The sequence below is a fragment of the Cynocephalus volans genome, chromosome 16 (assembly GCF_027409185.1).
Source record: "Cynocephalus volans isolate mCynVol1 chromosome 16, mCynVol1.pri, whole genome shotgun sequence".
NCBI lineage: Eukaryota > Metazoa > Chordata > Mammalia > Dermoptera > Cynocephalidae > Cynocephalus > Cynocephalus volans.
This window is the reverse complement of record NC_084475.1, coordinates 23,969,526-24,038,334: the sequence shown is the minus strand read 5'-3', so window position 1 is coordinate 24,038,334 and position 68,809 is coordinate 23,969,526. Positions and strand designations below refer to the sequence as shown.

The window sequence follows — 68,809 nt, the reverse complement described above, 5'->3', positions numbered from 1 at the left end:
GGGCCTGCAGCACTGTGCCCACCTCCTCCTTGCCTTGCTGTAGCCCCAGGGAACACAGAGGCAGAGCCAGATGGGCAGGAGGGCTGGGAAGGGTTCATGTGAGCATGTGATGAGGGGACAGGGCTGGGCCACACAGAGGAGCCTCCAGAAGCAGGCAGACCACACCTTGTGGACTCAGATGTCCTGTCCTTCACATGTGGGGACACTAGGAGGGTATACAAACCCAGGTCTTGACACCACCACCTGGCTTCTGGTCCCTGGCAGGCTTGCTACAGGTCACATGGACCAACATGTTCCCACCTGGGCACCTCTCTGTGGATCCAGAGTCCACATCCTTGCTGGGCCTCACTGGGGAGCAGTGAATCAGGAATTGTCCATGGGTGGCCAGGACCCTATCAGATGCTAAGCACAGGAGCTGTCCCTGGAGACGCTGAGGCCATAAGGCCCAGCAGAGGGCACATCTCAGGTCACACGGGTGAGGACCAGCTTTATTCTGGGGGTGCCTGAAGCAGGGTGGCTGCATTCTGGCCACTCCTTTTAGGGGGCCCCATCCTCTGGCAGGTGCTAAAGGGACACGATGCCACAGGAGTCCACAGCCAGCACCACCCCAATCCCCACCAGGTCTGTGGACACTGACCAGGGCCTCCTGTGCCAGACCTGGTGCCCTGGAGTGCCGATGTGGGACACGCCATGGGCCCAGCCCTCTGTCGCCTCCTGATGGCGCAAGCTCAGCAGGGAAGAGGGCACCGAGCTGGGGTCCTGCAGTCCGCGGCTGACCCCGAGCATCTGAGCCCAGGGCAGGAAGATGGCAGGGAGTGACCCAGAGGGGCTGGGGCCTCAGCAGCGCTGCGGGAAGCCCCTTCCTATGCCGCGGGGGCGGTCGGGAGGGCGGCTCTCCCCTCCTGCGGGGGACAGGGGCTGCCATCAGCGGGGGCCCGGGCGGCCTCCGGCATGTCGCGGGTGGGGCGCCCTCCTCCCGGGCTGGGCACCGGCTGCTGCCACCCTACGGGCACAGACACCGCGGCTCCTGCGTGGACTCCGGGCGGCTGCGCGACCTGCACAGCGCTGCGGGAGGACACGGAGGCGCTCGGGGGACGTCATGTCACAGCGCAGGCCACCGTGGCAGTGCTACCGGCCTCTTCCTGCCCCGGAGCAGCCAAGAAGCACTTCGTCCTCCTGCAGGTGGTGACGGGGCAGCGGAAGGGGCGGACGCTGCCGGCATGGAAGACGCCCGGCTACCACAGCTCCTGCTTCCTGCCTGGTGGCGCTGCTGTGGGCGTCGCTGCTTCTGAGCAGCTGATGGAGCTCAGCAGCGCCCAGGCCTCCGAGTGGAGGGACCGTCAGTCATGCAGGACCCCGGGACACATGCCTCAGCTGCGACACCACGTCCTGGAAGCCTCTCTTTTCCTGATGACCTTGGCATTGACAGTGTGGTGAGTGGCCACACCTGCCACTGTTGTGAGACGCCCTCCTGCAAGAAATGCACTTACAGGCCACTTGTGCAGAAAAGGGCAGCTCATTCACCCCAACTGGCCAGCAACCATCTCTCAAGCAGCAACCAAGGGAGGACAGCCCTGAGCCTTGATCCTGTGGGGTTTTTAAACTCAAAAAAGTACATCCCATTGGCACACGGGTTTGTCCAGGTGCACAAAGCAAGCAGGGAGCTGGGTCACAGAGGCCAAGAATGAGCCATTCGAGCAGCCAAGCGTACAAGTTGTCATTGTGTATGTTACTGTTCCCACGTGACAGTTCCCTGTGCCTGGCTCCTGTTCCCATGTGACAGATCCCTGTGCCTGGCTCCTGTTTCTATGCAACGGCTGTTGTTTCTATGAGAAGGTCAATCGTTTCTCACGCGGAAGGGGGTTAGTCTGCAGGTCAGACAGGGCAAAATGCAGTCAGCGTACATTATGAGAGTGTGGGGAGCTCTATTTCACCACCCCGCCCCTTCAGTAGGGCCCTGCGGGGACAAAGCGGTCATCATCCATTCCAGGGGGTCCCAGATGTCAGTCAGTCAGTGCAGTGAGACATACATAGGCAGGTGAACAAGTCCTCTGCCGCAGAGTCCCTATGTAGTGACACGAGGCTGTGGCAGAAATGCAGGAGCCACCTCCCCCACCCCACCCCCAATGATGCTTCAATCGAGGTGTTGAAAGGCTCTGGAATGAAGTGAGTGGGGACACCTTAGACCCCAGCCCTGGTGGAGCTGCCAGATGATGCAGCCACTTGAGTGACCCATCTCAGCCTCATTCAAATTGCGGACCACAGGATCACAAGCAAACAATGTGGCTTTGGGGTGGCTTGTGACAGCGTAGATGAGCAGTATGGGCCATAGCCCCCTGTTGCACCACCTGGGGTTTGGATTCTGGCTGAGCTGGGGGCTCTAATGCATTGTCACCATCATCCTGCTCCCTAACCTGCGGACCTCCTTCTCTTTGTCACTGACACCAGTGAGCTCAGCTCTGCCTAGTGAGTGGCAGGCTGCAGGTGCCCCCATGATGGTCGCCCCATCCCCTCGCATCCCTCTCCCCCTGGGCTCATCCCTGCAACACCACGAATGGCACCAAACACAGGAGCCCATGAACGCAGCCAGGGGACAGTGCAGCTCTGCCTGTCCTGCACACGTGGGTAGGGACGAGGCACCTGTCCCGGGGCGTCTGAGGCAGGGGCAGGCGGTGACACGGAGGGTGAAGAGGAGCCATCAGGGACAAGGGGCGCACAAGGTAAGGAGGTGGTGACCTCACCATCTGTGCCCCTCACGGCAGCCAGCATTCTGCAGGCGTCGTGAGCGCTGCCTTCCCAGGGGACGACGCTGCGGCTACGCTGAGCAGGTTCTCTTGGGCTGATGACAATTCCCGACGGGAACAGCAGCGTCCTCCGTGGGCAGCCAGGTCGCCTCCGTCAGGAAGGCCTCTGGGTGCTTCAGCTCTAAGGAAGCTGGTGCCGAGTGCTGCAGGATCTGTGGGGACAGGTCTTGGCTGTCCCTCTCCAGCAGCGACAGCGTCTCTGCGGCCGTGTTCTCTAGGGCTCACCACGAGCTGGCCCCGAGTCCTGGATGTGCCTGTGACCGGCTCCGGGTGGTGTTGGGCATCTGTGGTCCTCACCCCGTGGCCATATCTCATGTCCCACAGACTCAGGGGAGCAGCTGCTGTCACCTGCACCCAGGCCTGTGCCCAGCCCTTCCCGCGGGGCCTTGGCACCATCTGGCCATCGAGACTGAGGTCGTGATGAGCCATCCCCTCCCCAAACCCTGGGGGCTGGGAGAGGGGTGGGACGAGGGTCAGCTAGGGATGGGGCAGAAGGACCAGAGTGGGGTCCTGGGTACGGTGGGGTCTGGAGTGGACGATGAGGCCTAGAGTGGATGATGGGGGTTTCTGGAGGGATAGTGGGAACTTAGTGGAATGGTGCACTGACATTACCTGGATCCACAGGTCGGGGCTGCGGAAGGGGTCTCAGGCTGTCCTTCCCATGAATGTTTTGTCACAAGACAGTGCACTGCTAGAAGGCCAGGTGTGTGCTATGAAAGCTGGTCCCAGAAGCTTCACAAACAGCGTGGTCAAGTCCAAGATGGCAAAGGGGATGGAGATGTGCAGTGAAGTCCCACCCCAGCTCTGCCATGCAGGAGCCTGTTAGTAATCTATATGAGACTCAGTTTGCCCATCTGTAACACGAGCATATTAGGAATACTAGGAAATGCCCCAAATACCCAGAGAAGAGACTGTGCAGTGCGTGCAGACTGAGAGTTGCCACATGCCAGCTGCTTCTGTGAGTGTCGGTTTCTCTCCAGCAGTGAAGTTTCTGTTTTCCTCCTCTAGTTTACAGCATGCTTAGCACCCCTGATGTGACATTTCAAAAGTGGATGAAGGCCTTCCTTCCAGGCACAGTGTGTTGTGTGAAAGAGACTGAGTCCTGGATAACACTCCCATTTGCTTGGGAATGGAGTAGTTGTCACGCAGTGTGAAGGTGGACCCTGTAGGTGGGAATTCACAGACAGGAGGGAGCAGGGGGCGGGCGGGGAAAGAGGGGGATGGGACCCTGAACGTCCAACAAATGTTGATTCGCAACACGTGCTGGGTGAGCAAACTAAGCCGTACAGCAAAAGCGATGATGGCGACGAGGACGACAAAAAGAAAAAACAAAATGAAACAAAACAAAAATCCAACCAAAAAACGAGCGAGCCCTATGCTGACCCCCGGGAACCCTCTCTCCGCCATGGCATGCGGTCATCCACTGATATTGGTGTACTGTGGAAACGGGGGGTCATCTGGCAAAAATGTCACTTCCGGGCTGACCCCTTGGCGCACTCAGGAGAGTGCAGCGCTGGGAGCGCAGCGACGCTCCCGCTGCGGGTTCGGATCCTATATAGGAATGGCTGGTGCACTCACTGGCTGAGTGCCGGTCACGAAAAAGACAAAAAAACAAACAAACGAACAAACAAAAAAAAATCCAAAAAACAAAAATGTCACTTTGCCAGCTGTGTTCAAGGCTCCAGTTTGACCAGATATCGTCAACCTCTTTCACACCAACTTGCACAAGAACGACAGACAGCCCTATGCTGTCACTGAATTGGTGGCTGAAGATAAAGTTGAAGGCCACAGGAAAACTTAGGAGGCCGTTTTGCTCCTTAAGAAAATTAAGGCATGGAACGATATCAGGAAAAGTCTATGCGTTTGGACTCAAAGTGCTTTCCAGAAGTTAGATGAATTGTATGGCACTTGGTGTAAAGCTGCCTCCCTGAAGAGGAACTATATAACCTTCCCACACACAAGATGATTAACCGAGCTTAGCAGAATTCCCTCCCTCCCTCCCTCCCTCCCTCCCTCCCTCGCAGAATTTTGAAATAGCCCAGAGATCCAAAGAGCCCACCGAGCACCACGCAAGAAGATTCATCGCAGCGTCCTGCATGAGAAGCCACTGAAAAACCTGTGAAAAATCATATTGATGCTAAACCCATATGCAAAGACAGCAGCACCAGATAAGGCAGCAGCAGCACTAGAGCCCAAATCAGATGAGAACGGGGTTGCAGGCAGAAGCCCGTGGTGGGGAAGAAACGAAAGAAAGCTGTTGGTGTTGAGAACAGAACAAAAGGCTGCAGCTACCAGGAAACCAGCAGCTGAAAAGACACCTTCCTTCCCTGGAAGAAAAGAAGCCTGCCACATAAACTGTCAAGTTTACTTCGCAAAAAGTCAAATCGTTTTGGACGGCTTATTTTGAATAAAGTCCTGACCAAAGAGGCAGTGAAAAGAAGAAAGCGGGAAAACAAAAGGTTTCGGGGTTAGAATGGTCAGAGGGGAATGGATTTCTGCCCCAACAAAGAGTTTCCTCCCCCACCCCCCTGCAGTTTAGAGGTACAGCTCGAGGGAGAGGGCGTGGAGGAGAGCCCTTCAACTAGAAAGCCTCAGGCTATGTCAAGAACCAGAGCTTTCTGCATTTGAATGAAGCCAGAGAAGGATGTGCTTTTCAATGGCGGAGTTCTCCTTTACATTCGGAACTTTTCTAACTGGCACAGGAGGCCTAGCGTTTGCCCCATGTCGACTTTCTGGACAGCACTTCCTCACTAGGCTTCTTTATTTGTGGCTTTTGATTTAAAGTGACAGACCTGTGACCCTGCCCTTCGCTGAACGCTTTAGAGGCCATTGTAAGGTTATTAATTGGTGTCGTTCCGATACTGCTGTGTGTCAGGAAACCGGAAGACCCAAGGAGAGGCAGAGATACCGTGGCGTGGAGGGGGCGCCCGCCGGTAGGTGGAGCAGTCAGAACACACAACATCAATGGATTTAGTTCGCCGTCTTCTAAGGGCGCGGTTCCTGGTGTCCCGAAACAATGACGACAGTCGTCTCACAGATGGGTGGTCACAGATCACCCCATAACACGGATAATAAAAATGGAAAAAGTTCCAAATCTTTGTGAGAATTACCAAAGTAGGACACAGAGGCCCAAACGCTGCAAGTGTTGTTGTCCGAGGCCAAAGAAATCAAAGTGACATCTGCTGCTGCTGCTGCTTGTGTCATAGTTGATTGCACATATCTGTGGGGTACACAGTTGAATATCAGAGCATCGCATATTGCACACAGGTATTGATATTCAACTGTGTACCCCACAGATATGTGCAATCAACTACATATGTGGTGCTCAAATCGGTATAACCGGCCTATTCGACATTATAGGATGTAATTGTTTTCCAAGGCCCTTTACTGATTCCTCCCTTACCGCCTTCCTTCCCTCCCACTTCCCCACCTCTGGTAACCTCAGTTCTGTTCTCTCCTTTCGAACATTCAACGTATTATTGTGATCACTGTATCATTTCTTCCTCTCTTCTCTTTTTATTGATTTGTTTGCTCTTTTAGCTCCTAGTTACGAGTGAGGGCATGCTGCTTCTCCTAGGAAGGGGGCTGTCAGTCCATTTACTGAGAAGTCAGTGCAATCTGTAGTAGCTCAGGCTCAGGCCTTTTAAGAAAGAGGCAGAGATAAGGACAAGAGCTAGCTGTAAAGGAGCAGAGTTCTTAGGTGGAATTAAAGTTTAGCAGGTATATATTCAAATTAGAGTGCAATTGCTTTAGGATATTTGATGGAATCGCCACGGTAACCACAGAAATAATAATAATAGTAATAACTACAGAAGCTACACAAAGGGCTGGCCTGTCAGCTCAGTTGGTTAGACCGTGTCGTTATAACTCAAAGGTCCAGGGTTCAGGTCCCCATGCTGGCTGAACACCCGCCAAAAAGAAACTAACCAACCAACAACAACAACAACAACAATGACAACACACACACACACACACACACACACACACACACACACACACACACACAAATGTTTTTTAAAAAACCATGAGAGAGAAAAAGCTAACAAAGGTAACCGTTCTCATTTCCTTCTGTGTACATTCTATACTTGTTACCTTTGTTAGCTTTACAGAAGGAAATGAGAACGGAATCCAAACATTTCACTCCACCCCACCGCCATTCAAGTACACAGAGAAGAAGACAGTCATGTAAAAAGTAAAGGCCTTGAAATGCTACAAGGCACGCAAGAAAACAAACTGATGAAATGATAGTAGGAAAGTTCATTCTCATTTCTTTCTATGTCAACGGATTCCACTCTCCAACCAAGCGACACAGAAAGGCAGGCTGGATAAAAACACACGCAACAGGCCTACGCTGTTACCAGAGATTCACTTCAGATCCAGAGTCACACAGACATCACAGACATGGAAACTCCTCTCCCCCAAATCCAGCCATTACAAACACCTAAAAAGCTCGCTCTCTCCCTTGTCTCTTCTCCCTTGAAAACCCTCATTCCTGAGGGGTTCTGCCCCTTCCCCGAGAAAAGAAATGGTCTACACAGAGGCCAAGGAGAATCCAAATCGACAAGCTTCCCTCAGTCTGTGACCGTGAGATCACATTTCTACATCACTGTCTGTTCTCCATCGAGCCTCAGCATACGAGTACACAGTTTTCCCTGGGCCTATCTGGAGGCTCCCGTGTGAGGTAAAACATTGACTCAGTAGATTCATTATGTTTTTCTCTCCCTAACCCATGAGAAAAGCTTGTCATGCCTTTCTGCCCCTAAACAGGCCACAAAACCTAGATGACCTTCCCCTGAAGTAGGTCACGAGAGCCTCATTCCACAGGGATACTTCTTTATACCGAAAGGAAGGGAAGTAAGACTCAAAGAAATGGAAAGAAATCTGAACAAACAGGCCTTGCCATATGACACCTCCAGCCAGCCCCCCCCCCCCCGAGTTCATTACCATGAGATGGCACCCTTAGATCCTATGCAGCAACATCAACTGCATTTTCAAGGTAGCATAGCATAAGTTGCCACACACCAGTTTGGGGTTTGGTGAGCTATTTTTTTCTTATAAGGAGAAAACAGCTTCCTATGGTAAAAGCTAATACACACACGTGTATATTGTTCGCCCTGTCAATATGAATTTGTCCGTCCCTGAGGTCAGGCACAGTGCGATTGCTGCCTTGAAAAGTGAGCAGGAGGTTTTGAGAAGTCAGAGAAAAGGGGGAAAAAGGAAAGAAAGAAAGACAGAAAGACAGAGGAAACTTAATTAAGCAGAGAGAGAGAGAGAGAGAGAGAGAGAGAGAAAAGAAAGAAAGAGAAGTAAAGAAAAGTGAGCGGGAGGACCGGCCCGTGGCTCACTCAGGACAGTGTGGTGCTGAAAACACCAAGTCAGGGCTTAAGATCCCCTTGACGGTCATCTTTAAAAATAAAAATAATAGTAATAATAATAATAATAAAGAAAATTTAAAAATGAAGTGAGCAGGGTATGATTTTTTTTTTTTTTTTTTTTGTCTTTTTCGTGACCGGCACTCAGCCAGTGAGTGCACCGGCCATTCCTATATAGGATCCGAACCCGCGGCGGGAGCGTCGCCGCGCTGCTAGCGCAGCACGCTACCGAGTGCGCCACGGGCTCGGCCCCAGGGTATGATTTTAAAGGCTAACATTCTCCCTGCCTTTCATTTGTCACGACAGATCCTATGATCATTTACAAATTATGTTGACTTCCCCTTTGGACTGAAGATTGTAGAAAACTATAAACTTTAGTATACAGAGTTTTGTAACAAATGCTTGCTAATAACATTCTAAGTAAAGCAGCTTCTAAGGGGCTATTAAGCAGCTCCTAAGGGGCTATCGAAATGTAAAGCAGCTTCTAAGGGGCTATTAAGCAGCTTCTAAAGAAACCTTACAAAAGGCAGGCGGGCCCAAGTACAGTGAACATTCCAAGAAGGGGAAAGCCCCCACCCGGTTCCAAGAACTGGCTAGTTCTTTATCTCCCCAAGGAAGATATACGATTGAGAGATGTACTGTTTCTTATCGGGGGTACCAGCCTGCTAAAGCCCACCTGTAAATCTAAAGGTGCCACAGATCTATCGGGGTGCCAGCCTGCTAAAGTCTGCCCATAAATCCAAGGGAGCCACAGATAACAAACAATTCATCCTGTCATAAAGGTTTGTTCAGGAAAAACTGTATTGTATTGTTAGCTCGTTGCAGCTTTTGTCCTGAAGACGAAGCGACCCCAGCATGTTGGAATTATTAAACCTCACGTTTATTGCAATGGTCTCTATCTCGTGGTCTTTGTAAGGTGAGCCATCCCGACGTGTGGGATTTGTGCATGGTGCACGGCTTTTACAGGACTACTTGAGGGGTATGAGAGGAAGAAGTTTGCTGAACACCGGGAACTTCCTTCCTTACTTCTGTCACAAAGACGGTTTTTAGGTTTGTTCTACACTGGAGTGAAGAGACATCGCCCCAAATTTGCGACGGGAAGCATTTTTGTACATCCAATTCAGCGACGTGAATCACATTCACTTTATGGTCGCGTTTGCTCTGGCAGCCATTCCCCCCTTAACCCCCTCATTTTGCCACAAACCCACTCTTCTTTCGCAGGTGCCTTCTTCAAGTCTGCCCAGCTACCTCATTTGGGGGGGAGGGGGAGGAGGTACATGCAACCACTCGACCAGGCTGCTGCCACAAGCATGTGGAAGGGGGATGAAGATCTCTCATGGGAACCAGACGGGAGAGTGAGTGAGTACACATCCTGAAACTTGAAGACGGATAATGTAAAACTGTACATACATGTCTTAAACTAAGATACAGAAGGGAAACAACCCTGCACCTAGAGCAGAGCATCAACAGCAGAGAGTGCTGAGATCATCATCCAGGGCGGGTGTGTTAAAAAAAAAAAAAAAATTTTCCTGCTAGGCCTGGGTGTCCTTATCGCTTCGATCCTGTGTTGGAACTATGAATAACTCTAACTCGCCAAGAAAATCTGTTTAGTATCTCCCTTTGAGGCGGCCAAAACTTCCCCTCCCCTCTCCCCCTTCGCCTGCCCCAGGCCGTGACAACATACAGCTCGGACAGAAGCAGAGCATTTTGCATTTGAATGAAGCGATAGAATGAGGTGCCTTGGAACTGATCGACTGGACTTGGGCAAGTCGATTTGGGAACCAAGGCAGGCTAGGGTTTTCGTTTTACAGGGCGAGCTAAACCCCTATCTTATAGGAAGTCATGCACGGGAGAAACATGATTTGGTATTTCCTTGTACGCCTTGTGATTTTGATGTTGTTGAAAATTAGACATTTGAATCTAAGAACATGGCAGCTTTGGAAATCAGATTCTGAAATGACAGGATGAATCTCATCGGGTGTTTTATGTATTTAGCAGAGCGTTCAGCTGTGGTGTTTATTTTCCAGTCAAGGGACGACATCTCCCACTGGAACATCTCAGCTTCTGCAGTGGAGCAAATTCCTGTGACCATTCAGTTCTTTAGATTTTCTGCTTGAAAAATCCTATAAATGGTCCTTTACTCGTGGCTCTCCTTAATGACTGAGTGAACAATTAGTATCTATATGCTTGACTAAACCTCTTCCTAAGCTATCTATCATGGTTCATATTTTGGGTTTGATTTCTTTGTTGCTGTTGTTTTATTTCTTTGTTTGTTTGTTCAATCATAATATTTAAAAGGGAAATCCTCTGGGTGGCCTAACAGTCATTCAGAAGTCAGCATCTCAGCGTGAGGATTATAGATGAAATACAGAGAACCTGTACTGCTTTTATTGTTAGTCCAAATACAATGCACGGCGTTACTAGAAGTTGCAGATCAGGTATGAGTGTTTGGGAGCGGTAGATGACAGACACTAAAGCAACCCCCTCCATCACGTAACCAACCGGTCCGTGGTGTAATTCTTTGGCTTGGATCAGGCTCGAGGGGTTGTCCTTGCCTGTGTTCTTTCCTAATTCTACTTGTAACACTGAGGCCCCAGTGTGGAGAGTGAGGGGTCGGTAAGCTGACTATGCACCCTCTGATGTTCCACGCCATTTTAGGAGAATCTCACATGTGTTGAGATTTCACAAACGGAAAAAAAAGAGTTGTAAAATAACCGGCTGTATGAAAAGCTGGAGTATGTGATGGTGGCATAGAGTTTGCATTTCCCCTCTCGCAATATTCACAATGGAGTGTTCTATTACACGGTAAGAGAAACATACAGGTATTTTTACTTGTTGCGTATATTTTACCTCAAATTGAATTCTAAATATAGGGTAATAAATAAAATCTGTGCACACCTTTCAAGAAATGAATGAATGAATGAATGAATGAATGGGCATGTGCTGTGTCTAGAATTTCTAAATTGCCTCAGTCCTATAGGTGGTTGTTTTTAACGTCCAATCCTAGACTTTCCAAGTTTGGACCCCAAAGAAAGAAAAAGTGATACACACACACACACAGGATGTTAAAAGAAAATAACGAGGGTCTTTTAAAGAGGGGGATGAGGAAATAATACAGCAGGAGAGAGGGGTCACATGAGTAGCGAGAGCTTCATGCACGGAAGGTCCCAGGTGCAAAGCCTCGTCGTGATTCCATCTGGTTCATGCTACTGTCATTCCCTATCTCAGGGTGTGGGTCGTCCATGCAAGTGTGTAACTCCTGGCTGCCTGGAATGCAACTTTACATTCATGTAAGTCATGTCATCTCGTCCCGTAACCAAGAAAGAGGGAAGTCAGAGGAATGCATGCCAAGAAAGAACAGAAAGTCTTTAAAAACTCCTTTAGAGCCCTTGCAGTTTTAGGTCCCAATATGGCTTCTGTCCTGCTCACTCCAAGATCATCTCCAGAACAATCCTCCATGCACACAAGCTCACGACAGAATGCTAAGCCAGAAAAGAATCAAGAGCTTTCATAGCAGGCCTATATGGGACACCTCCTGAGAAGCTTCCTCATGCCTCATTTGAATTCTTTCATCGTTGTCTTTAAGGGCCAAAACTATCATGCCACCCAAGCCTGGCCTGTCACTCCAAAGGGCCTACCTATTTCCCTATATGTGTCATGAGAAGGTCAGGTCATATCATCATGGCTAAGGTTTTTATGAGCAAAATAGGCAAGAAAGGCACCATCTTAGTTTTCTGCCACGGTCAGACCTTCCTTTTTGTGTCCCCCTTTGAAAGGGCTGAATGGGAAGCAAAGCTAAACTAAAAAGAATTTGGATAGGAAAAGTCAAAAAAGGAAGGTATCTCTCTCTGTCTCTCTTTCTCTCTGTCTGTCTCTCTCTCTATCCAGCAGTCTCCCACATGGCAACCAAAGTTCATCTGAGAAGTTAAAACTGGAGGAAAAATTGGAAGGGGGGGGTCAGGGCATGGCAGCAGCCGGCTGGCACAGGGAGGATAAAGTTTGTAATGTGTCCATGACGGGATGTCCCTAATTATCTGAGTAGGAAATCATCCCTGGAACTACTCCTTTGCTTTGTTTTCATTTGTGTGTCTGTTTGTTTTGGAGGCTGGCCGGCGAGAGGATCCGAACCCTTGGACCTTGGTGTTATAACACTGCGCTGTAACCAACTGAACCAAGTAGCCAGCCATGTGTGGAACTATTCCGCGTACACGATGAAATTTCTTCACAAAAATTAAACAATGAAAATGAGGCTGCAGCCGAATGAAGTCTCCAAGTGGCTCATTTATTTGTCACAGCCAAGCAAGGAAAGCCATTTACTGATGGTGACTTTATTCAATCGTGTTCCAAGGCAACGGGTGAAGGAGTATGTCCAGAGAAAAGAAATGGAAGGCTTTCAGCCTTTGGATGACATGGGCTGTTGTAAGAGTTAAGAATGTTGAGAGCAATGTCAATATTGCATTCCAAGTAGCAGGGTGATGTCCATTTTATTAATCTTTCCAAAAAAACCAACCTTTTTTTTTTTTTTTAAGATGGCCGGTAAGGGAATCTTAACCCTTGGCTTGGTGTTGTCAGCACCACACTCAGCCAGTGAGCGTACCGGCCATCCCTATATAGGATCCGAACCCATGGCCTTGGTGTTATCAGCACTGCACTCTCCCAAGTGAGCCACAGGCCGGCCCTCAAAAAACCAACCTTTCTGTTTCATTGACCTTTCATATCATTCTGGGGGTTTCTATTCTATTTCGTTTTCTTCAACTCTGATCTTAATTATTTCTTTCCATCTGCTAACTTTGGGTACGGATTGTTCTTGTTTTTCTAGTTCTTTAAGGAGAAGTATTAGGTGGTCTACTTGCCATCTTTCCATTCTTCTGAAGTAAGCATTTTGTGCGATCAATTTCCCCCTTGGTGCTGCTTTTGCAGCATCCCATCCCACAGGTTTCGGTAGGATGCGTCAGTATTCTCATTAGTTTCTATAAATTTTTTGATCTCCTGTTTAATTTCTTCTCGGACCCCTATGTCGTTAGGTAGAATGTTTAATTTCCTTGTGTTTGCATAGCTTCCAGAGTTTCATTTGCTATTAACTCCTAATTTTAACCCACTGTGATCTGAGAAAATTCATGGAATAATTCCCATTTCTTTGAATTTGCTGAGAGCCGACTTGTGACAGAACACGTGGTCTATCCCGGAGAACATTCCATGTGCCGATGAGAGGAGAGGACCAAATATCCTGACGTTGTCAGATGGAACGTTCTGTAGATATCTGCCAAGTCCGATCGGTCTAAAGTAGCACCTAGATCTCTTGTTGGTCTATTGATTTTTTCACCTAGATGACGATCTGTCCAATGTTGGGAGTGGGATGAATCGGACCCCAAAGGTACAGGTGATCAGAGGAAAAACATTCTATCAAACTAAAAAGCTTCTTCTGCACAGGAAAAGAAACAGGGACCAGAGCTAAACTGTCCCGGCCTGCGGGACAGATAAGAACGTGGGCTCGAGGAGGACTACCTGTAGCTGGCGAAAAGGGGGAGGGACAGGAGACACGCAGAATGGAGGCAAGACAAGATTCTGATCAAGCCTCAAAATTTTATTGTTAGGCAATTGCTTATATACATAGTGAAGAAGGAGCGGGCTGTCACAGAGTGTGGCAACTTATGATAGGCGGAAAGGCAGGGGGGTGATAGTGGCGTGGTATGAGAAGAGGAGGTGGGGAGGAGTGTTGGCTTGGCGAGCGCGGGCTTTTCTGAGGAGGAGGAGAAAGGCTTACATAAAATGGCTGTTATTTGTTAAAAATGGCGGCTATTGTTAAATATGGCTCCCGACACTAAACCACAACCAACAGAGTGGGAGAAAATATTTGCAACATACACATCTGACAAAGGATTCCTATCCAGAATATACAAGAAACTCACAGCAAGAAAACAGATGGCCCAAGTAAAAAATGTGCAAAGGAGCAGAACAGGCATCTCTCAAGGGAAGAGATACAAACGGCCAGCAGACACACGCAAGAAAGGGCACAACATCCATACCCCTCAGCGTCCGGGAAGTGCAAATCGAAACCACTCTGAGATAACATCTCACTCCAGTTCGTGAGGCTGATATCCAGAAAATGGAGAACATCAATGCCGGCAAGGCAGCAGAGAAACAGGAAGTCTCATAGACCGTCGGCGGGACCGCAGGGTGGTGCAGCCTTTATGGAAAACGGCACGGAGTTTCCTCAAACGATTTCTGATAGGCCTACCATACGACCTGGCTATTCCACGGCCGTGAATATAGCTGGGGGAATGGAAATCATCACATCGAAGGGTTACCTGTGCTCTCATGTTTATCGCAGGACTATTTACAATAGAAAAAGGCAGGCACAGAAAGAGAAGCACCACACGTTTTCACTCACTTATCCGTGGTAGCTAAAAACAACCAACCAAACAAAGTAATAAACAGTGGGGGCGGGGGAGAACGCGAAACAATCACAACAATTCCTTGAACTCTTTAAGACAAGCCAACAGATAGGACATAGAAGGGGGAGGGGTAGAGGGAGGGAGGGGGCGGAACCAGTAAAGGGACACGGAAAACAACTACACCGTATATCGATAGATAATATTTTTTAAAAATTAAATAAGTAAAATGAAAAGCAGGGTGGATGAGTCGAAATCCTTCCCCCCAGCTCTCATTTCGATGAATCCAACAAAACAGACATCACCGACACCCCGCTAAGTAGTCATTTTTCGGGGACGAGGGCGACTACGAGTACAGAACGAGCCTCCACACACAGTCCACAAGGAACAACAACCGCAGCAGGCCAGTATATCTTCAAGGTGGAGACAAGTAACGCCATAGAACCCGAGGAGAAATCCTTCCCTGTGTGTGTCAGAACCAATGGTGGTAAAAATCTGCCATCAGTGTGGACGGCAGGGAACCATCACTTTGAACGCCAGCCAATGAAGTGACGCCAAAGGACATCCATTCTTCTCATTCTCAGACCCACATCACAAAAGCGACACTCATGGCATTATTCCATTTTGAATTTCATGTGTTAAAACCTTGTGGAAGTTTATGATGTCGTCGTTATTGTCGTGGTTGTTGTTGCTGTCGTTGCTTTATTTTTACAATTTTAGTAGTAGTAGTAGTAGCAGTAGCAGTAGCAGCAGCAGCAGCAGCAGCATTAATTTTTACCTGTTTAACTGTTAACCTATTTATTTTGCATTTTACTAGATTCTTAATCTTGACAAAGTGTAAAATGCATAAAATATTTACTATGTGGCCCTTCCTTCCTTCCTTCCTTCCTTCCTTCCTACCTAGGGGGGTGGGGGTGGGCGGTTTGAGGAAGAAGTTTGTGAGTCCCTGAAATAAAGTATTACCATTGTCTCCATTTTACAGTGAAGGAAATGACGGTAGAGGCTCAGCAACCCGACCGAGGTCTCCTAGTTAAAGTGCGGTCAGAGGGGCATGATTCGGACATGAGATGACATGAGACCACCTGTGGGAGCGCCTTCCTTTATGGGTGTTTCCAGTATGACTGTGGGCTGACTGAGAGGAGAGGAGAGGCGAGGCGAGGCCTGGCGAGGAGTGGAGAGAAGCGGAGGGGAGGGGAGGGGAGCGGAGGGGAGGGAGGGAACGTTGTGGGGCTCCTAACGACAGCGAGGGCAGACAATGGCCACCGCCTGGGGCGAATGCTTCCTTTCTGAAAACTTTATTCCTTCTGCAACAGGGCGTGGCTCCTCAGGCACCGGCCTCCTTTCCGCCCTCATCTACTCAACCCTCGGCCGGTGATAGTACTTTTTAGGTCACGTCCAGTCTGGCCGTTATCACCAGCAATGGGACATTTTCAGGTCACGGCTAGTTCTATTGCCAGCACATCAGGGGGTAAGGGGGAGTCTGGCTAATGCGACCTAACAGGATTCTTGATGAAGGCCGGCCAGGGTGATCAGATATCGGAAAACCTCATGGGCCATCCAGGAGCGTGATCAGATAGGAAGGCTCGCGGTGGAAGTGGATGTCTCAGTATGCTGATTCAGCAGGGTTCCCTGCTCAATCAGGATCCTACAAGGTCCTCCGCGACAGGATCCGGGCATGACCGGCGCCCTCATACACACACTCCGCACAAAATGGCCACCGACCTCTCCCTTACGAGAAACCTCGTGGTTTCTGAGGAACAGAAACTCCTCCACACCAGCACCAAACCCCTCCCTGCTTCCACGCCGGCCTTCCCGACAGTCTATATAAGCCCTCCCACCTCCAGCCCCAGTGCTGTCCTCCATTGTGAGCGCACCCCCCAGATTGTTTTCCTTCCATAAAGCGTGGTAGGTACCCGGCATTTCGGCTCACTTTCTCGCAGTCCCCAGATGGGCCTAACCCGGATCAAGGTTCAGGAGGCTGAGCCAAGTTGGGCCCAGCCAAGTTGGGCCCAGCCAAGAATCTCTGTCAGTTGTTAACCCTGTTCCATTCCGTTCTGTTCCGTTCTGTCGTGTCCTGTCGTGTCCTGTCCTGTCCTGCCGTGCCGTGTTCCGTTCCAGGGCATGGCATGGCGTGGCGTGGCATGGTGTGGCATGTGTGTTTTGGTTTGGTGGGGGTGGGGGTGGGGCGGGGTGTTGGGGTGAGTGGCAGGCCCAGCTGGCCGGTACAGGGATCCGAATCCATGACGTCAGGGTTATGAGGCTGTGCTCTATCTAACCAACTGAATAACTGGCCAGGTCCGTGCACCGTCTGTAACTGTCCACAGCACCGATGCAGGCAGAAACACAACCAAGCCCGGAAAGCATCCCAGTCAGCGAAAGAAGCGTGGCAGGCGTCCCAGCATCTGAGGCCTCACACTGCACGATTACTGCATTTCTATGAAACGATCTGTGGTCGTCAGATCCCAGGGAAGGGAAGCTGGTGGGTGGCTGCCAGGGGACCCTGTCCACCAACAGTAGCGGCAGAGCATCGGTCGCCACGGTCATTCTCGTTCTCGTTCACCCTCGTACTGGTAAAGAGGCAGAACCCTGTGCTCTGGCTTTCAGTTTCGGTTTTGTCTTTGGCGTTTTGCTTTTCGCTGTCAGTCTGCAGTCTCAAAGGAGAGACAGGAGGTCAGGAAGTCCCGGCAATGAGCAGCAGGAACCCTTCCCCCTGCCGAATTACCTATGCTTCCCCAGAACGGAGCTCAGGTGTCTCCACCCCTCCCAGTGCGCGGGTGTGTCCATCTCCATGTCTGTGAAACCCACCCATCCATCTGCACACTTGACGTTTATCTCGTATCATCTCAATGGACACCGTCACCATGATTCACGGAACCCCCAATACCAATACCACCCGCCCGATCGACACAGGTTCCAGATGCGAGTGTTCGCTTTTTCATTTTATGGACATCTGTCAGGTTTATTTGATGTCTGTACACATCCCATCCGAGAGAAACTGCCCTCCGTTCCCACCAGAAAGAAACATGCACCAAGTCAAGGTGTACACAGAGGGTGGGGAGAGGGGCCCCCGACGACCCTCAGCCCCAACCAGGAGAGGGCCAGACCAGAGCGTCCGGGGATCTGGAGCACTCCAGCAAGCGTGCGTCAGTTCGGTCCTGGCGGCACAGCGGCTACCCCTTCCTTGGGAGCAGGGACGCGCGTTCAGCCTCACCCTCTCTGGTGGACGATGGTCAGGGTGACGATGATGGCAAAGTGCCCTGGGGAAGAAAGATCACAGGAGAGGAAATTTTCAGATTCAGGGTTTCAGACAGAGGCTACAGCGTGGGTCCGGGACCATCGGGTATCCGGCAGAATGGGAGAAACTGGGAGAGCCGTGATAGGGTGGCCCCCCACTTTCATAACATACACAATTCGCTTCTGTGAAACTGCTCACCGTGTGACAAGGTAGATCAATGAAGTTCAAATACCTTAGTTTGAATCACTTAGAAGATGGTGTTGTTTGAAAATCCCCCTCGGCTCTTCAGCGCCTCCCATGCCCCCCCCACCGCCCAGAAGGAAGTTAAAAGATACATATCAGCCCGCCCTTAGAGAAGTTTGAATTTTCTTTTCTATGCCCCACCCCTCCAAGCTGCCCCCAAGCAATTGACTGGCTCGTTCCAGTTTCCGTCACCAGGTCACGCTAGGCCTCCCCAAACCCCCTCCTCATGCCAGGAGGGTACGCATGTACACGTGTGAGTATACGATAACTATAAGTGTGTGACTATTTGATAGTTTTAAACGTGTGACCAGTGTAAAAGCGTACCTTTAAATGAGACCCCTAAAGTTTGGGTCAGGGCTATTCTCTTCCAACACTTTCTTGGAGGAACAGTCACCGGGCAGGCCAATAACAACCCCCTTACAAATTCTCTCTCGGGCATTCCGGTTCTCATTCTGTGTGGCAGCCTCACAACAGAGCCAAGTGGAATCGTGACCTGAACAAAACTAGAAAAGGGAGGAGTCGAGTGAGCATTGCACCATTCAAGAAAATCTTTTCATGGAAGCAGTGTCGCCCCATCTCAGGCACATCCACTGAATGTCGATCCATAACACGTGCCGGGCAAGCAAACTAAGGTGTACAGCAAAAGCGGTGACAACGACGACGACAAGTAAAAACAAAACAAAACAAAACAAAACAAAACAATAACAACAACAATAATAAAAAAGAAAGAAACCAAAAAACGGGTGAGCCCTCTGCAGGCCCCTGGGGGCCCCAGCTCCACAGCTCGGGGGCCTGGAGGTGTCGGGCCATGCCGTGGCCAGTCAGCTGGTCGACCCATGATGCTGGCCACTTCGCTCCCTCCGTCCTTCCACCCACAGGCCCCTCAGTCCCCGGCTCCACACCTCGGGGACCCTAACCCTATCCCTGACCCTGACCTTGACCCTGACCCTGACCCTGACCCTAACCCTAAGAAAGTAAAAGAAAAAATACTTTTCTTAGAATAGATTGTAAAAAAAATACATGTGGGATCTATAACCACAATACCTTTAAATGAACATAAACAAAAAATTAAGCTAATGTTAGATATCATCAACTGCTTTGCCCACATTCAAATTTCCCCCATTCAACCCACAACGTGTCAGGTTGTCTAACCAGGATTTAACACAGAAGCAGAATTTTACATGCTGTCATGTGAGTACAGACCAGAGCAGAGGCCTATGGAAATGTGTTCTCACAAGCAAAAGATCATGAAAAAGTTCTTTCATATTTCTTCTCCACATGTGCTGCTTCATCCATTCTCACCATCTTCTGCCAGGACATTTCAGACCCTGCAGCTCTCCGACGCTGCTCTGTAGGCTGTAAGTCAGGGTTTTGTGTCTCTGAAGTTAGGTGTGAGAATGGAAGAGCCCTCGAGGACCTCTTGGGATCCTGAGGAGTGGTTTGTGTGTCCCGCCACTTGGTGAAGTAGAAACCTTGGTGGACCTTGTTTGGGCCAGACCTGACATGCTGTTGTGAGCTGAGGGTCCAGGCCAGGCCAGGTGGCCAACACTAGCATTTGGGTCTGCAGATCTGGGTCTGCAGAAGTGAAAGGCGTCACTTGAGTTGTGCTTTCAATGATTGCTTTATCAGAAGAAGGTACGCTGCCAGGACACCAGGTGCTTTTGTCTAGTTGTACAAAACCTGGTTCCTGAAGTTGAGTGAATGAACAGGGGAACATTTATCTCAGAGAGTGTGCATGTGGGAGGTCTGTAGTGTGGGTTCACATTACAGCTCTGACTGTGAAGGATGTGGGCAATGTTACTATCCTAAATAACATTCACTTCACCCATCTGTAAGTTGATGAGCATATTAGCAGTATTAGAGAAATGTCCCTGGATTAACACAGAAATAATTGTGAAATGTATTTAGACAATGACTTATTATGTGCCAGTTGTATTTATGGGATTTCTTGGTGTCTATTCAGCAACTGAAATTTCCATTCCCCTCTGGTACTATGCAGCCTGCCTAGCATTCCTTGCTTGAGTTTACAGAAGATTACACAGGACCTAGTTTCCCAGGACAATGAATTCTAGGAGAGAAATTTGGGTGATAGATGATGGTCTGGTTTTCTTTGGAGTAAAGGAGGTTTACAAAGCTTGAAGGAAGTCACCTTATGAATAGACCTTTGACATGAGAGAACACTTTTAAGGCCGAACCTTCTCACTAACATTTCACAGCAGAGGCAAAAAGAGCCCCCAAAAGGGCAAGACCCTGGCTTTCCATGTCCCAAGAAATTCTTGATCCGACTGCCTGCTGTGAACAAGAGTTGAGTGATACTACATTTTCTGGAAGCTATCAATGACTTGATGATATTGGAAGGTTTGAAGCAATTTCCAGAAGTGAGAGGTGAGTCAGAATGACATTGATAGACAAAGGCCTAGACATGTTTCTTATTGGAAGGATCTTGAAGATGTGGATAGGGGTACATTGATACCCAGTCACACCTGAGACAATCTCTCCACACTGCTCTCTAAACACACTTCAATTTTTATTTTATTTATTTATTTTTAATTTTCACACTTCTAGTTTTAAATTTTCCCCTCAGTGATTGTTTTCAGACCTTGAGATCTCTTTAACCTAGCCTATCACCCAATTTGGCATCTAGAGATATGCTTGTGATCCATCCATCCTGAGGTCTTTCTGCTTCTGATTAGTGTTATCAATTTTGCCACAATTAACTCGAAACAAGTGTTTGTTTGTTTTTGTGATCATTTAAGTGATAGTGAATTCAACTTGAGATCATTTTTGTTACATTGAAGTCAACTTACGTACATTGCTTTTAAAAGACTTATTTTAAACATCCATATCTATTTTTCATCCCAACATCTTCTGGAGATTATCTGGATATAAAGTGTTGATAATGAGTGTTTTTCCCTAACATCGGTTATCTGTTCCTAAAAGCATAAATTGTGCACAAAAATAATAATCCTATTTTACATCATTTGAAATGGGGGAATCAGACTGCATCACATTTCTGTTCAAAACACACAAAAAGTAAAAAAAACAAAAACAAAAACGCGGTACAGTGCTCCGATATAAGTATCATAATTATGTTATGATGTGAAAAACTTAACACAAGTTCTTTTAATCTTCAGGAAATTGCTTTTGTTTATGCACATAGCTTCAACTACATTGAAGTTTATTAAGTTGATTTTTTTGTGGTTTTCAAAACTTCTACCTGTGGTTATAAGTTTCTAGTTAGTGTATTTGAAAAGGGTCTCTTGCACTCTTCAAATGTGTAAAAATGTTGAGTTTCATGTGTTTAGCTATATCAGCCTTTCCTGTGTAAGAAATGAACAAAAATGCATTAACTTAAACAGGATCATTTAATCTAATCTTCTTTCTATGGATTAGAATTTTGGCTGAAGTCAGTTGGGACATTCCTCTGCTGTTGTCTGGATTACAGATGAGGTTGTAGGCACCTTGTGCCTTGACTGAGGCTGGTCGGTTCAAGATGGCTTTGCTACATGTCCTGTGTGTCCTGACTCTTGGCTATTCCCCTTTTCTCCAACAGAATAGCCACAGGCTTCATCCTAATATGAATGTTTCCAAGAATGCAGGCCCTAGGAGCAGGTACTTCTAAAATGTATGTTTGCATCACATTTACTGATGTCCTCTTGGCCAAAGCAAGTCTAATGGCAAAGCCCATGTACTCATAGGGGACTACATGAGGGTGTGGATAACTGAAGGTTTGTCATTTGGAACCATTACTGGAACAGTATACCACAAGAAATGTAATCATGTATGTATTTTTTCTATATAAATTTGGGTTAAAAATATTGAATTACAACATGCATATGTTCCAGAATATTTGCATATATAAATGCTAGAAGTGGTATAGTGGAAACACTTATTTGGAGTCCTGCCTTGTATGACTGTATTAATAAGAAAATAGATCATATAGCCCAAATTTTTTATCTGGTTGCCTTTTATCTTTTGTTTTCCTCCCAACTACTCTGGCTAGAAATCTTAGTACTATAATGAATAAAGGTGGGGAGGGTTGACATCTTGATCTTGTTTCTGATTTTACAGGAAAAGTTTTTAACTTTTCACCATTGGGGATGGTGTTAGCTTTGGGGTTGTTATATGTGGCATTTAACGTGTTACCATACATTTCTGTTAATCTAGAAAAAAAAATACAGTAGAGAACAATAACCTCCAAATGAGTTGAGGTTATTCACGAATATAAAATTGGATTAAAATCTGAAATGCACACCATGACAAGCTATGAAGTCATTCTGTGAGGGGAGGGTGAGAGAAAGCTCTTATTGGCATAAAGAGAGAAGTCCACATAAGCTGCCTGGAAACAGTTCATTGGTTTTGGAGGCTCAGAGTCAGATTTGTCATCAGTTCAGTGTTGAGATACCATTACTGGGCAGCTTGATTTTGGAGCATTTATTTGAATTAGTGCCGTGGCAAAAAATGTCTAATGATCAACTTTGTTACAAAAATGTGTGTTTGTACAAAGCTGGAGATGCGTGGAAGATGTGCAGAGATTTCTGTTGAGTTCTTAGAAGGTCCTTGGGCAAAATTCTTACATCAGAGAAGCAAACATGAGCCCCCATCTTTTGTGTCTTTTCTGGCTCTATTTTTCCTGTGTATTACAGAAATTAATTTCATCAACTTTTACATTTTCTCCTTTGATCAAGAGCTTTATTTGAAATCATCACTGATAAATAAGTCTAATGTCAGACTTTATGTGTACCTTGATACTGGGATGAACATGTTCCAGTCAGCGGATCTGGTCTCAAATTGGAGGTAATGAACTTCTGTAAGTCAGTGCCAAGAGCCTTTTAATTACATTTGAGAAATGAAGAGACCTGAAACAGTTCCTTTTCAGCCTGAGTTGTCTAGATTTTATCTTTAAGTTTAATTTATCTATTTTTTAGGTACTGGTTATCATCTTAGCACTGTGCAAACACTATTTTGTGAGGAATGGCATTTCTAAACAGATTTAAAAGATAATGAGTACACAGTTTTAAAATGAAACACAGAGTAAAAATATCAGCAACATGACCATTCCAAGTTGTGTAATGGTTGTAAGCCATCAACCTAGACTTAAAGGCATTCAATTAAATAAATCAAATGACAGTGGAGAAATAGGTGAGGTTTGCAGTAGCCTTGTGGCTTATTCTCTTATTTGATGCAAATGAATCTCTACTGACCCAGAGTTCACCAAGGCACATCACGTAGTGTTAACAATAACATAGACAACATCTTCCCAAACTAATAATCAAGAACAATTCTATCATCTAAGATGACCCTGGCTAGAGATGTTAATGGGCTGCAGATCAGCAATAGCCTTTACAGTGGAATCTGCAAAAATTCATAGGGAAGCAGCTAGATTTCTTACCATTCCTTCGTTAGTGATTATACTATATGTGGTTCAACAGATCTGCCAAAAGAAGCAAATCTAGAATCCCATAACTCACCAAGCAAAACACACTTGACCCCTTGATGTAGTGAGTGGAGACTAGTCCAATGAATGTTCCAGTGATCAGCTTTAGACTTACTTATTATGTATTGATAACAGAGTAGTCAAACATCCCAATCCACATAGGCCTCCTGCTGTCCAGTGGACTAAACATTAACAGGACCAAATAGAGGTATCCCACTCACAGAAGGAAATGTGCCTGATATGAGTACAGACAATTCTTCCATCTGTGAATTATTATATGTAATGAAATTAAACCAGGAGATAGTTATATTATTACATAATGCTAATGATGACTCCTTTGGGGCCTGGTTTCAATAACATTTAAAAATATCTTACAGAGACCCAAAGAATGTTTTAGGATGGAAGAACCATTACACATTTCTAGGTATTGAAACTGTGTAAAGCCTTGCCTTGACTCTGCCTGTGGCCTAGGTCACAGTGCTTCCCAAACCTCATGGTCTCTGGACTGCTCACATTCTGGTCCCCCAAGACAGAGGGATAAGGCCTGAGACAATCTCACCATGAGCCCAGAGGGTCTAGAACCCACCAGACCCTCAGAATGTAAAAAAAAAAAAAGAGGGTGAACAAGCTGGAATCCAAAGCCAGTCAGTTCCATGCTATAGTTCCCACTGGTTTACTTAGAAAAGGAAATGTAACTTGAGGCTATGTGTAGCTTGTCCACTTATGGGCACAAGGTATATAACACACTTTTGACAGGGATATGTGAAAAATTCAGAGTGTACAGAAAGTCAATCATCCTGGTCTTCAGTTGTGTGTACTTGAGATAGGTTTCAAATCCCCCGATATGCATAAACCCAATGAAAGTCAATGAAAGTGGTGAAAGTGTGCACCTCCTGGGCCAAATACATTGAATTAGGTATAGAGAGGGTTCTCCTCTGGACAGGCTTCCACACCAGGTAGGTCAGTGACATGATGTGGTTAATGACAGGCCCACCTAGGCTTCCAGACTGGAGAACATGGTTTCCATGAAAGAGTGGGAGAATATGGCATGTGGACCAATTCTACACCCAACCTGAGACCCTGTGCAACAAAAAAACCTAAAACTCAACCTCTCATTTTTTTATCTAGGAGATGGGGTTAATCACACCTGTGTTAGACATGAAATTTTGATACATTATCAAAACAGCTTTTACATTCAGAGCAAATTAGAAAATACACTGAATAAGAATACATAAATCACATGTACAAACTGGTATTTAGAGTAACTTGTACTTCTGCACAGAAATTGAAACAATTAACGAACTGAGGAGACAACCAGACTCAGAGTAAATATCTGCAAACTATATGTCTGATAAGTGGTTAATATCCAAAGTATATCAAAGTACCCTATAACAAAAAACCACTCTATTCAAAAAATGAGCAAAGAACCTGAATAGACATTTCTCAAACGAAGACAGTTGAAAGGGCAATATAAGTATGAAGAAAATCCTCAACTTCACTAATCCTGAGAAATGCAATTTAAAAACGACAATGAGAGCACTTCACACCTGTTAGAATGGCAATCATCAGAAAGATGAAAGACAACTGTTTATGAGCACGTGAAGAAAACAGAACACTCACACACAGTAGGTGGGAGTGTAAGTAAGAACATCATTTTGGAAAGTAGCATGAATTTTTCTCAAAGTGCTAAAAATAAATCTTCCATATATCTAAAAACTTCACTTCTGAGCATATATTCAAATGAATTAAAACAGGTTTGTCAGAGATGTCACCATTCCAATGTTCACTGCACCATTATTTACAACAGACAACATATCAAAAATACAGAAATGCTCAATATCAAAACAACAGAAATGAACAGATAAAATAAATATTGTGCATATAAAAATGGAATTATATTCAGCTTTGGGAAAAAACAAATTGTCAATTGTGACAAGATGGCTGAATCTAGAGGACATGATGTTAAGTAAAATAAGCCCAGCACAAAAAAACAAATACCACATAATTTTATTTATATGTTGTCTATGAAAAAGTCAAGTAAGAGAAACAGAAAACAGAATGGAGGTTACCAGAAGCTGAGGGTTAGGATGAGGGTCAAAGGTAAATGTGGACATGATGTTCAAATGATACAAAATTTTAATTTGGCAGGAGGAATAAGTTCTGGTGGTGTATTGCACAGCACGGTGAATATAGCTAAGACTAATGCATTGTATATACATGTGTTGAAACATCACATTATACCTCGTGAACAATTAAAGTTATAATCTGTCAATAAAAATAAAATAAAAATTTTAAAAGGCAGGAACCGTGTGAACGAAGTTTTAAAAAATAAAAACAAGAAAAAAGTAAATATTGTGCATAGGAAAAACACTTTGATTCTGAGGATACAAACAGGTTGAAAGTTAATGGATGGCAAAAGATATGCAATGTAAACAGAACCCAAAGACAGCTACACTGGCTGGCCACACTAATATCAGACAACATAAATATTAAAACAAAAGTGTTACTGGGGATAAAGAGGGACATTTTATATGATAAATGTGTCAGTAATGAGAACATCATGACAATTTTAGATACACAAGCATCAAACACAGAAGCCCAGCATTAAATGAAAATAATTAGGAAAGAACTTAAGAGAGTAGACTATTCTTTTGTGTGTGTGTGTGTGTGACCAGTAAGGGAATCGTAACCCTTGGCTTGGTGTAGCCTGCACTGTGCTCAGCCAGTGAGCGCACCAGCCATCTCTATATAGGATCCGAACCTGCAGCCTTGGCGCTCCCAGCACCACACTCTCCCGAGTGAGCCACATGGTTGGCCCGAGAAGTAGACTATTCTATATAAATATTTGAAGAAGTTTAGGGCAACTTTCACTAATGGGTAGAAAAACTAGGCAAAGCACTGACAATGGTTTAGGAGTCCTGGACAACATTATAAAGCAACTTGACTTTACAGATATGTATATGTACAACATACCACCCAACAGCAGAACACACATTCTGTTCAAGTGCACATGGAAGGATCCCAGAAAACACCATTTGCTAGGCCATAAAATAGCCTCAATAAATGTGGGGATTAAAATCACAGAAAGTATGTTCACTGACTACAATAGATTTAAATTGAAAATGATAAACTGAAGGATATTTCAGTAGTTCACAATTATGTGGAAATTAAACAACAAACTCCAAAAAGCCAGTAAGCCATAAAGTCACACACAAAAAATTAGAAACATTTTGAGCCTGAAAACAAAAGCATGACATACCAAAACTTATAAAGGGCTTAGAATAAAATGTATAGCTGTAAATATAGAAAATAATACAGAGTGGATAATGACAAATAAATACTGGTGCTGTAGTTTCTGCCCACTGGTACTAGAGATTTGGGGACAGAAGGGTGTGGGTGGAAGTGACCTCTCTGCCCAACAGGGCCCTGCAACACCTGCATTCAGCCACACCTCAGGTTCTATGCTGGACCCTTTTGTCTTACTCACTTTTACCCCTCCTTGCAGTCTGGGTTTCCTCTCCTCACTAGGGCTCTGAGGACAGAGAAGGGGCCACTGCATACTCCAGGAGGCTCCTTCAGTAAAAACAAGCTCTGGGGCCACTGCTAGGTCTGCAAACCTATGTGCAAGTAGAACCATGCACACAAGGCAATACAAAAGTAGAACTGGGATTTACTCTGTAGCCCCTCTTAGTGGCATGATACAAACATAGCACTCCATCACTGCTGATATAAGCAAAAGATATTACTGAAGCACAGAGCACATGGTACATAATCAAATCTATTATGTGGTCCCATTTAAAAATATGAGTAATAGGAATAAAGAATACATCTTCCTTCCACACACTACTTGTCATTAAATAGAATATGATAAATACTACTGTTTACAGCACTTTAAATGATTGCAGATTTAATCTCTTAACAGTTACGTGCCTGATCTGTGCATTCTCATGGAAGTATTTCCATTCCACTAACTGACTGGCTCCATGTTAGCTTCAAACAGTAGAAAAACATACATTTACTTCAGAGTTTTGTAATAATGGCCATACAAGTTTCCTACAAATCTACTACATACAAATCTCCTACAATAGGGGAATGGGAATAAAGTAAGAAGCAAAGTACTTTAGGCAGTAAATTTAACAAAATATAAAGAAGTGGCATTTAATATCCAAAATTCTGAGGTAAGCCTTCCAATAAAGATGGCAGAATAGATGGTCCCCTGCGTCACTCTGACTGGCAAACCAACAAATTTACAACCATTAAAAAGCAATGACAGCCAAGCTGGGGCTGCTAGAGCTTAGGGGAAGAGGAGGAGAGACCCATGGAGTTCATGAAGGCAGAAGCCACGATGAGAGAAAGGATCGCTCCAACCATTTTGAGCCCCAGACACTTTAAGGCTGGAGATGGTGAACACACAGAGTGAGAGATGTCAAAAGCCACAGCTGTGCCCTTTGTGTGAAGTTGCTTGAAAGTGGCAGGAGAGAAGAGGGACTTAGTGGCACCCAGGCCAGCAAGACCACTCACAGGGTTTCTGTGGACCCATATACAAGTGAAAAGCCACAGACAACAGAAAAAAGTAACCACTCAGAGGCCAGTGAGTCATGAAAAGGAACCAGTGCATGGCCTGTCCTATGGGAAGTGTTTGGAGTGTGAGCTGTTGGGGGGATGGCCCACCAGGGAAACATCGGTGCACAGCATAAACAGCTGATCTGCTCCAATCAGCGCAGGATCACCCAGTGTAGACTGATGAGGAATATAGAATTGCTGGGGTTGCAGTTTGCTGAAAAGACTCTGGCCCAGACCAGAGTTTCCACACAACCAAGGTGAACCAGACCTCATGAGGTTGACCAGGAAGTACATACAAGGTCAACCATTAAAACATGATCTGCACAGAAATCCTTCCCCAGGAAAACAGCAGCAAAGCAGCAATTTAGCTAAACCACAGGGCTCAAGTGCTGGTCCCCATAGGAAGTTCCTCCATTTTAGAAGTAAGCCAAAGACAACAAATTAATTCCAGTGCAGAATTTAAGTGGTGGGAACAGTGAGTAGTCCAAAACAGAAGTGAAAGAAAAAAACAAAATTATCCACGGGTCAGAGACAAAATTTGATCTTTACTAGTAAAGGGCTAACACCACCAAAGAACATCTATAAAACCTAGGACTGGAAGCCCCTGGGCTCCCAAGCCCAGGAGGTGGTAGGGCCGAGGTCCTCAGCCATACCTACCCAACATCCACAACCATCCCAGTGATGACCACTGAGCCTCCACAGGAAGCTCCCTGGGCCCCTGAGCCAGGGCACTGATGGGCCAAGGGCCTCAGCCACATACCCCCAACATTTTCATCCAACCAAGCCACTGCAGGAAGCACCCTGGGCTCCTCAGGTGGGGCTGTGGGGGACCAAGGGTCTCAACTACACCCCTCGATGTCCATAATGAGCCCAGTGATGACCACTGAGCTGCTGCAGGAAGCATCTTGGAATCCTAAGCCAGGGCTGTGGGGTGCCAAGGGCTTCAGCCATGCCCTCCACCAAATCCATATTGAGCACAGTGATGACCACCAAGGAACAGCTGGTAGTGCCCTGGGATCCCAAGCTGGGATGATAGAGGGCCAAGGGCCTTGGCCATACACCCAACATCTGCAACCATCCCAGTGATTATCATCATGCCACCACAGGAAGTGCCCTGGTCTCCCAAGCTGGGGCAATGGGAGCCAAGGACCTCAGCCACATCCCCTGGACACCGAAACCAGCCCAGTGACAACCAGTGAGCTGCTGTAGGAAGCACCCCAGGCTCCTGGGGCCGGCCCTGTGGCTCACCCGGGAGACTGCGGTGCTGGTAGCGCTGAGGCCATGGGTTTGGATCCTATATACGGATGGCTTGGGGCATTTGGGGGCTGAGGGCTTGAGCCACAACCCCTGACATCTGCATCCAGCCCAATGACAACCCAGCCACTGCTAGAAGCCCCTGGCCTCCCATGAAGGAATGAGGGAGGGCACAAGTTTCAATCATGCTCCATCTCATTCCCCATCTTCCCACCCTATTTCCCCTCCTGCTTCTTCTCCCCAACTGCTCCACATCTTAGAAGGAGGTATGGAGCCAGGGGAAGCTGAATACAGCCATAACTAGGCAAGCAGCTGCCACTGTCTGGGCCCTGCCAGGGTCCAGAGATCTGGAGCTTGGGAAAGCTGAACCAAGCCAGAACTAGGAAAGCCACCACCACCACCCTGGGCCACATCAGGGTACTAAGGCATGGAGTCAGGGGAACCTGAACCAGCCACAACCAGGTACAGAGCATACCAAAAACACCATTTTCATGCAGGTAGCCCACATAGCCACCACAATTGCCATGGCTGCTGCAAAAGCAGCTACACTCTACAGCAGCAGTCACAGCCACTGTGCATGATACACCAGACTCTCAACTGCATTGACAAAAGGAGAGGCACCAATGGAGACAGAAAAAAAAACCCACTCCCCCCACAAAGCACACTACAGAGTAAAAGAAACATCTGATTTATAACACGGGAGGACTTGACCACATCTGTCTCAGTACCAGACAGATCATCAATGCAACAAACCAACAGAGAATCAGTCAATCTATCAGATGGATAGAACAAATCTATGGTGACTAGAAGGGGGAGAGGAAGGGGAAGGGTAGAGATTGGATAAGGGGCATAAAGAATCAGTATGATTCATAACAATGAATAGGCTAATAAAAAATTCTGATCTAAGTCACACTATTATCCAATGTGTATTTCTTATTCATAGTTGTGCTGGCTTCTGTCAAGATAAATTTTAACAAATACTACTTATATGCATAAATGCAGCATACTTGGGGCTGTTTTATGCATTGTAGGCTGTGTAGCACCATCTCTGGATTCTTTCCACTAGACCGTTTAACTTCCAGTTATGACAACAAAAATGTCTTCAGACATAGCCAAACGTCCTGTCAGGGAATATCACCACTCATATTTAACTGTTGCTAGATGGTCAAAACTTTTTAAACAGTTTTGATCCAACATTTATCAATTCTATTTGAAAATTTGCCTTCACCTTACATAAAGTTTTCATTTCAAATTACCTGATATATAAAAATGAAAGTTATGTTGAAAGCTTTGACACATTAAAGACATTGATGAAGATAAACTTATTGTCAGTATTCAATGAGATGTCCCCGCCTGGTAAGGTGTTTTGTATGTATTGCATTGTTTCTCCCCATAATTGAATTTTCCCATAAGCAGACTTGGGTGTAAAAGGTGACAATACAGGTTTCTCTTCTGTGTGAATATTCTCACATTCAAGAACTGGTAACTTCTCTCAGAAAGTTCATAAAGTCAGTTAGCATAGTGGGCTACTTGTGTTGTAACACAAAGAGATCACACATGAAATGGCATTTCTTACATAAAGTGTGAACAGAGGATTTGGGATAGAGTTGGAAAGAAATATGGTTTCTTCAATTCAGTCTGTCTTAAATTATGGTGAATTCTTCCCACCTATGGCTACTGACTCTATCCTAGGATTCATCTGCCCTTCAGTCCGAGAATGAGAAATCAGGGACAATTGCATATTTTTTTATTGCCTGGCCTGGAAGTAATGTTTATCATCTGTATCCACACTCCCCTGAATACAGACAAATTACATGGCTCTACACACATTAACTAAAGGCTGAGATTGCAGGCATGTGTACAAGACAAAAAAGGTGCTTGTAGAAAATACATACCTAGTTTAATCCATGCAGAATTTCCCATGTAAATTATCTCATGCCTACTGCAGTGTGAGTTTTTATTTTCTTGCTTTAAAAAATTTTTATTATTTATTTGTAATATGGTGAAATATACATAACTTAATATTTACCATTTTAACTATTTTTTTAGATTTCATTTTACTTTGTCAATATACAGTGTGGTTGATTATTGCGGCCCTTTACCAAAACCTCCTTCCCTCCTCCCTCTCCCCCTCCCTCCCAACCTCCTTTCTGTTTGCTTGTCTTATCAACTTCAAGGAATTTTAATTGTTGTGACTTCTTCCCCCGCTACCCAGGTTATCAACTGGGGCTCCTGGAACCACTCTCCAATACCAAGGGACAGTTGTGCATTTATAGGGCTTCTTCTTGATGTGAGTTCTGTGATGAAACATGACGTGATTTATGGCAAAACCTACTCCAGCAGTCATTACATAAGTTGAGATTTTCCCATGTGTGAATTTGTTCATATCTATTATGGTGAGTTCCAGTAAACTGTTTTTCCACATTCTTTACATTCACATGCTTTCCCACCTATGTGAATTTTTGATGGCTGCTGAGGTGTGGCTTTTTGTTAAAAGCTTTTCCATATTCTTTGCATTCATATGGTTTCTCATCTGTGCGAGTTCTCTCATGCCTTCTGAGGCCAAACTGTTCATTAAGTTTTTCCACATTCTTTACATTAATATGGTTTCTCACTGTGTCAGTTCTCTGATGAATGCTGAAGTATGACTTTGCTAAAAGCTTTGCCACATTCTTAATGTTCACGTGGTTTCTCACCTGTCTGAATTTTCTGAAGCCTGCTAAGGTGTGAATTTTGATTAAAAGTTTTCCTACATTCTTTACATTCATGTGGTTTCTCACCTGCGTGCATTCTCTGACGAATGCTTGTTTTAGTCCATTTTGTAATGCTATGACAGAAATACCTGAGACTGGGTAATTTATAATGGAAATTTATTTGACTTACAATTCTGGGACAGTTGCATCTGGCACAGGCCTCAGGCTGCTTCTACTCATGGCAGAAAGTGGCAGGCTACCAGTGGGTATGAGCAGATCACATGGCGAGAGGAAGCAAGAGAGACAGGAGGTGGCAGGGTCCTTTTAACAAGCTCTCATAGTAACTCATAGAGCAAGAACTCCATCATTACTCCCCCCGCCAGGGAGAACATTAATCCATTCATGAGGAATCTGCCTGCATGACTCAATCAGTTTCCAACACTGCGACAATGGGGATCAAATTGCCACATGAGTTTTGAAGGGGACAACCCATCCAAACTCCATCAATGCTGAAGTATGACTTTTTGCTAAAAGCTTTTCCACATTCTTCATGTTCTTATGGTTTCTCAACTATGTGAATTCTCTGGTGCTTGATACGGTGTGACTTCTGACTAAAAAGTTTTTCCACATTCTCTACATTCTTATCACTTCTCACAAGTGTGAATTCTCTCATGCTTCCTGGTGTCTGATTTGTGGGAAAATGCTTTCCCATAGTCTTTACATTCAGATTATTTCCCACTTCTGTGACTTATCTGATGAATGCTGAAGTATAACTTTTCACTACAATCTTTTCCATATTCTTAATGTTCACATGGTTTCTCACCAGTGTGAATTCTCTGATGCCTGCTAAGGTGTGACTTTCGATTAAAAGTTTTCCCACATTCTCTACATTCATATCGTTTCTCACCAGTGTGAATTCTCTGATGATTGCTGAGGCTCGACTGTTGGTTAAAAGTTTTTCCACATTCTCTACATACACATGGTTTCTCACCTGTTTGACTTCTCTGATGCCTGCTAAGGTGTGACTTTTGTATAAATGTTTTTCCACATTCAGTACATTCATATGGTTTCTCACCTGTGTGATTTCTCTGATGAATTCTGAGGCATGACTTTTGTTTAAAAGCTTTTCCACATTCTGTACATTCATATGGTTTCTCACCTGTGTGGTTTCTCTGATGAATGCTGAGGCTTGACTTTTGGTTAAAAGTTTTTCCACATTCTCCACATTCATATGGTTTCTCACCTGTGTGAATTCTCTCATGCTTCCTGATGTCTGATTTATAAGTAAAAGCTTTCCCACAGTCTTTACATTCATATGGTTTCTCACCTGTGTGATTTCTCTGATGAATGCTGAGGCTTGACTTTTCCCTAAAGGCTTTTCCACAGTCTTTACATTCATGTGGTTTCTCACCTGTGTGACTTCTCTGATGCCTGCTAAGGTGTGACTTTTGTTTAAAAGTTTTTCCACATTCTCTACATACATATGGTTTCTCACCCGTGTGAATTCTATGATGAATGATGAGGCTTGACTTTTCCCTAAATGCTTTTCCACAGTCTTTACATTCATAAGGTTTCTCACCTGTGTGAATTCTCTCATGCTTCCTGATCTCTGACTTGTAGGTAAAAGCTTTCCCACAGTCTTTGCATTCATATGATTTCTCACCTGTGTGACTTCTCTGATGAATGCTGAGCTGTGACTTCTGGCTAAAAGCTTTTCCACAGTCTTTACATTCATATGGTTTCTCACCTGTGTGACTTCTCTGATGAACACTGAGCTGTGACTTCTGGCTAAAAGCTTTTCCACATTCTTTACATTCATATGGTCTCTCACCTGTGTGACTTCTCTGATGAATGCTGAGCTGTGACTTCCGGCAAAAAGCTTTTCCACAGTCTTTGCATTCATATGGTCTCTCACCTGTGTGAGTTCTCTGATGAATGCTGAGATGTGACTTCCGGCTAAAAGCTTTTCCACAGTCTTCGCATTCATATGGTCTCTCACCTGTGTGACTTCTCTGATGAATGCTGAGCTGTGACTTCTGGCTAAAAGCTTTTCCACAGTCTTTACATTCATATGGTTTCTCACCTGTGTGACTTCTCTGATGAATGCTGAGCTTTGACTTTCGGTTAAAAGCTTTTCCACAGTCTTTACATTCATATGGTTTCTCACCTGTGTGAATTTTCTGATGCCTGCAGAGGTGTGACTTTCGGATAAAAGTTTTTCCACATTCTTTACATTCGTATGGTTTCTCACCTGTGTGAATTTTCTGATGCATGCAGAGGTTTGATTTTTGGTTAAAAGTTTTTCCACATTCTATACATTCATATGGTTTCTCACCTGTGTGAGTTCTCTGATGAATGCTGAGGCTTACCTTGTAGTTAAAAGCTTTTCCACATTCTTTGCATTCATATGGTTTCTCAGCCATGTGAGTTCTCTGATGAATGGTGAAATATGACTTTCCACTAAAAGCTTTTCCACATTCTTTGCATTCATATGGTTTCTCAGCCATGTGAGTTCTCTGATGTATGCTGATGTGTGACTTCTGGTTAAAAGTTTTTCCACATTCTCTAGATTTGTATGGTTTCTCACCTGTTTGAGTTCTGTGATGAATACTTAAGTATAAGTTTTGGCTAAAAGTTTTTCCACATTCTGTACATTCATATGGTTTCTCATGTGTGTGAATTATTTCATTACCACTGAAATCTGACTTTTGGTTAAGAGCTTCTCTGCTTTCCTTACATTCATATGGTTTCTCACCTCTGTGAGTTCTGGAATGAATGCTCAGGCTTGACTTTTGGTTAAAAGTTTTTCCACATTCCTTACATTCACATGGTTTCTCACCTGTGCAAATTCTCGAATGACTGCTGCAGTGTGACTTTTCTGGAAAGTTTTTACCACATTTATTACTGTAAAAGGCTTTTTCATATTCTTTACATGGTTTCTCACTTGTGTGAACTCTCTGACATACAGAGAGTGCAGACTCATGGCAGGAAGATTTTTTACATTCATTACATCCATCTGGTATTTCACCTGTGTGAATTCTCTCAGGATGGCTGAGTGAATTCTTACAGAAGCTTTTTCCACATTTAATACTTCCATAGTACATTTCTCCTGTGTGAGTTCTCTGATGCATTGCAAGGTCTGACTTCTGACAAAAAATTTTCTCCTGTTCATTGCAACCATAAAGCTTCTCCTGTATAGGTGTTCTCTGATGTGAGGTAAGGTATAATTTCTTAATAAAAGTTTTCTCACATTCAGCATATTTAAAGCGTTTCTCTCCTGTGTGCATAATCTGATGTTGAGTGAGTTCAGACTTTTTACAGAACATTTTCTCACATATATCACATTGAAAAGTTTTCCTTTCTATGTGATTTATTTCTTGGACAATGACAGCTGCCTTACTACATTCTTTCCCATATTTATTATACTTACAGGTGGTCTCATCGATATGAACCTTTTTATGTGTAAATATTGTTGGCTCTCTGTTAGAGGATTTCCCTTTTCCACTGTATTCTAAAAGCTGCTTCCCAGTTTGGATATTGGGATGCTGACTAAGATGCTCATGATGTCTGGGCAATTTTTCAGTTATATGATGGTCATCAGGTTTCTCTCCAGCAGGCATCTCATCAGGCACTCTAGGAAGAATTGCATTCTGACATATGTATAACTCCTCATGTCCCTTTCCTGAATACTTTCCATTATTTATAATCATATTTAAAACAAGATATGAACTCAAATAAAATGATTTTCCTAACACGACTCTCTCCTCAGCTGATGTGTTGCTGTTGTTGACTAAAATTTGCTGCAAGCATCTACCATGACTTTCTTGGTTCTTCTCCTCAAGGTCATCATCTATCTGGAAATCTGAAATGAGAAAAAGTAACTAATAATAAACCACACATACGCATATCTCATTGATTGTGCATTAAAGGTACAGAAGTGCTTTCCAATCCTAGTAACAAAGATTATATAAAAAAATCAATAATGTATGTTGGTTTCATGTGTTTATGAAATTTTTTCTTACTGACAACTAATAGTATACTAATATATTTTCTAGTGTTATGTCAAGGTTTTTCCTTCTTTGTTCATTTTTAAATTTTAATTTAGGACTAAATATTTGTTAAGAATTTTTATTTTCTCTCTACTCGTAGTTTTCAACTAAACATCTTTCATTTCTTTACACCAATTTCTCTCTCATTTTTACAACAATGGATGTCTCCTGCTGCTCTCATTATTTCACAATGAACATGACTAGATTTTCCATCATCAGCTACTGTCGGTTACAGAAGTGAGCCAATTTTTTATCACATATGCAGGAACATCACTGAGGATAAGGATTTTGCATTTATGTTTATATGCTGTACACTTCTCCCACAGAGAATGGCTATAGGAATGTGGAAGTTTCCCAAAGAATAAAATATCCTTTCCTCCACCATAGATAAAAACAGCTTCTTCCAAGTTGTTCATTTAACCTGACTTCCTCTGCTTCTCATAAACCATTAGAATAAAGGAAAATCAGTTCTCCAGCCTAGACACCCCTTTCTGTTCTAAAATATTTGGTTCTGCATCCAAGGCTGTTCCCATCATCTTTCAAATATGTTCTTTGACTCCTTCTCAAGTCAACTTGTATTCTATTACCAATTTCTGGTACATGGACCACCACTTGATAATTTATTTCTTGAGAAAGATCTGTTTTGTGCAGTGAAGTATTGGAGGTCTTCTATATTTGTCTCCTGCACATTTCTCATTTTGGTTGTTTTTCTAAATGATTTCCACAAATGAAACAGAAAAATGCTAAGTTTGAACTCCACTCCCAATCAACAATCTTATCCCCTCAACATGGAACCCTTAGTTCACATAACCTTGGTATGCAGAATCTCCTAGTTTTCCCTCAAAGTCAAGGACCATGCTTTCCATTCTCCCATGCAGGGTTCTCCTCAGCTTCATGATTTTTGACGTGGTGGTACAAGGCTCACTGCTGTACCTCTTTTCCTATTTTCTTAGTGAATTGCTATGTGATACCCTGCACCACTTTGGGACTCTGTGAAAAGTCCTCACCAGAACAAAGGCCCTCCCCAGATGCAACCCCTTGAACTTGGAATGCTGAGCCTCCAGAACAGACTTGTAAGAAAAAAGATTTTTTCTTTATAAATTACCCAGTTGCAGCTATTCTGTCAGAAACAACAGAAACCCGATACAGTATGAAAAAAATGTACATGAGAATTGAAGAACAAGCACAACTGAAAATGTTAAGAAAGCAAATAAAAATAAATGTCAAACAAGAGAAATTTAGGAATTAGAATATGGGTACATACAAAACAGATTCAGCCAAATAAAATATTGGGATGTAGGGCCGAGCCCGTGGCGCACTTGGGAGAGTGCAGCGCTGGGAGCGAGGCAACGCTCCCGCCGCGGGTTCAGATCCTATATAGGAATGGCCGGTGCACTCACTGCCTGAGTCCCACTCACGAAAAGGACAAAAAAAAAATTGGGATGTACATACGACACCCCACCTTGGACATTATGTAATACAGGATTGCAGGTGAGCCATCCTCAAGTCTGGGACTTGCAGAGGAAATTGCTATAAACAGCTGAACACTGCCAACATCTAATGGGCTTTACTTTTCTTGGCTTCTGCACTGTATGTGCTGACAAATATTGCAGGACCTGGTTTGGGCATTCTTCTATTGTCCATGGCTCTGCTCCTTTTTCTAACTTGACAATCACCTCAGCTTTGTTAATACAGTGTTATGTTAATGAGAAGTAATGTAGGACTTTGTAAAACTGCTAAGTCTGATCCTTGGAAGAATGGCAAAAGCTCACCTTCACATGTTGTGCAATAAAGAGGCCAATTTGAACCTCATGAGAGAGAGCATGTTTTCAAAAAATGTAATCTTACCAAAATACCATGAAACCCTATAAATGGTTCCTATAGTTATGAATGAAAAGAAACATTTCTCCTGAAAGTTACTGGGGAGTTTACTCACTCAGTGACACCAGGTTGCTGTAGGTCTCCAGCATCACATCCCTGTACAAAGTCCTCTGAGCATCATTCAGGTCCTGCCACTCCTCCCAGGTGAAGTCCACAGCCACATCCTCAAATGATACCAACTCCTGGAATGACACATCGCCCTCAACTCAATTCAACATTTCTGAGTCACATGATAGAAATCTGGGAGTTCACACCTCTGTGTGTGCATGTGTCATGTGTCATGTGTGTCTTATTTAAGATGACACTTTGCTGTGCTCCACAGAATGGGAGGAAGAAAATTCAAAGGACAAATATCCTGGTACTGTAATAAGATATCAATTAATAAAAATGATATTACAAAACTTAGTTTATACCTTAAGAAATATTCTTGTTGCTAGTGATAGAAGCGTGAATAAAATTTTTCTTTTCCAAGGAGAGTATAAACAGGCATGAAGATATAAGTATAAATGCACACCTGAAATACTGTGTTTGATGATGAAATTTAAACACAAATTCAATATAGACTGGCATAAGAAATAGAAAATATAGTTTTGTTTTGTATTCAGTTTGCACTTCACTGAAATGCCAAAGATGGTAAACTCTTCCTTGTAAACTGCTTGGTCTCATGAATATTAGGCAATAGGAAAAGGCCAGTCACAAGAACACAATGAACACACCCCACATTAGTGGAACTACACATAGCAGCACCGTGTCTGAGTAAATGATCTTGGGCAGCAAAAGGGAACAATATTGAAGCAACTAATTATAGAATGTTTCTGCATTTAAATATGGGACTTATTTCAAACAGCAAAACATTTTATGTAGTTATCGTTGATTTTTACCTACTTATGAATTAAAAGTACATTAAAAAGTCATTCCAAAATTTCCTTCCTATGTGCCAAAGGATTGCTTGTGTCTACACCAGGGTGTACACTGCAACTTTCTAAACCACAGGGAGCAAATAACATGGTTCTGTAAGTACATGACTTTATTTGTATTTTAATCATCATCCACTACAAGGAGAATGGAAAAGGCTTTTAGGGAGAGTGAGAGGGAAAAGGAAAACAAGTTTATAGAAAACCAACTACATTACAACATAGAGAAATAAGCACACAGAAGAGAGACTTAACACTGTCCGGAGCCAAAGAGCCCAGTCATAGCCTGCCCAGGGTCATGAAGACCTGCCAATAGCCCTCTGACACTAAAGATATAAATGCTGTGACCTTTCCTCCTTTTTCTCCTTCTTACTGCTTGCACAGCCATAGGCGTAGATCACCGCTGCTTTGCTTTAGATAGCTGAGAAATGTTCCATTTCCTGGAAAGATTTGCCCTGTGATTTCTCCCAGAAAACATCTGCATACTTCCTTATCTGCTGATTCCCTCCTGCTGTCTATATAAGCTATGACCTTCTGGCTAATAAATGAGACTTGATCAGAATACTGTCTTGTCTCCATTTCTCGCATCTCTTGTCCCATCCAATTCCCACTCACCCCTCCAGGGTCTGCGTTGAATATCCCGTGGGTCGGGACATTTTTGGTGCCCAACGTGGGGCACTGGATACAGGGGACACCGTGAGGAAGACGGCGCATTGGAGGGTCGACCACTGAAAATGAAAGAGTAAAACCTTGGTCTGCCACGGGAACCTGCTGCGTCAGGATAAGGTGAGTAAGCGCGCCCGATAATGGGACAAGATTTAAGTTGTCATGATGTCTACATAAGACAGTTACAAAAAGCTTTAAAGACACGAGGAGTAAAGGTTAAAACAAGTGACCTATTAAGATTTTTTGATTTTGTGTGGAATCTTTGTCCTTGGTTCCCAGAAGAAGGGACTATTAATTATAAAAAGTGGTCTCGAGTTGGAGACGCTTTACAGGATTTCTATGAGACTTTCGGGCCAGAAAAGGTCCCCGTTACTGCCTTTTCCTATTGGAATTTAATCAGGGACATGATTCAGCATGGGGAAAAATCCCCAGAAGTTTCAGAAACTGTGGCCCAAACTGAAAAAAATATTAAAAGCCAGTTCCAAGACTGACCTCCGAAATCCCTCTCCACCGCCTAGGGAGGACGTAGATCTAATCTCCCTAAAAGATGAGAGTGAGGAGGTCATGGCAGCCGGAGCCATACCTAAGAGATCTAAAATTATCCACTATTAAAATTCCAGGATGATAAGGAGGCACAGAATCCTGATCCCTCAGGAGTTGACTGGGGCGATCTGGACACAGGCCGATGAATACCATGCATCATATGATGCATTTTTGGCTCAGCCCTTGTCATGCCCTCCCCCTTACAATTTGCCCTCCGCTCCCACGGTGGTGATGGTATCAGATCCTTTAAAATATTTAGAGTCAAAAGTTCAACAATTAGGAAAACAAATTCTCTTAGAGGAAAAGCTCTAGGTCTTAATGACCAAACTTCAAGAATTACAAACAAAACATAAGAATACGACATGTCAAACTAAAGCGACTGGCTATTGCCCTCCATTAAACAACAAGTTAGCCCCCGCCACAGAAAGAGCTCCCATTCATGTAGATCAAAGTCTTTTTGACCAATTTGAGGCCTTCCCAGTATCTGAATCTGTGAAAAACGTGGGACGAATTACCCACAAACATGACAGGCTAGGATTTAATGTTATCAAAGAGCTAAAAGGCGCCATTTCCCAATATGGGCCCACAGCGCCTTATACCCTTCCTATATTAGAATCTGTGGCTGAAAGCTGGCTCACTCCTATAGATTGGAACACCCTTGTCAGAGCCACACTCTCGGAGGGTGATTACTTACTCTGGAAGTCCGAATTTTTTGAAAACTGCAAAGACATTGCTAGAAAAAACCTTCAGGCTGATAAAGATTGGGGTCTTGATATGTTGACCGGCTCCGGTGACTATTCTAGTATTGAGGAACAAAAAAACTATGACCCAGGTCTATTTTCCCAAATTCAAACAGCCGCTTTAAAGGCCTGGAGAAGGCTCCCAGCTAAGGGGAATTCAAGCGCTTTGCTTACAGGAGTAAAACAAGGGCCTGAAGAGCCTTTTTCAGATTTTGTTAACTGGCTAATGACAACAGCAGATAGGTTGTTAGGCAATGCGGATGCGAATCTTGATTATATAAAACAATTGTCTTTTGAAAATGCTAATCCTGCATGCCAGATGGCCATTAGGCCCCACAAAAATAAAACTGACCTTCAAGGATATATTCATCTTTGCTCGGACATTGGCCCCTCTTATCAACAAGGTCTAGCCATGGCCACAGCCCTCAGTGGACAAACAGTAAAGGATTTTTTCGCTAATAAAGGCCAAAATAATAAAGGTTGCTTTAAATGTGGCAAGCCTGGCCATTTTGCTAAAAACTGTCAGGAATACCAGACAAAAGCCATAGTCACCAAGCCTCCTGGACTTTGCCCACGATGTAAAAGAGGAAAACATTGGGCAAATGAATGTAGATCCAAAACTGATGCTCAGGGAAATCCCTTACCACCCCCTCAGGGAAACGGGAAAAGGGGCCAGCCCCAGGCCCCAAACCAAAGTGGGGCTATCAAGTTTGTCCCAGCCAACAACAATCCGTTTCAAACCTCACTAGAGCAACCCCAGAGAGCACAGGACTGGACCTCTCTTCCACCTCCTGCACAGTATTAACTTCTGAAATGGGACCTCAAATTTTAAATACAGGAGTCTTTGGTCCATTGCCCCCTGGTACTTTTGGACTTGTCCTAGGTCGCGGCTGTTCAATATTCAAAGGGCTACAAATTTTTCCCGGAGTAATTGATAATGATTTTACTGGAGAAATTAAGCTTCTGGCCAAAGCAACTACTGACATTGTCACGATTCCACAAGGAGAAAGAGTAGCCCAGCTTATCCTACTTCCTCTAGTTAAAACAAATAATAAAGCCCAAAATATTGTGAGAGGTACAGGTAATTTTGGATCCTCAGATGCTTACTGGGTCCAACAGATTTCCCGTCAAAAACCCTCTCTTACCTTATGGTTGGATGGTAAACAATTCACTGGCCTAATAGATACTGGGGCTGATGTTACAATCATTAGACAAGAGGACTGGCCTGCCACTTGGCCCCTTTGTGATACCTTAACCAATCTAAAGGGAATTAGACAAAACCGCAATCCTAAGCAGAGTTCTAAATTTCTTACATGGACAGATAAGGAAAATAATTCAGGTCTTATTCAACCGAATGTCATCCCTTACTTGCCTGTCAATCTTTGGGGCAGGGATCTGCTCTCACAAATGAAAATAATAATGTGCAGCCCTAATGAAATAGTTACAGCACAAATGCTGGCTCAAGGATATAGTCCAGGCAAAGGTTTAGGAAAACAGGAACAAGGTATTTTACAACCCATTCAGGCAACTGGCCAACTTAATAAACAGGGCCTTGGAAATTTTTGATTTCAGCCATTGACAAGCTTGTACCCCAAAGGCATGCTGATCCTATAACTTGGAAGTCAAGTGAGCCCATTTGGGTTGATCAGTGGCCATTAACCTCGGAAAAATTATGTGTTACCCAACAGTTAGTACAGGAACAGTTACTGGCAGGACACATTGTTGAGAGTAACTCCCCCTGGAATACTCCTATATTTGTTATTAGAAAAAAATCTGGAAAATGGAGACTGCTTCAGGACCTAAGAGCTGTTAATGCCACAATGGTAGTTATGGGTGCTTTGCAACCTGGCTTGCCATCCCCAGTGGCAATTTCTTCAGGCTCTTTTAAAATTGCTACAGACCTCAAAGATTGCTTTTTCACCATTCCCCTACATGCTAGTGACCAAAAACGTTTTGCTTTTAGTCTCCCCTCCATAAATTTTAAGGAACCCATGAAATGATACCAATGGCGGATCCTGCCCCAAGGAATGGCCAATAGTCCTACATTATGCCAAAAATTTGTGGCTGCAGTCATCCAACCAATCAGAGATCTGTGGAAAGATATGTACATTATACACTATATGGATGACATTTTACTTGCTGGTGATTCAAAAGACAGGGTTTTACAATGTTTTATCCAGCTTGAAAAGCAACTAGCTTTAGCAGGTTTACAAATAGCTCCAGAAAAGATACAGTTTCATGATCCCTACACTTTTTTGGGTTTTCATATGATGGGACGCAAAATTACTAACCAAAAGGCTTCCATCTGCACAGATCAATTACAAACCCTTAATGATTTTCAAAAACTTTTAGGCAATATAAATCGGCTCCATCCATATTTAAAACTTACTACTGGAGACCTAAAGCCCTTATTTGATATTTTAAAAGGAAATCCTGACCCTAAATCTTCCAGATCTCTCTCTCCAGAAGCACTGACTACATTACAAAAAGTAGAAAATGCTATTGCAGCTCAATTTGTCTCTTACTTGGATTATACCCAACCCTTAACGTTTATTATATTCAATACGGCTCTTGTCCCTACTGGGCTATTTTGGCAGAACAACCCTATTATGTGGGTTCATTTACCTTCATCACCAAAAAAAGCCTTGCTTTCTTACTTTGATGCTGTTGCAGATTTAATTATATTAGGTCGAGAAAATAGTAGAAAGTACTTTGGGCTTGAACCACACAAATTAATCCAGCCCTACACCCAACAACAGGTCCACTGGCTTTTAAAAATTCTGATACTTGGGTAGTGGCTTGTGCCTCTTATGAAGGCACAATAGACAATCATTATCCATCCAATAAACTTATTCAGTTTTGTAACTTACACACTTTTGTTTTTCCCCGAGTTACTCGTAACTCGCCGGTAACAAATGCCCTTTTGGTTTTTACTGATGGTTCATCCACAGGGACTGCAGCTTATACCATTAATAATCACACAGTCCGCTTTATACTTGTTATACTTCTGCCCAACTTGTGGAGTTACAAGCTGTTATTCAGGTTTTTTTAACCTTCCCAAATCAGGCCCTCAATCTTTATACTGATAGTGCCTATTTAGCCAATTCTATCCCCCTTTTAGAAACAGTTCCCCAAATCAAACATACCTCCACTGCCACTGAGTTTTTTTGCAATGCCAAAAACTGATTCAACAAAGACGTTTGCCCTTTTTTATAGGTCATGATAGAGCACATTCCAACATCCCAGGCCCTCTCGCCATGGGAAACAAATTGGCTGATGCGGCCACTAAAACAGTGGCCACCATTACCGCTGATCCTGTTACACAGGCACAAACTACTCACTCCCTTCATCATATTAATGCTCACACACTTAGGTTAATGTTTCAAATCACTAGAGAACAAGCTAGACAGATAGTTAAACAGTGTCCTTCCTGTGTTACACTCTTGCCTGTTCCCCATTTGGGAGTTAATCCTCGAGGACTTGTCCCAAATATGCTTTGGCAAATGGATGTTACTCATTTATCAGAATTTGGTAATCTAAAATATGTTCACGTGTCCATAGACACCTACAGTGGGTTTTTGCTTGCCACTTTACAGACAGGAGAAGCAACCAAACATGTTATTGCTCATTTGCTACATTGTTTTTCAATCCTGGCAATCCCAAAACAGATTAAAACGGACAATGGCCCTGGCTATACCTCCAAGGCTTTCCAAGATTTTTGTGCTAGATTACAAATTCAACATATTACAGGCATTCCCTATAACCCTCCAGGCCAAGGAATTGTTGAAAGAGCCCACTTATCTCTAAAAACTTGCCTTGAAAAAATAAAAAAGGGGGAATGGTACCCCATAAGAGGCTCCCCCAGGAATTTACTAAGTCATGCCCTTTTCATCCTTAATTTTTAAAATCTTGATGTCAACAGCAAATCAGCAGCTGACCGTTTTTGGCATTCTGAGTCCCAATCACAATTTGCCATGGTCAAATGGAAGGACCCCCTAGATAACTCCTGGAATGGCCCAGATCCAGTTTTGATCTGGGGTAGAGGTTCAGTCTGTGTTTTTTCTCGCACTCATAACTTGGCCAGATGGCTTCCAGAATGGCTGGTTAAACAAGTTGATCATAACCTCTCAGCCAGGGATTCAGTAGATCCCTGAGAATGCCTTTTTCTTTTCTTTTCCACAGGGGTCATGGCAACCAGCATTTTCTTCTTGATTGTTGGTTTGTCTGGTCAACTGCCCAAGGTCCAGTCTGGCTTTGGAGATCCTGGACTCGCTCACCAATTGGTGAACAAACAGTACGGAAAACCATGTGATTGCAAGGGTGGGACCGTTTCTAGTCCTCCTATATCATACATATCTGTAGTAGATTGTGACACCCATTCAGCTTATTTGTCCTCATCATCTCCCACTTATAGTTGTGTTGAGAAACCTAAGTTCATAGCCAGCAGTGGTGATAGCCTTAAGCCATGTCCTTGCAGCACGTTTGCTGAATCTATGCATAGCACTTGTTATTCTTCATACCAATTGTGCATTTCTGGAAACCAAACATACTTCACAGCCACCCTGATTAAAAATTATGCGGGGACTTTTGGATTGGATCTTGCAGGTCCCCCTTCTGCTGTTGGGCTTGCCTCAAGTATGCCCAAGCCTCTTGTACAGGTTCAGTAGGTCAACCTGTTTGTTGGTCCACCACTCCCCTCGTTCACATATCTGATGGAGGAGGCCCTCAAGACCAAACTAGAATTCTAAAAGTGGAAACAAAAATTCAAGAAATGCATGACATTTTGTTTCCTCAACTTACCTATCACCCCCTGGCCCTGCCCAAGAACAGGGGTGATTTAGGGCTTGATCCTCAGACCTCCAACCTTCTTTATGCAATTCATAAGTTGCTTAATGCCACCAATCCTGACCTTGCTCAAAATTGTTCGCTCTGTCTGATAGTAGGACAGCCTGTCCCTGTTGCTTTTCCCGCTTTGTCTTTTAATTATTCTGATGGTCATCAGTGTTCATTAACTTTCCCTTTGCAGGTACAACCTTTACAGTTTTATAATGCTACTTGTTTCATTTCCCCTTCAGTTAGTAATAGTTTTGAGGTCGATGTTGGGTTTGCTACATTTGCAAATTGTCAGTCATTTATCAACATTTCTACTTCCTTGTGTTTCCATAACAGTTCAGTTTTTGTCTGCGGTAGCAATGAAGCTTATACCCAATTACCCACTAACTGGACAGGGTTATGTGTTTTGGCTCTCCTTCTGCCTGATGTAGATGTTATATCTGGGAGCGAACCCGTCCCTGTCCCTACTTTTGAGCATATAGCTGGAAGATCTAAAAGGGCTGTACAGTTTATTCCTTTACTTGCTGGTTTGGGAATTTCTGCAGCAGTTGCTACTGGAACTGCCAGTCTCACCCATTCTCTATCTTAATATACAAAATTGTCTACCCAGCTGATTTCGGATGTACAAGCCCTTTCCCAAACTATACAGGACCTCCAAGACCAATTAGATTCCCTGGCAGAAGTAGTCTTACAAAACAGAAGAAGTCTCGATTTACTAACTGCAGACCAAGGAGGTGTTTGTTTAGCCCTACAGGAAAGATGCTGCTTCTATGCCAACAAATCCGGGATAGTTCGAGACCATATCAAACAACTGCAAGACGACTTAGAAAAGAGAAGAAAACAACTGGCAGAAACCCCCCTTTGGACTGGGCTTAATGGATTCCTGCCTTATCTCTTACCCTTTTTAGGGCCGCTTGTGGGCTTGCTTCTTTTGCTTTCTTTGGGGCCCTTTTTACTTAATAAAGTCACAGCCTTTGTTAAACAACAAATTGAGGCTATTCAGGCAAGACCTATACAGGTCCATTATCAACGCCTTGAGATGCAAGAACAAAGTGGTGCCTATATACCACCACATTCACCTTAACAAATGCTGCCTCTGTGTGCTGAACTGGATAGCCAAAGACGGGTAAGAGGGTAAGTCCCCCGCACCACCCTAAACAAAAGGCTGCCATTAATGGCAACCCATTTCTATGATGGGTACCGTACTCAGGATGGGTTGCCCCAACCTAAGACAGGCACAGTTCCCGAGAGGATCTCTTGGCTTGAAAAAATAAAAAAGGGGGACCTGTCTGGAGCCAAAGAACCCGGTCATAGCCTGCCCCGGGTCAAGAAGACCTGCCAATAGCCCTCTGACACTAAAGATATAAATGCTGTGACCTTTCCTCCTTTTTCTCCTTCTTACTGCTTGCACAGCCATAGGCGTAGATCACTGCTGCTTTGCTTTAGATAGCTGAGAAATGTTGCATTTCCTGGAAAGATTTGCCCTGTGATTTCTCCCAGAAAACATCTGCATACTTCCTTATCTGCTGATTCCCTCCTGCTGTCTATATAAGCTATGACCTTCCGGCTAATAAACGAGACTTGATCAGAATACTGTCTTGTCTCCATTTCTCGTGTCTCTTGTCCCATCCAATTCCCACTCCCCCCTCCAGGGTCTGCATTGAATATCCCGCGGGTCAGGAATTAAAAGTACATTAAAAAGTCATTCCAAAATTTCCTTCCTATGTGCCAAAGGATTGCTTGTGTCTACTGCAACTTTCTAAACCACGGGGAGCAAATAACATGGTTCTGTAAGTACATAACTTTATTTGTATTTTAATCATCATCCACTACAAGGAGAATGGAAAAGGCTTTTAGGGAGAGTCAGAGGGAAAAGGAAAACAAGTTTACAGAAAACCAACTACATTACAACATAGAGAAATAAGCACACAGAAGAGAGACTTAACACTATCAAAAAGAAAGAGGTAATGAAAAAGCAGAAAAAGAATGTGGTAGTAATTTGCTGTGCAGAATTTTAAAAGGAGAGTTTTACTCTCAGACTATCTACATAAGCATAGCTAGTTATGTCCTGGAACTGCAAAGCAAAGTTTGAAAAATGGGAGAAAAATATAAAGAGCAAAAGTGAAACAGACTTGAATACATAATACTTGAAATATCTCTGGAAATGTCCAGGTGGCAATTGGATGTACAATTCCAGCATTCAAGAAAGTTAAGCTGACAATAAAGATTTGAAAAGTATCAAAATTTCCATGTTATCTGAAGACATCAGAGTGAATGAACCTGAGGCTGAAAGTTTAAAAAGTACAGAATCTGCAGAAACACTTTATATTTAAATGGAGTATAGAGGGGAAGAAAGAGTGGCATTACATCATAATATAGGGGTTACTTCTCCCAGAGGATAATTCTTAATGTGTACGTGCCTTACAAGAGATCATCAAACTATGTGACACCAAACCTAATAGAACTTCAAGGAGAAATAGAAGAATCCACCATCAAAACTGGAGATTTCAACACTCTGTATCAAAAATGAACCAATACGGCAGACAGAAAACCATAAAAGACATAGTTAAACTCAATGACATGATCTGGATATAATGGATATCTACAGACTACTTCTTCCAACAACAACAGAATAGACATTCTTCTCGAACTCATATAAAAAAATCACTAAGACCATATTCAGATTCACATAACACACTTTAGGAAAATTAAAATAGTAGAAACCATACAATATGTGTTCTCAGACCACAAAAGAATTGAACTGGAAATCAGTAACAGGGCAATGACTACAAGATCCTCAAATAGAGTGGGACTAAACAACACACGCTAATACATGGGCTAAAAAAAAAAAAAAAAAAAAAAAAAGACCACAAAAAAAAAACCCAGAAGAAAAATTTAAAATATTTTTAATAAATGAAAGTGAAAATGGGGCTGATCAGTTATCTCAGTTGGTTAGAGCACCACCTTGTAACGCCAAGGTCAAGGATTTTGATTCCCATACTAGACAGACACTGGAAGGAAAAAAAAAGAGAAAATGACACCAAAGAGCTAATTATGTTGAAAGGAAGCAGAAGAAAATAAATACAAACTAGAACAGAAATAAAATTGAAAAGGAAAATCTTGAGAAAAAATAAACATCTAAAAAACTGATTCTTTAAAAAGATCAATAAAATTGATAAGCCTATAGCCAGGCTAACTAAAAAGATAGTGAACACAAGACAGAAATTACTATTATCAGAAATGAATGACATCAATACACATCCTACGGACATTAAACAACTAATAAACACAATGAATAACTCTGCACACATTTGACATCCTACATGAAATGGACCAATTCCTTAAAAGACAGTTTACCAAAACTCACACACACCCAAATACACAATGTGAATAGGCCTGTATCTATTATGAGTATTGAATAAACAAATAATAACATTCAAAACAGGAAGCACCTGGCATTCATGTGTTTACAGGAGAACGGAAGCCAACATTTAAGAAAGAAAATATACCACCTTCCTACAATATATTGCAGAGAATAGAAGATGAAGTACTTCCGAGATCATTGTAGGAGGACAGCATTACCTTAGTACCAAAACCAAAGATATTACAAGAATAGAAAACTACAAACTGTTTTCTCTCATGAACATACATGCAAATAAGCTCAATAAAATATTAGCAAAACTAATCCAACAATGTCTAAAGAGAATTACACACCATGACCAAGTGGTATTTATCCCAAGCAGGCAAGGGTGGTTCAACATAGGAACATCAATTAACGTAATCTATAACATAAAAACACTAACAAGAAAAAGCAAAAAATCACACAATCACATCAATAGATGCACAAAAAGCATTTGAAAAAATACTGCATCCATTAATCATAAAAATTCTCTTTTAAACTAGGAATAGAGGGGAACATCAAAACTTGATAAAGATTATCTACAGTAAACTGCACCTAACATCATCCTTAATGGTAAGAATCTCAAAGCTTTCCCAGATAATCAGAAACAAAGAACGTATCCTCTCATCACTCCATCAACATCATACTAAAAGTACTGGGTAGTGTAATAATGCAAGGAAATAAAATAAAATATTTACAGATTGGGAAATAAATAAATAAAATTGTCATTAGTTGCCGATGATATGATTATCTGTGTAAAATATCCGAGAAAGTAAATGGAAAACTTCCTGGAATTAATTACTGATACACCAAGATTGCAGGATACAACATTAAAATACAAAAGTCAATCACTTTTCTATACCCCAGGAATGACCAAGTGAAATTTAAGACAAAAAACACAATACTATTAACATTAGCAACTCAAAAAAGAAAAAAGGAAGTTCAAAATCATCTACCTCATAAGAAATTAGCATCAAGAATCCATTTTGTAAATGCCTACATTTTAAAAATGCCTACAACTAAAAAACTAAACAAATAGTCTGATTAAAAAATAAGCAAAGGTCTTCAACAGACATTTCTACAAAGATGATATACCAATGTCTACCAAGCTCATGGAAAGATGCTTAACATAATTAATCACTAGAGAAATGCAAAACCACAATAAAATATCATTTCACACCTAATAGAAAACAAAAAGTATTGGCAAAATTGGAAACTCTGTACACTTTATATGAGTATATAAAATGATGCAACCCCTATTAAAAAAGAAATAGTACAGTGACTTCTCAAAAAATTACAAATAGAATTACCATATGATTCATAAATCCAAGTTTTGTATATATATCCAAAATAATTAAAAGCAAAATCTCAAAAAGATATCTCCATACCTGTGTTCAGAGCAGTATTACTCACAGAGTTAAGAGGAGTAAGAAACCCAAATGTCCAGCCATGAATGAATGGATAAATAAAATGTGGTATACAAATACAAAGAAATAATATCCAACCTTAAGAAAGGTAATCTTGACATATGCTTTAACATGGAACCTTGAGGACATGATGAAAAGTGAAATAAGACAGTCACAAAATGACAAGTATTGTATGGTCCCACTGATAGGAGTCAAATTTAAAGAAACACAAAGTAGAATGGTGGTTGCCAAAGGCTGGGAAAAGGGGTAAATTGGCCGTTGCCATTTAATGGATACAGAGTTTCAATTTTCCAAGATAAAAAACATGTGGATATCTCCTGCACAACAGTGTCAATATACTTAAAACTACATAAAGTTTAAGAAATGATTCAAATGGCAAATTTTATGCTATACGCTTTTTGCCAAAATTGTAAACAAATTCTTTTAAAAGCCAATAGATAAACCAAAATAAAATACTGTTTAAAAATTAAATAATTGATAAAAAGTTAGAAAATAAAAAGCAGAGGATTAAAAGGCAGTTGAGGCAAATACAAATAGAAAATAGCAAAATGGCATACTTAACAATGATTAGTTCAAGTGGAATTGCATTAAATATTCTACTTAAGTTAAAGACTGTCAGATTTGATACAAAAGTAAGATCCAACAATATGTTGTTCAGAGAACTACACTTGAAATACAAAGAAACAGACTAAAAGTAAAATAGTGAAAACATATCTACCATAGCAACACAAATTGTGAAAAGCTTAAGTGGAAATATCGATACCAGCAAAAGAATCTTCAAGACAAATTATATTACTAGAAATAAATGGAACACTGAAGGATGTGGGCCACACTACCACCTCCCATGACATGGAAAATGGAATGGATATGTCACCATCTCAGGGTGTGCAAAAAAAGAGACTTTTGGGAACAAAAGGAAAAGTGCTACCTGGCCCCCTCTCTCTGTCAGTGAGAAAATAAAGAAGGATGTTCAATTTTCAAACAGAATTTAGAGAAAATATGAAGGAGTTAGGACGTGCTGAGTTTGAAATAAAATTATCTTTCCATCCATTTTTCCAAGAAAAATATTTTCAAACTGTTTTATGGTAAGGATCAAATCCATTGTTTTCCAAAAAAGACAAAAGACCAAAAATATTTCTAGCTTTCTAAGTACCATTGGATCTGACACATGTGCATAGTAAACAATAAAACTTCTAAGGAAACAGCCACCTCGGAGAGAAGGGGAGGTCAGAGAACAATGGACCTGACTCAGAATGTTTGAGGGTAGCATTGGTCTAATGGATTTTAGCACAATGGAAACCTGTTTTTATGGCAGTGAATACACCAGAAAATTTCCTTTATCAAAAGGCCAGAGTCAGAAAAATGTAAAAAAAGAAGGATGTTCGATCCCCTAACATATAATAACCAAAAATACGTAAAGAAAGACAGTCAACTGCAAACCCAGCCATTCAAGGAAAAGAGATATTGACAGAATGGTGAGAGCCTAGAGGATGCAGTGAAGAGGCACAAAGCATCCTTTCCAGGGACCAGGACTAGGCCCTAATAAAATACTAAAGCAGGTGCCTGACAGGAATATGTAATTACTCAGACAACTGCCCTCAGGGTGCTGCCCCTTCTCACCAACCCTGTCTGAAGAAAAGTGCACACATGGTCATGCCTGTCTGTTTACTGTAAGCTGGATGTGTGTTAAAAAGATGACAGGACCCTGGAGCTTGTTTAGTTTGGCTTTTTGCCAACTGCACAGTGGTAGAATATTTCAAGGGCTCTTGAGAGGGGCAAAGTATATTTTTGCATGCAGTAGAAATGTATGGTCAGAGATCAGACAGTGGTCTACTCAACAGTGCTGCAAAGTCTTGCTACTCCTCTTATTGACAGGTGGAACCTAATTGCCTTCCCCTTGAATCAAGGCTGGTCTTAGTGATGTGCTTGACTAAGAGAATACACTGGAAGAGATGCTTTGGTATCTGAGTGGAGATAACAAGAATTCTTGCAGCTAGAATAAAACACAATCTGTAAGGAAGTTTAAAAACATGATTGGTCTTATTGAACTACAAACAGATAACTGTATATTAATAAAAACTACAAATAGAATCACTGATGTAAATGTATAGAAGCAAAAGGTAGACATTATAAAAATTTGTACTTTCTGTTTTTATTATTTCATGTCTTTTTACTGACCGTTGTTCAAACACATCCCAGTCACTCCTGAAAGCTTTCTCTCCATGGACTCCTAAGGATGCTGGAGCTCCACAGGTGCTGGCTAGAAGCATAGGTCACCAGGGATTGAATCTCATAGCCCAGCAAACATTACCTTCAGGTTTTCACAAGAATGATATTTCCGGCAGAACAAAGTTATAGTCTTTATGAGTACAAACATCTCCCCCTATACTAGCAATGTACATAGAAATTAGAACAAAATGAAAAAACCAAAAAAACAAAAGTTGCAGGAAGTAACACAAGATAAATTAGGCCCAAGAAACAGTGAGGAGTCCAGGCGAAATCGCATTTTGGTGGCTTGTGTCAGTGGTGGGGTGGTAGTGATAACCCATGTAAGAGAAGAAGGGGAAATGGTTTTAATTTTAGATTTGTTGACCTTAGGTGACATTATTTTTCCTGGCAGGTGGCTGGTGCAGAGATCTGAACCCTTGACCTTGGTGTTAAAACACCATGATCTAAACAACTAAGCTGACAAGCCAGTCCCTTGATGTGCACTTTGAATAGCTACAAGCAAGCATTCAACAGCATTCAACCTATGATCAAAAGACTAGGGAAGAAGCACAACCTGGAGAGAAAGAAGAGTGCAAAATGCAGAGGACTGATTCAGTGAGAAAGAATTTCACATGAGAAGAACAGGGCACAGGATGAAGCACTGCGATAAGCTATGTTATAAAGAAGAAAGTAGAAGAACTCAGGAGAAAACAGCAAAAACCATCAGTGCAGTCATGAGAAAAATTAATAAACTAACACAGAGGAATCTCCAGGAGAATATCATGAACAGTAGTTCAAAATGTAGCAGAAGACTCAAGCTAGAAAAAGAATAGAAAATAGTCATTGGATTTGACGATAACTTAGGTTATCATTCTAAGTTTTCCTGTGACTCTAGTAGTCTTCCAAAGCCATCTGGAACTAAATTTATTTTAGAAACTTTATAAAAAGCTTACTGAGCAATTGTACCTTAGAACTAGGTAACCATTTCCACTGCACAAGGTAAGAAATGTTTACTTCCAGGTGAGCAGTGAAAAACTTTCTAATATTGATGGTGTTTCAGAATTTGGTGCCACCAACTCCTCACATCCCAAGAGAATTTGGCAGATTCTCTTCTCAGGTTCCACTCCAGTCATGTAAACAAGGTGTCTGCCTTTTTTCCATGACATCGCAAAGACCAGAGAAAAATTTTTATACAATTTAGATAACTCTGCAGTCTTACAAACGTCTATATCTACATGCCAACTTTATCTTATGAATGTACATTTCTTTCCAGTTGAGTTTTACCTGTACTTTTTCAATTTTGATTTATGCATGCCATAAAGCTCACATAATACAACAAAAAAAGACTGAGTAATAAATAACCAAAAAACTTACCAGAGATTTATTCATCTTTTGTTGCTCTTGTAAACCCATAGCACACTCTGGCAGCATAGCTGGGAGAAAAGAGAATGGAGTGGATTAAGGAGAGTACGGTTGTGGCTTGGCTCTAGATTCTCCTTCCCAAAACTACTTATTAACTGAAAAAGACAAATAAACAAAAAGCCTTCCTGTGAGAGAACAGTCCTTCATGCCTCAATAAGAGGCAACAACACCCCATTAAAGATGCAGCTACAGGGCCGACCCCGTGGCTCACTCGGGAGAGTGTGGCGCTGGGAGCACAGCAGCGCTCCCGCCACGGGTTCGGATCCTATATAGGGATGGCCGGTTTGCTCACTGGCTGAGCGCAGTCACAAAAAAGGACAAAAAAAAAAAAGATGCAGCTACAAGTACATTAATAGCTACACATTACACACACAATTTATTTTGGGGTCAATGAAAACATACATAGCCTACTGACTTAGCATGAATCGATATTACCTAAACATATAACTTAATACCTTAAACCAAAGAAAACACATTATGACATCACTCGAATCAGTGTTGTAGAAATCATTTGGCTGTATTAACTGTTACCCTATTAATATATTAGGTTCACACATGACTCCAAAAAAAGTGTTTCCATTACAACACATCTTCCTTTTACATACCTAAATATCTGGATAGTGTGCATCTTGTAACCCAGCACATGTTGCCCATGATTACACAGGTAAACAAAATACACATAATCTATATTTCTTCTGGTACACTGAACTTCCTGTACCCAAGCCCTCATAGAGCATGCACTGACAATAAACTAGTCTCTGTCATAGGACCTGCTTTGGACACTGGCCCATTAGAAAATGTCCTGCAAACATAGATTTGAAAAGTACTGGCCATTGGTGCTTGCCTCTGAAACACAGTCATACTGTGAAGAAGGCTGGGGAGACACAGGGCCCATCCAAGCGTCAGCACAAACCACAGGACATGTGAGTGTAGCCATCTTTAACCAAACAGCCTCAGTCAAGGTACCAGGTGACTAAATCCACATTTGTAATCAAGGGAACACTAGAATGAGAACTTGCCAGCTAAATGCACCCCAAGATGTGAATCCATAGAACTTCAAAAACAATAAATAAATAAATAAAATAAGATGGCTGGGTTTTTTAAGCCATTGAGGTTTGACCTGTTTCTTACAAAGCAAATATTGAATGATACATCTAAGTCCCCCAAACTCAAACATATTTAACCAAATTATGTGGGGGAGAAAGTCTTAAATTACAAGTCAAATACATTCAATATACCTTCACAACTACAGGAAGAAGTTTTGAAAAATCACAATGAATGTTAACCACATGTATTTCAGTGAAGTTTCTAGCTCTAATAGAGGCTATGTAAATAATAAAAAACAATTATTTGCACATCAGTAAAGTAAGCTATAAATTTTGTTTTGTATTGTTTTTTACATCACATACAAGTTGTTTACTCTAAAAACATACAACATAAAAAGGGTGTTCCTTATAAGTGAGTAATGCACTGTACCAGGGTACTTTCAAAAGTTTGGGGAAAAGGGCCTGCCTGTGGCTCACTCGGGAGAGTGCAGTGCTTATAATACCAAGGCCACAGGTTTGGATCCCATATACAGATGGCCAGTTTGCTCACTGGGTGACCGTGGTTCTGACAACACCAAGTCAAGGGTTAAGAACATATTACTGGTCATCTTTAAAAAAAAAAAAGTTTGGGGAAAAAGAGAATGAAAAGAGAATAAAAATCTTTCCATGAACTTTTTGAAGCACACAAGCATTTTAATTACGTTTAAGAAATTGGTTTTGAGTAGAAGGGAAGTGCAATCTAATTTTCCCATTTCAATCATGTAAAATTGCCCCCAATATATTCCTGCAAAAGTTCTGATTTTATAGAATAGTTTACCGACATTACGTGGGAAATACATTATTTACCCTTTGAGGTGACATAATCCAAAGAAAGTACTGGAGTTAAAAAAGGATAGAGATGTTTAAGGCAATGTATGTTACAGCAATGTTTGCTCTAAGTTGACTTCAGCATTACAAAAATAATCTCAAAAATGAACAAAAACTTGTTTTGACTTAAATGTGGCAAAATGGAAAATGCTACCCAGAAAGTCAGGATGTCTAATATCAACAAATCATGTAACCCTGAGCAAGTCACATTTCCTCATATCCAATTATTTTCACTTTTCTTACAAGGCAGAAATATGGGGAAAACCATTCCTGAATGACCAGAAAAGGACAATGAAAATAGAGAACCATAAGCACATCTCTAGATGCCAAATTTGGCCATAGGCTGGGTTTGAGAGCTCAGACACTGGGAACAATGAGGGAAGATTGAAGGAATGGGAGTGTGTTCAGAGAGCACTGCAGACAGATCCTCTCAGCTGGGACAGGTTATTCCTGCACCCCACAGACACCTTCAAACCCCCTTCAATAAGTAACACCTCCTGGGTCCTTGCCTCTCTTTCTCAGTCTAATTCACTTCTCCCTTCTGACAGTTGGCCCCAACCTTTTGATACCATCCAATCTCAGACAGCTACTGAGTGATGTATCATCACCAACTACGGTGCGCTGTAAGCACTAGACACAATCACTGTTTAGACTGTGCAAAGATGGGATCTTCACCTTTCTAGGACTGAAGCAGTACTGAGAGGGTTCCTTCTACAATGATGCTCCCCCAGGTGGGATTCCTATTCACAGGACACCGTCCTTCAAAGTTTGTCCCCTCCTTCACTCCAAAGAAAATGGGACCAACATTCAGTGCCCCAATCTCCTTCCTAGAAGCCACTGTCTTGGAAACAAGGTTGTGTATCAACTTCTGTAAATTCAAACCAGCAGGCCGGCTGCAAATGGCAGGAGGGACCAGAAACGTGACCTCCTGAAGAGACACCGAGACACCCACGACCACAGCAGCCACAGAGTGACATTCTGCACACACCTCACAATCCCAGATTCACCTCTGGGATCTGGGGCATCACACTAACGTCCACACGCTCACGGTACAGATGGTGAAATGAACGTCCCATAGGTCGGTACCAGGTTCCTGATGGCGGAGCTGGAACGTGACCTCCCCACACCTCCCAGGCTTGCTGTCTTCACACACACACACCCACGTTCCCATTGCCATCTGGGACCTGAGCCCCCATCCTGGGACATGTGGAACCGGCTTCTGCACACCCGGCAGCGCCATCCTCTGACAGAACCATCTGGAAATCTCAGCCCGGGCGCCCCTTCCCTGGCCTGGCCCAGGTCCGCGCTCGCGCCGCACATCAGGCCCCGACCGCCCGAGGCCCGTGGCTCTTCTGCCCCCAAGTGCCGGGACACCGTCCCACTCTTCAGGGCCTCCGAGGCCCGCCGGGCTCCTTTTTCACCCTCGCACCCACCATCAGGACGCACAATCCAACCCCAAAATCTGAGGAGCAGCGTGAGGAAAACGGCCGCGTCTGGAATTTCCAAACAAAAGATGGCGGTGGGGCAGAGACGCACATGCGCAGAAGAAACCCGGAAGAGCCCTTCCCGTAGTCCTGCGCAGGTGTCGTCATTACAGGACGAAACTACATTTCCCAGATGGCAGAGCGAGAGGAGCCCCACAAGTACAGAAGGAACTTGGAGCAGCTGTTTAGTCCTCTTGGGCTGGTGACGTCACTAGAGGGCGAACTACATTTCCCACAAGCCTCTGTGGTCATCCTTTAGGGACCAAAGGAGAAGATTTTGTTTATTTTCTCGGCAGGGACTCTTGCTACCAGGAGAAAAGGACCTGATGGATCAAGACTGGTCTCTTTCCACGTTATTACGAGGTAGAATTCTGATTCTTTACTAAATCCTGGTTTGGGCATTGTGAGAATAACGGGGAAATTCAAATGTGGGCCAATTACCGGATGATATTAATAAGTAATTTCACTTTTCTAGTTGTCATATAGGTATTGCTATTATAGAACCCACGTTTATTTTTGCAGATGCATTTTAGAGGATGAAAAAATCATGCATCTATTTTCCTTTAAATGGTTAAACAAGTGAGAAATTAATATGGTAGCTGTCTTCCAAGCCATTAGAAAATGTTTGTTCTCATCCAATAAACTAATATGTCTTCAACGGATTTTACTACACAGTTGGAAAAGGTTTGTCCCTCTCTCCCAGATAGAGAACTGGTTATTATTACAACCTATTGATGTGACCCTATTAAATTCTAAATTTTAATCCTACAGGCATTGTTGGGCAATGAGCCATGTATTTGCCACCTGAAACAGACGAATACTAACCAGACTCATATTAACCCAGCTAACGTGAGACCTTGGTTTCTGTCTCATGTTGTGAACACCCCCTTTTCTCCTGGGTCTCCCTATATTCTTACTAGATACCACTTCCTTCGAAGCTAGGGCACCTGATACAGTGTGTTTCAGATTAACACCTCATGCACTTTAGGATTCATGTTTTGAGTCTTGTCTGTACACACAAGTTTTAATTCTATAAGTTGGCAAGGCTGGTAATTAAGATTCAGATGGGAGTTCCAAAAGGAGGTCACCTCGATCATTCTGACCCTAGAGAATCTGGTTCATGTCTGTCCTGTAGCTTTTGGCAGTGTACTGACAATCTTCGACATCCCTTTGCTTGTAGAATCATCACCCTGATGTTTGCCTTCATCTTCCCATAATGTTCTCCCTGTGTGGTCTATGCACAAATGCCCGCTATTTATAAGGACATCAGTCATACTGTATTAACTAATTACAACTGCAATGGCAGTATTGCAAAATAACATCACATTCTGTGGTAGTGTGGTTTAGGACTTTAACATAAATTTTGGGGAAGGGCGAACACAGTTTAACTCATAATGGAAACTTATCAGTAACTTCAGCAGAAGCTGTGAATGGTAGCACCTCTTCACTAAGTGGAGCACAGACAAGTCTCCTGTTGGTATGAATGAGACAGCCCCTCACATTACTCTAGATTTCACATTAGCTACTTGTATGGGTTTGCTGGGCTGCCACACAAAACACCACAGACTGGGCAGATTAAACAACAGACATGTGTTTTCTCCCAGTTCTGGAGGCTGGATGTTGAAGATCAAGGTACTGGCAGGTTTGGTTTTCTCTAAGGCTCTCTCCTTGGCTGGCAGATGTTTGCCTTCTCTCTTCCTCTTCACATGGTCAGCCTCTGTGGACAGTCACCCCTGGTGTGTCTATGTATGTCCTAATCCCCTCTTGTTGTAAGGACAACTGTCAGATTGTATTAGGGCCCAGACTCATTTTAACCTGACCACCTCTTTAAAGACCCTATCTCAAAATGCAGTCACCTTTTGAAGTTCCTGGGTTTTGAGATTGCAATATAATTATTTTGGGGGGGAGAAGAGGACAGAAATTAGCCCATGCAGTAGTCAGGGTGTTTTCTGTGTCATTACTAATATTTACATACATTATAACTATGCCCATCCACTCTGATACCTGCCAGGCACCTCAGGCTGGGCAGGTCATATCCTGGACTCAGACACACACTTTTCTTGTGACCCCTCTCCTGGAGGTGGCATTCCTTTCTCAAGCAGAAGTCTTGTAAACCCACATCGCCACACTTCCCTACCTCCCACCTAGTGGTTGCTACTGTGTTTCTCACTAGACAAATGTCTCCTCTTTTTTTTATACAAACTGTGCTCTGAGAAGTTCATGATATTGTGGTCTAACAAGATCTTGGATGGGAGTGGAGGGTTCTATTGGGCAGGACTGCTGCCTGGGAGGATTGGTGGTCCTGCCCTTCAGAACCTACTTTCTCTGGATTCCCTGCAACCAAGTGCCCTTGACTCAGAGTCATACCTTGTGTCTTGGATAAGACCATCATGGTATACATAAATAGGGGCTTCCCCCTAAGCATCTCTCCTGTCTACATATACCACTCCACAGTGGTTGCTTCAAACTCCAGGCCCTTCTACACTTGGAAGGTTCTGGTACCCCAGAACACTTCAGTCCTGGACATGCAGGACAATGGTGGCCAGTTGGGCAGTGGAGTTTCCACCTACAGTGTGTATGTGCTCAGGCTGGACTTCACTGGATAGTGATTACATCAGGCATGGTGGTGTGCAGAAGTCCTGAGTACCTCTCACCATGAATTAATCATGCCCTTGGGTCCAAGTACAGAGCCTGTCTAATTGGCTCTTTCTAGAATGGGAATCTGTGCTCTGAGGATGCCTGACCTCAGTGTGACTAAACTGGCCCTCAAGCTCTTTACCTGAATCTTACCTTGTCTGTATCCCCTTCTTCAGACAGCAGGAGCAGCATCTAATCATTCAGCGGAGACAGATGTCCAGATTTTATCTCCAACATCTCCCTTATCCTCACTGCCCACACCTGTATAGTCACCAGTTCTGCCCTAAAGGGCTTTCTTTCCATCCATAAATTTCTCAGTTCGGCAACTGTCTTTGGAGGTTGGGATGATACCAACTTCCAATTGGTCTTGAATCTAATTCTTTTTCTTTCTTTCTTTCTTTCTTTCTTTTTTTTTTTTTGTCAGCTGGCCAGTACAATGATCAAACCCTGGACCTTGGTATTATCAGTAAAATGCTGTAACCAACTAAGCTAACTAGCCAGCTGCTTATATTAATTCTTAACCCCAACCTTCAACACCTAATATTTAACCCCTAACCCTTTCCCTAACACACTATTATCCTCAACTCCATCCAATGAGCCTAAACCCTAAACCATAAGCACACCCTATCACCATAATCCTTAATTTATAACATGCTATACATATTACCTATTCCTAAATCCTACCACTTAACTCCAATCCTGACTCTAACCCCTAAACCCAACTCTTTCCCCTAAACTGAAACCTAACCCTAACCTTACCCTAACCCTAAATCTAAACCTTGAACTCTAATAGTAAGCCTCAACCCTAACCTCTAAATCTAACCCCAACAGCAAGCCTATCCTTAACCACTAACACTAACTCTAGTACTTAACCCTACCACAATTGTAACATTAATCTCTAACCCAACCTACATAACCCCTAACCACTAATCCTAACCCTACTCCCTAAAACCAACTATAACCTCTAGTCCTAAACCCACCCCCTAATCCTACCTCCAACCCCTCTCCCTAATTCAACCCAAACCCGAACCTCACCATCAACACCAACCCTGACCCTCACTCTGCCCGGGTGGTGCTGGGCTCTGGGAGTGGCATCGGTTTCCTCTTTTCCCAAGGCTCACCTGGTGTTTTCCACACGAGTCTCCTGTTGGCCCCACCCTCCTGCATTCTTTCCCACCTACCTTCTGTCCTTCACCTTCACAGAACCCGTTCATGCTGCATTCTTCCTGCTCTGGCCCCGGAGCACCCCTGGACCCGACATGAGCACCTGCTCGTTCACTCAGGGAGGTCTGTTCTCCTCTGCCAACTCCTTGGGTTTACTTTTATTCTTGTTATTATCACCAACATGGTCATTGCCATTGTTAAACTCATCACTGTTGTAATTATTACCATTTTCATTTTTGTCATTGTTGAACAATCATTGAACACAGCCTTGTGGTCAAGTTATCCTGGGTTCTAAAACTAAGTAGACACCCCATTTGGGTGAATCTCTCCCAAAAGTTTAATGAAAGTGAGCTGTGGCCTTGGTCCCTCAAGCTGATGTGACTTAGGATCTGGAAACAGACTCTCTAATTAATGAGTTAGGATTTACAACTAGCAAATGAGTAAGGAAGTACAAAGAAGACAGCTGGGCAGGATGGGATGTAACCCAAGTGATGAGGACCATGAAACAGAGTCACTAAGCTCTAGGGACAGGAGACATTATCTTGACACACATCCTGAAGATGTCTTTATAGGACAAAATCCAGAACATTCCCAGCCCTCGCAACTTGCTGAGGAGGTGAACTGTGAAGAACACAGACTGATAGGAGCCTGGTAAGTGATAAAGGAAACTCACAGTTGTGTCTTTGTTCATGGAGATCCTGTTTCTTTGTGCTCAGAGGTGCAGCCACTCAGAACAGTCAACTGGTGACTCATGCAGCCCCTTCCCCAACCACCAACCCTTTCTTTAAATCTCCCTGCCAGTAACATTCTCAGAGATCAGGATGTTTCTGAGCTTTAGCCACCTGGACTCCATTACTTGGCCTTGTAATTAAAGCTTAATTTCCCTCACTGCCACTTGTGCCAGTGTTCTGGCTTTAGCTGCACATCACGTGAAGTGACACAGGTGTGGTTCTATTACTCTTGCAGCTCACAGCTGGCCATATCTCAGCCCTGTGACAAGTCAGCTCACATCAAGACCTCTTGGAGCCTCAGTGCCCTCTATGACATTGGGTCAGTGACTCTGTTCCCATGGAAGAGGTTGGGCATCCAAGCTGCCCTGACCATGTGACCCCATCTTGTCCCACCCCAGAAAGGGGAGGCCTGCTGTGTGGGGATGGTCCAGGCAGACATGCTGGAGAAGCTGCTGGAGCACCAATTGCGGCCACCTGGGCAGTGACCCCTCCCACACCCCCACCTTCCTGTGCTCCTGCTGAGCCCTCACCTCCACCCACTGGTGTCAGTCGTTGCCTGCGGCCGCTTGGGACCCCGACAGAATTTCTCTCCCCCCCGCGGGTCTAAGACCAAAGGAGGTTACCCTCCCTCCCCCAGAGGATGGGGCTAGGAGGGATTCTAAGAGATGGGTGAGCGCACTGCTGCCCACCCAGATAGGAAATGAACACATGCAGGGGGGCTTCTGTCAGGCAGTTCCGTTTATTATTGTACAAACAGCTACATTTATATGTTTAGCAAGAGGGGATTTCCACATTAGAACCAATCAGTGAAAAGCAAATGTGCACGTGTTTCATTTCTCTATGCTTAACCTAAGTATCATGCACTGTCCATGAGCGCGGAAGAGCATAACTACCAATGAAAATATTTGTGGGACAAAGAAATCCCTCCTCTTTAACTTCCCCTGGGTGCCATCTTTTATCCATTAGGCCAGGTGCTGTTTTAATCAGGGAGGAGTATGACTGCACACACTGGGTGCTGGACCTGCTGCTGGGAGGGTGAGCCCCACTCCTCTATGGCACAGAAGTGACCTAGCTCCAACTAGCTGTGGCTTAAGAATGTCACCGCACCTGAGCTGTTTGCACCTCTGAAAAGTGGGTGCCAAAGGGACCAGACCAAGAAAGTCATTGCAGGGACCAGATGGAATGAGCCATGGAAAATGCCTACCCAGTGTCTGCCCCTGCAGAAAGGACTGGAAGTTTGCTCAAGTTAACTATTTCCCTCCCCCCCATGAAGCAGCTCCTGCCTCAGCTCTCACTGGCCCCTGGGTTTGGTTAGCATGGGTTTTTCATTTGTAAGAGGTTTGGGATTTCATCTAGAGTTTACTGGGGGCAGGCAGAGGGGCCCAAGCCCACTCAGGTATCTGGGGAGGTGCTGGTTGGGGATTATTCATTCAACAAGCATTTATGAAGTGCCTGCCATGTACAGTCACTTTTGTAAGCACTTAGCATAATTCATCAAACAGAATAGGCCAAATTCCTGTCATCTTGGGCTTCCCCTGTAGTTGGGAGTCAGCCAGTCCCAGTACGGGTCATAGCAGGTCTTATCCAGATCACAGATGTGCCGCCCTCTTGTAGATTTGGATGCAGCCTCCCCTGTTGTGATGGGGATGGCAGACCTCAGTGTTACCAAACTCAGGTCCACCTGCCCACTCCCTGGAGGAGAAAAAAACCCTCAGAAGACAAATTGTTGGTGTTAGAAAAGCAGATGTATTCAGCTGAAGGAGATGGAAGGCTATCCCATCTGAAAGATTTAGATTTACTGAGGGACTCCTAAATGATGGCTTGAGGAATTGAACATGGGAGGTGAAAAGCAGGAGAGAAGGGTACCTGAGCCATGAGGGGTCCAAGTCTACGAGTCAGGAGGTCTCACCAAGGCTTTTTCTTGTTCTGTTCTCACCTTCACTGTTATCTCGGGACCCTGCAAGATTTTGATTTGCTCCAGTGTAGAATCATCTTTTCTGCAGTCTTTTGCACAGTTTCACTTCACAGAGCTCTGGTTGACTTGGCTGGTGCCCAGGTCAGCTTCCAGTCATTCGGCCTTAATCATTTCTCAAAACTCTACAAGGGTCAAAGAAAGAACTGTTAGTTAGCTTTGCAAAGTACTGATTAGCTTCTCAGCCTTGTTCTCCTCTTTAATAAGCAAGATAAGAAAGTCAGGGGATGGGAAGAAAGAGTGGAGAGAGAAAGGAAAAAACTGTCCTTTTAAAAATCCCCTGCCCCTTGCAGCCCAGGAGGTTTTAGTTCCCATCATGGCTTCAGTCCTGCTTGCTCCAACACCAGGACCAGCTGGAAATGTGAGTGGACTCTGGGTCATGATGGAGGGTCCTGACAGTACCCTGGCCCCACACACCTTGTCATTCCCACTGGAGGGCAGAGGTCTGGGGCTCCCCCTGCAGGAGGGAAGGAGTCACAAAGCTAAAGACAGGGTCACAGGCACCCTGGGGAGGAGAGCCAGGCCTGGCCAGTATCAATCCCCACCTGTGACTTGATGTGGGGCCCAGGACAGGGACGTGGTGAACCTCCTCCTCTCACATCAGCCATGCACCTCAGTCCTTTGTGCCCAGCTGCATATGGGGCTGGGGTGGCTGCACCCACCAGTCCTGAGAATCTCTTCAGTGGGAAAATGAGAATCTACATAATAGGGAGCACATTGGTGCATGAACTAGAGGTTGAGATGCCTCTGGGTCCCTGTGAAGGGTGGACAGGGATGGACTCTGCTTGTTTTCTTTCTCGGAGAGTGACAAGTCACCTACTGTGTGCAGCCAGTGAAGGGACAGAGCAGGCACTGGCCCTCCTTGTCCAGGAGACAGACAGGAGCAGGGCAGGCTACCTTGATGATGGGGAGAGGTGGCCATTGATGGAGCGCTCCCTCGATGGAGATTTTCTGCCAGCCCCTGGCAGGTGGCCAGCCCTGCCACTGCCAGGACAGGCTGCGGTCTAGGGTGGGTGCTGGCCTGTGGATGGGTGGGGCAGGCACAGCCCCCACTGTGGTTGCCCTGTGGGACTGTGGGGAAGGAGAGCCCAGGCCTTTGACTGTGCCACACACCCACCACCCACAACCCACCACCCACAGCACCAACTCTCCATTCTGGGTGCTGGCTGGACCAGGACCTGGAAGGTGTCTCTCTGCCCCCAGCTCCCCTGCCTCCAGATGCAGGTGACCTATGCCAGCTCACCATGCCTGACGTGGGCCTGCAGCACTGTGCCCACCTCCTCCTTGCCTCGCTGCAGCCCCGGGGAAAGCGGAGGCAGAGCCAGATGGGCAGGAGGGCTGGGGAGGGTTTATGTGAGCATGTGACAAGAGGACAGGGCTGGACCACACAAAGGAGCCTCCAGAAGCAGGCAGACCAGACCCTGTGGACTCAGATGTCCTGGCCTTCACCTGAGGGAATGCTGGGAGGGTCTAAAAAACCAAGTCTTGACACGACCACCCAGCATCTGGTCCCTGGCAGGCTTGCTGCAGGGCACATGGACCAACATGCTTTCACCTGTGCACCCTCTCAGTGGATCCAGAATCCCCATCTTTGCTGGGCTTCACCTGAGAACAGGGAATCAGGAATTGTCCATGGGTCTCCAGGACCCCATCAGATGCTAAGCAGAGGAGCCGTCCCTGGGGACACTGAGGCCATAAGGCCCAGCCAGGGCCACATCTCAGGCCACACGGGTGAGGACCAGCTTTATTTCTGGGGGGCCTTGAAGCAGGGAGGCTACTTTCTGGCCACTGCTTTTAGGGTGCCCCATTCTCTGGCAGGTGCTAAATGGACACGGTGCTATAGGAGTTCACAGTCAGCACTGCCCCAATTCCCACCACGTCTGTGGGCACTGACCAGGGCCTCCTGAACCAGGCCTGGTACCCGGGGGTGCCGACGTGGGACACGCCATGGGCCCCAGCCCTCTGTCACCTCCTGATGCTGCCAGCTAAGTAGGGAAGAGGGCGCTGAGCTGGGGTCCCACAGTCCACAGCTAAGTCCAAGCATTTGAGCCAATGGCAGGAACATGGCAGGGAGTGACACAGAGGGGCTGGGTCCTCAGCAACGCTGCGTGAAACGCCTTCCCATGCTGCATCTCCAGGAGGGATGGTCAGGAGGGCGGCTCTGCTGTCCTTCTGCTGGGGACAGGGGCTACTGCCAGCAGGGGACCCAGCAGCCTCAGGCTTATAGTGGGTGGGGTGCCCGCCTCCCTGGGCTGTGCACTGGCTGCTGCAACCCGCTGGGCACAGGCCTCCTGTGTGGCCTCCGGGCGGCTGCATGGCCTGCACAGCGCTGCAGGAGAATGAGGAAGACCTTGGGGGAGGTCACGTCACAGCGCAGGCCAGCCTCCTCCTGCCCCGGAGGAATAAAGAACCACTTATTCCTGCAGGTGTGGACAGGCCAGCGGAAGGGGCAGAAGGTAATGGCCTGGAAGGACACCCGGCTGCCAGAGCTCCTGCTTCCTGCCTGGTGGGGTTGCTGCGGGCTTTGCTGCATCTGAGCAGCTTATAGAGCTCAGCAGCCCCCAGGCCTTGGAGTAGAGGTACTGTCACTCACGTGGGACACCAGGACATGTGGCCAGCTCCGACACCATGGCCCAGCAGCCTCTCTTTTCCTGACAACCTTGGCATGACAGCCGGGTGAGTGGCCACACCTCCCACCCCACCCCTCAGCAGGGCCCCGCGGGACAGAGTGGTCATTGTCCATGTCCAGGGGGTCCCAGATGTCATTCAGTCAGTCAAATGAGAAGTACATGGGCCGGTGAACATGTCCTCTGCTGCAGAGTCCTTGTGTAGTGACACAAGGCTGTGGCAGGAGTGACAGGAGCCACCTCCCTGCACCCCACCCTCACCGATGCTCCAGGTGAGATGCTGAGAGGCTCTGGAATGATGTGAATGGGGCCACCTTAGACCCCAGCCCTGGTGGATCGGCCAGATGACACAGCCCCTTGAGGGACCCAAGCTGAGCCCCACCCAAATTGCTGACCACACGATCACAAGCAAATGAGATGGCTTTGGGGTGGCTTGTGACAGCAGAGATGACCCATATGGGTAGGAGCCCCTTTGTGCACCTTCCTGGGGTTTGGCTTCTGGCCAAGGTGGGCATTCTAAGGCATTGTTGGCATCATCCTGGTCACTTAATTGTGGGTGTCCTTACCTTTTTCACTGACACAGTGAACTCAACTCTGCCTAGTGGATGGCAGGCTGGAGGCCCTGCCACGAGGGCTGTCTCTTCCCCTCATAATCTCCCCTCCCCCCAGGTCCATCCCTGCAACTCCACTAATGGGCACCAAACACAGGAGACTATTACAGTGGCCCCAGGGATGGCACAGCCTTGCCTGCCCTGGAGAAGTGGGGTGGGGAGGAGGCACCAGTCCCAAGACATCTGAGGCAGAGGCGAGGTGGTGAGATGGAGGGTGAAGAGGAGCCATCAGGGACAAGGGAATTTGGGGATCCAAAGTCCTATTTCTCATTATTTTTTCTGACTCTTGCCTTTTGATACAAGATATGATTTAGTGTAATCATTTCTTCATAAAGCACGGGCTTCCTGTGTACTGAAATCCATTAGATGAAACGTACTCCCGCATACTCTGAAGCAAACCCTTTGTTCTGTGTCCTCCCCTTCTTTCCAAGGCTGTGATGAAATAATGTCCTCAGAAGCCCTATTTTTTACCAGGTACTCTCTCATTCACACCCTAAGATCCTTAGAAGACTGAAAATATTTTTGATGTTTTATGTTGTTTTGCAAAACACTGGGTTGGATCCTTGCCACAAAGCCATTTCTTACTTTGAAACTTTTCTGAGGGGAAAGAGGGGGAGCTGGTCTTGAAAAACAGTTTTATTTCAAACCCAGCAAGTCCTATCCCATTATTTTGTTTTGTTTTGTTTTGTTTGGTGGCTTGATGGTACAGGGATCAAACCCTGAACCTTGATGTTATCAGCACCATGCTCTAACCAACTGAGCTAACCAGTAGGCACCCTGGCTCATTTATATTTTCTCTAAATTCTATTCAAAAATGAATTTTATTTTAGTTCATCTCTCTCCTCTTATATTTTCTTAATGGCAGAAAGGGGAGATCAGATAGCAAATTCCACACATTCTTCCCAGAAGTGTCCTCCAGCAACCCCCTGATGATGAGACACCCCATCAATTTTCCATGCTATGGGAAGCAAAAGTGAGGCTCACAAGCCTCCAGTACCTAAAACCCACATGCTTTTTTCTCATTTCCAATGCCATTTATCTCACTGTCTCTCAGGCTTCACCAAGAGTCTTGGTGTCCTCCCAGCTGGCACATTCTCTGCAAGGCCCAGCTTCTGCTCAGTCTCACAGACAATGCCACATGTTTCTGCTTTTTTATCACCACAGCACCCAATTTCCAGGCACCAAATTCTGTTTCAATTATTTATTCTGCTTAAAAGTTGATGCCCAAACCTTGAAAGCTTAAAAGTTTACCGTTATTTCTGCTTCTTTGGCTTAGGTAGTCTGTCTGGCAGGCTTGTCTCCCACACAGGTGCAGTGAGGCTGCAGCTGGGGTGGATCATGTGGAAGCACAGCTGGGCTTCTGTCCATGAAGGCTCACTGGTGGCTGCAGGGGCTGCTGGAGACTCGTGGGGCTGTCAGTGAGCACAGCTGCTCGTGGTCTGTCCATGTGCTCCTCCACCAGGGTCGTTGGGTTTCTTACAAGATGATTTCCAAAAGTAACATTCCTAGAGACCCAAGTGAAGCTGCAGGAGCTGTTGCGGCCTTGCCTATGAAGTCTCAAAATGACAGTTTTGCTACATTGTGTTGGCCAAAG

General features: G+C 44.2%; 1 protein-coding gene across 4 annotated transcripts; it reads right to left on the bottom strand.

The window, feature by feature from the left end:
* Positions 1 to 32,153: 32,153 nt before the first annotated feature.
* Positions 32,154 to 57,498, bottom strand: LOC134364683 (zinc finger protein 420-like). 4 transcript variants are annotated; one of them, XM_063080734.1, is made up of 4 exons: positions 57,423 to 57,498; positions 54,029 to 54,087; positions 37,979 to 38,105; positions 32,154 to 35,855 (listed from the first exon to the last, which is right to left on the bottom strand). In XM_063080734.1, exons 2-4 carry the CDS (start codon positions 54,083 to 54,085, stop codon positions 32,794 to 32,796), a joined length of 3,246 nt encoding a protein of 1,081 aa, XP_062936804.1. In that variant the 5' UTR covers positions 54,086 to 54,087; positions 57,423 to 57,498; the 3' UTR covers positions 32,154 to 32,793. The 4 variants fall into 4 exon arrangements, with proteins under 4 accessions (XP_062936804.1, XP_062936802.1, XP_062936806.1 ...); XM_063080732.1 differs by lacking the exon at positions 57,423 to 57,498 and adding an exon at positions 57,149 to 57,414; XM_063080736.1 differs by lacking the exon at positions 57,423 to 57,498 and adding an exon at positions 56,978 to 57,132.
* Between the last annotated feature and the right edge of the window lie 11,311 nt (positions 57,499 to 68,809).

Excerpts from the sequence above, each read along its gene's own strand:
- LOC134364683 (XM_063080732.1), bottom strand. The coding sequence starts at position 57,245 with ATGGTTCTGTCAGAGGATGGCGCTGCCGGGTGTGCAGAAGCCGGTTCC. Across the intron at positions 54,088-57,148 it reads AGATGGCAATGGGAACGTGG|CTATGCTGCCAGAGTGTGCT; the intron begins GTGTGTGTGTGT and ends CTTTTCTCCCAG. Across the intron at positions 35,856-37,978 it reads CAGCAACCTGGTGTCACTGA|ATTTCCAGATAGATGATGAC; the intron begins GTGAGTAAACTC and ends TTCTCATTTCAG.